General features: G+C 43.8%; 1 protein-coding gene across 1 annotated transcript; it reads right to left on the bottom strand.

The window, feature by feature from the left end:
* Window positions 1-13,271: 13,271 nt before the first annotated feature.
* Window positions 13,272-37,583, bottom strand: LOC142303005 (olfactory receptor 6N1-like). Its single transcript, XM_075344106.1, has 5 exons — window positions 37,543-37,583; window positions 36,966-37,110; window positions 33,811-33,889; window positions 33,232-33,275; window positions 13,272-14,198 (listed from the first exon to the last, which is right to left on the bottom strand). The coding sequence occupies exons 1-5, from the start codon at window positions 37,581-37,583 to the stop codon at window positions 13,272-13,274; spliced, it is 1,236 nt and encodes a 411-aa protein (XP_075200221.1).
* Window positions 37,584-72,089: the final 34,506 nt, after the last annotated feature.

Here is a 72,089-nt window from a genome sequence, read left to right as displayed (position 1 = left end):
GGATCAGAGGGGAGAGGTTGATAAATCTTCCTATTGGACAGTTGACGTTGTGCCTCCTCCAGGTAAAGTTTCACGGGCCATAGAACAATGTTCCCCCCCTTATCTGCTTCCTTAATTACCAGATCGCCATTCTCCCTCAAATGCTGTAGTGCCCTCCTCTCCTCAGTTGAGATATTATCTTGTCTATTTTTGTCCAATTTAAGAGATTGGATATCCCTACAAACAGCATCGAAGAAGACCTGAACCACTGGGAACAGAGAAAGACTAGGGGTGGCTTGTGAGGGGAGTCTGCCCGGAAATTTCTGCTTACCAAGAGGGGCCGACTGTTCATCCATCAGATCCAATAGGGTTTGGAAGGCCATTCTTTCATCCTGGGGGAGGGAGTCGATCAGTTGAGGTTTGTGGTACAGGAGTTTGAAGGTAATTTGTCTGCAGAACAAATAAACATCCTTAATAAAGGTAAATTTATCTAGTTTGTTCATGGGGGAGAAGGATAAACCTCTAGAGAGGACCCCCCTTTCCACCTCACTAAGCTCATAATCAGCAAGATTAATAATATTCAAATTACCTCCAACCTCCTGGCTTTCAGCTATTTTTTCTTGCGGTTGCCTCCTTTGTGGTGTGGGGACCAGCCCGTTTTCCTTAGTCCACTTCTCAGGTACCGGCCGCTTCCTTCTGCCCCTCCTGCATCGCTTTCTTGATCGCTTGGATCGGATGATAAAAAATCATCACTAGTAGATGCTTGATTTTCCCTGTTAGATTTGGTTGGTGAGGACACCAAAGGTCTACTTTTTGAACTCTGTTTTGTTCTTAAATTACCCTTGTGGTTCCACTTAAAGATTTCACCAGACTGAAAGTCTTTTTTATCCCTAATCAATTTATTACGTTTTCGTTTGATCACCTCCTTCTCAAAGAGATCAATAATTCCCTTCAGTTTAATCTGGAAAGGCGCCACCACCGTAGTTTGATCAAAGTTTTTTAGTTTAGATTCCCTATCCCTTATTTCAGTTCTAATGGCAGTCATTAATTCTTGATCATGTGCTAACAACATATCTAGAATAATAGAAGAGCATTTCAAAAGACCGGTTTCCCAGGTTTTTTTGAAGGTTGGATCCGCCTCCCATGCAGGGAAGATTTGGACCCTCAAACCCCTCGGTACAATACCCAATTTTTTATAATGCTCCAAACTTTTTATGTTGTACCACACTTTGGTCAGATTTTTGTGTAATTTAATTAAATCTGTGCCAATTTTTTCAAAACCAGTATTCTCCTCCATATTTTCAGCCAGTTGGACAGTTACGGAGAGATCAAAGACATCCGCCACCTGGTTAGACCAGGCACTCTCCCTTTCTTCCAAATTCATCCTGATAACAAAAGGACCAAATATACGTAGTAATATCAGTAAACCAATTCACAAATGAATAGCCTAAATATAGGTTAGGTAAGAGAGGTGTGCCACAACTCCAGAAAAGTATCCCAAAAAGGAGGATACTATAAACATAGGGTATCAGAGACAAAGGGGGGAGGGCACCACCTGGGGGGATAATTTTTACCCAATAACAATAGATGGGTTCACCTCAGCACACTTAATACATTATATGCCAAAGAGAGAAAAGGAAGTGTGCATTTAGGAGGGATACACCAGGTTAATATAAAAAGGTACTTTATTACAAAGATAGAACACAGGATCACACACTTAAAATCATTTAAAAAATCATGAAGCCTAGAAGCTTTATATCAAAAAGATGTCCCAACCTCTGTTAAGGTTTGGACTATCCTCTGTTGCCAAAAGAGGGGAGCCATGCAATATTCAACCAAGAGAGTATAGTACCCAGGGTAACAAAATGTGTGGCTATAGCACAGCGATATACATTAACAGTGGGTTGTATTGGTGCAACCAAACAAGTGCAATACAGAAAGTGACATAATAAATATAACAATGACACAGTAATATGCTATAATAGTCAGTTATATTATTGTAGATAATGCCAACCATCTACTAGGGTACCATATGTAGAAATGTATCTATGGAACACAGAAGTAGTATCACCATATACAATTGGAATAAATTATAGTTTGCATATAAGATACCGCACAGAGGTAGGCTGCTACATAGGGGTAATCTAACAATAAATAATGTTAGTACAAATAATGTAAACAGTCCAAGAAGGTATATAGTACGAGGGTGTACATGCAGAAAAAACACCACAGTATATAATAGCAATAGACTATATTGGTAAAGTTTACACAAAAGATATTATAGCCTCTATGAAGGCAAAGTACCCCAAAGATTTTTACAGCATATCACCAAAGAATGACTAAGGGAAGTCCCCAGCATAACATACAACCAACCGGAAAGATGTTATAATAAACCCTGGATGCCAGGCATGGCGACCCTAAATCAAGAATCAGAGGATACACGTCCCATATCACCAAAGAATGACTAAGGGAAGTCCCCAGCATAACATACAACCAACCGGAAAGATGTTATAATAAACCCTGGATGCCAGGCATGGCGACCCTAAATCAAGAATCAGAGGATACACGTCCCCACGCGTATCGTCACCACCAAGGGTGACTTCATCAGGGGTGGGTTCCCTGTGCCCTGAGAGACCAGGTTTAAATACCTGGAGGTCCTGGATGTAAGCCGTAATGGCGTTTCAAAAAGCGCGCGCTCCTGAGATACCCGGCGTCCCGGAAGTCTCTGCTGCGCCTGCGCTAAGTCAGAAGAAAGAGGAAGTTGAGAGTATCGGAGTACCGCGCATGCGCGGGACTCCGAAAACATGGCGGCCGCCACAAGAGGAGTCATTTTATATTATTAAGCGATCCGTAACTTTGAAGATGCATATTAAGGCTTGGTAAGGTGTAAAGCCTTATACTGGAGGAGAAACCAGAAAAAAACGATAAAGAAAACAGTTTTATATTATGTATACAGAGACCTAAACATTCCATATTGGGGGAAAGACCAACGTATATTCATCCTGTCTCTACCGGATCTTTAAGGACATAAAGACCTAACAATACCAATACAACATGTAGGCACTGTTAAATAAAGTCCCCAAAAAGGGGAAGAGATGGTAACTGTAAGAGGAGACAAGAATACTTTAACACACAAAAACCCATACATCATGAAGAACAGACTAAGGTGCATATTTCCCCAAAATAAACTACCATAGAGGAATAGGGACTGTACAATCATGTTGAGGGCCCAGGTATGTATGGCCAGGCAAAGGCCTAACCATATATACGCCAACCCTACCTCTGTTTATAGAAACCCGTGAATAACAGTTCCTCATTTAACCCTACTGGTGCCAAACTATTCAGGTTATAGATCCAAGTAGATTCTCGTCTGAGTAGGTCCAATGTAGGGTTCCCCCCTCTTATATTAGTTTTGATGCTCTCCAGTCCAAGGATTCTTATACCAGATGTTCTGCCATTATGCTGTCGTAGAAAATGTGCTGCCACTGAAGAAAGAGTCCTGCCTTTTTCAAGGTCCGCCCTGGCCGTATTGATAGTGGAGATGTGTTGTTGGATTCGTCTTCTCAATTCTTGCCCGGTCTGTCCCACATATATCTTGGGACAATTGCAAATAAGGCCATACACTAGATTCCGTGTCCGGCAGTTGAAATAACCCTTGGGTTTCTGTTGAGAAGGAAATAAGTTGTCAAAAATAGGGTCTCTTGCCAGCATCAGAGGACAGACATTACAATTTCCACAGGGGAAAGAGCCCTCCAAGGAGGGCCCCCCCCCCACCTTTCTAGATGGTCTGAGAAAATGACTAGAGGAGAGTACATCCCTGAGATTTCTGGCCCGTCTAGCAATTAATCGGGGGGTTTCTGAGATATGTGGAGAAAGAGCCACTTCACTTCGCAAGATCCCCCAATTCTTCTTCAGGATTCCACGCAGGTCAGACCATTGGTTATTAAATATGGTGATAACCCCAATATCACCATATGGGGTTCTCTCATCTCTTTTCCCGGCCAAGATTTCTCCTCTCCCCTTCAACATTGAGGATTGGAAGGCCCGTGAAATTACCTTCTTAGGGTATCCTCTTGCTTGGAAATGTCTCGTCAGTTCCTTTGATTGTAGCTGGAAATCCACAACCTGACTGCAGTTCCTCCGAAGACGTAAGAATTGGCCTCATTGTTTTTATAAGACTCTTGTTGACTCATGTAATTGCCTTGGCTAATGAAGGCCAGACACACAGATAAATCAATTATGTGAACGTCCCATTGTATTACTAAGTGAATTGCTAGATGTGATGTAATTTAGGATACCACCTCACTAAACAATGTACCAGCGATTCCGACCACGATATGACCTGGTCAGAATCGCTGGTGCGTTGCTACATGGTCGCTGGTGAGATGTCAATCAGGCAGATCTCACCAGCGAGCAGTGACCAGCCACCAGCCCGCAGCGACTTGTGGAAACGATGCTGCGCTTGGTAACCAAGGTAAATATCGGGTAACTAAGCAAGATGCTTTGCTTGGTTACCCAATATTTACCCTAAGTACCAGCGCACACCGCTTAGCGCTGGCTCCTTGCACTCGTAGCCAGGGTACACATCGGTTTACTAAGCAAAGCTAAGTTTACCCGATGTGTACTGTGGCTATGTGTGCAGGGAGAAGGGAGTCGGCACTGGCAGCCTGAGAGCGGTGTACACTAGTAACCAAGGTAAATATTGGGTAACCAAGCAAAGCACTTTGCTTGGTTACCCGATGTGTACCTTGGTTACCAGCGTCCGCAGCTTCCAGGCACCAGCTCCCTGCTCCCTGCACATTCAGATCGTTGCTCTCTCGCTGTCACACACAGCGATGTGTGCTTCACAGCAGGAGAGCAACGTCCAAAAAATGAACCAGCACTGTGTGTAACAATCAGTGAGTTCACAGCAGGGGCCAGATTGCTGCTTAGTGTCACACACAGCGAGATCGCTAATGAGGTCACTGGTGCGTCACAAAATCTGTGACTCAGCAGCGATCTCGCTAGCAATCTTGCTGTGTGAGAAGTACCCCTTACAGACTAATGGCAGAAGATGTAAACTACCCAAGGCAAAAAAGACTAATGCACTGCCAGGATGCAGCAAGACCTCCAATAAATGGAGGCCTCACAGGTGCAAAGGAAGATGGTAAAATTGCACACTTGTGGCTTGCATAGGTCACTGTTCACACATGCAGGTACACAGTATCTGGTATGCAGCCTATTAGCTATGCCTCATCACAATAGATGCAAGCGGGCTTCGCCAGTACTATATATGTGCTCCATGCAGGGACAGTGAGTATAATATGCAAGGCCTAACATTAAGAGGCCTGGCTGCATCCTGTATGAAATATTCTGTGCAAAAGAATAAATAAATATATGCGGTATTGGTGTTCCTTTGCACCTGTGATGTCTCCATTTATTGGAGGTCTTGCTGCATCCTGGCAGTGCATTAGTCTTTTTGGCCTCGGCAGTTATCATCTTCTGCCATTAGTCTGAGTTTTTGCTTAGTTTTTGGAGGATTTTTATTCCTCTTTTTGGTGTTTTTTACATATGATATATTAGTGTAGGGACCCACAAAAATGAGGATCCGTGACGTGGATTGTGGGCTTCCGTACTATGGCCATATTACCTACCGATACCTCATATATTTATATATTCTTTTGCACAGAATATTTTATACAGGATGCAGCCTCTTTATGTTAGGCCTTGCATATTATACTCACTGTCCCTGCATGGAGCACATATATAGTACTGGCGAAGCCCGCTTGCATCTATTGTGATGAGGCATAGCTAATAGGCTGCATACCAGATACTGTGAGCCTGCATGTGTGAACAGTGACCTATGCAAGCCACAAGTGTTCCTTTGCACCTGTGATGTCTCCATTTAGTGGAGGTCTTGCTGCATCCTGGCAGTGCATTAGTCTTTTTGGCCTTGGGCAGTTTACATCTTCTGCCATTAGTCTGTGAGTTTATGTGATGTAACTTACCTGTCTCACCCTTGTCTCTGGATATTTAAATATAGCTTAAAATCTAGCCAATAAGAGCCCAGTCTTTTCCACCAATCGTGAAGACCCCAATGTTCTAAATGGAGAGCTCAGGGATATAAGAAGGACTGTCCATTGGCCAGAGAAACTCTTGCTACATGCTACCAATCTAGGACCTGCGGATCCGATTGGCAAGCCATAACCAAACCTAGATTATAACTAGAGATGAGCGAACCGACCGTGGTTTGGCTCAAGTTCGGTTCGCCAAACGGAGGTCTCATTGGAGTTCGGTTCGGCGAACCACTCGAACCGCATAGGAAACAATGGGAGGCAATCACAAACACATAAAAACACGTAGAAAACCCCCTCAAAGGTGTCCAAAAGGTGACAAACAAGTAACAATACAACACAAACACATGGGAAAGTGACAAGAACAAATTCTCATGTGAAAACTAAACAGTGTTACAAGGAAAAGAGGATGAGAGACAGATATAGGCATGGCATGCCCTTCTAAAATCATCTAAAACACCGCAAGGTTACTCTAGGTGGAGTCTCCCTTTTTTCAAAAAATTGGGCCACACAGACACCCCTTCAGTGGCAGCACTTGTGCCCCAGTTGTACACTTCACAGGTAGATTTGCATCAAGCACATTCCTTAACCGTCCCCAGGATGACCCCGGGTAGGTAGCAAAGTCTTTCCTGATCCCAGCTCTGTTCATCTTGGCTCCTTTTTAAAAACAATGTAAGCAAGGGTTACTCCAAGCGGAGTCTCCCTTTTTTCCAAAAATTGGGCCACACAGACACCCCATCAGTGGCAGCACTTGTGCCCTAGGTGCCAACAGGATGTTTTGATTTGCATCAAGCACTTTCCAAATCCACAAGCATTTTCTCTCCCCAGGATGACACAGGGGTAGTAAATTCCTTGTGGATCCATGACTTGTTCATTTTGATGAATGTTAGTCTGTCCACATTGTCACTGGACAGACGCGTGCGCTTATCTGTCAGCACACACCCAGCAGCACTGAAGACACGTTCAGAGACAACGCTGGCAGCTGGACACGACAAAATCTCCAAGGCGTAAGTGGAAAGCTCTGGCCATTTTTCAAGATTTAAAGCCCAAAATGAGCAAGGCTCCATTTGCAAAGTCATGGCATCGATGTTCATTTGGAGATACTCCTGTATCATCCTCTCCAGCCGTTGACTATGTGTCAGACTTGTTGTCTCTGTTGGCCTTGGAAAGGATGGTCTAAAAAAATTATGAAAAGATTCAATAAAATTGCTGTTCCCAGCACCAGATGCGGTGCTACTGGTACGGGTAGACTGTTGAAGATGACGAGACCGTCCCATGTTTGTCAAGTTACAACTGGGAGAATCACTCCCTGCACCTGCACGGTTGTTTGGTGGAAAAGCCGAGCTAAGATCGAGTAACAGCTTCTGCTGATACTCCTTCATACGTGCGTCCCTTTTTATGGCTGGAATTATGTCACAAAATTTGGACTTGTACTGGGGATCTAATAGTGTGGCAAGCCAGTAGTCATCATCACTTCTAATTTTGACAATACGAGGGTCATGTTGGAGGTAGTGCAGCAAGAAGGCGCTCATGTGTCTTGCACAGCCATGCGGACCAAGTCCACGCTGTGTTTGTGGCATAGAGGTGCTAACCGTTCTTTCTTCCTCTGACATCTCCCCCTAACCTCTTTCAACTGAAATTTGACCAAGGTCTCCCTCATCCGCTGAGTCTTCCATGTCCATGGACAGTTCGTCCTTCATTTCTTCATTGCTCCTGCACCTTCCTCAACATTTCGCCTGCTACCATGCGCCCTTGTTGATCCCTGTCCCCCATGGTCCCATGCCTGCCGCGTTGGTGATGATGAACACCTGGACCTTGGTGATGTTGTTGTCTCTTGCGCATATGAATCCTCCTGTAGTTCCTCCCCTTCCTGTTGTCCCACCCCCTGACTACGAATAGTGTTTAGCGTGTGCTCCAGCATGTAAATGACTGGAATTGTCATGCTGATAATGGCATTGTCAGCGCTAAACATATTCGTCACCATGTCGAAACTGTGCAGAAGGGTGCATAGGTCCTTGATCTGAGACCACTCCATCAAGGTGATCTGCCCCACCTCTGCATCTCGTTGGCCCAGGCTATACATCATGACGTATTGCACCAGGGCTTGACGGTGCTGCCACAGTAGCTGTAACATGTGGAGAGTCGAATTCCAGCGTGTCGGCACATCTCATTTCAGGCGATGAACCCGCAGGCCGAAAGACTTCTGGAGCGATGCAAGTCGCTCAGCAGCGGTGGTTGAACGGCGGAAGTGAGCAGACAGTTTTCGTGCCCTGTTCAGAAGGCCATCTAGGCCGGGATAGTGTGTTAAAAATTGCTGGACAACAAGGTTCAACACTTGAGCCATACAAGGCACGTGTGTCACCTTGCCCAGGCGAAGGGCCGCACCCAGGTTTGCAGCATTGTCGCACACGGCCTTACCAGGCTGCAGGTTGAGTGGAGACAACCATTTATTAAACTCAGTCTCCAGAGCTCCCCACAACTCAGCCGCTGTGTGACTCTTATTTCCAAGACATTTCAAGCTAAAGACTGCCTGATGCCTTTGCGCTCTGCTGCCAGCATAGTAATGAGGGGTGCGTGATTCCTTCTGTACAGTTAGAACGCTGGTGGCCCGACCAGGCAGGCTTTGGGCGGAGGTGGAGGACCCAGACGAGGTGGAGGAGGCAGAAGCAGTGGCGCAACTTGGAAAGACAGAGGATTGACACACAAGTCGTGGGGATGGCAAGACTTGTGCAGCAGACCCTTCACCATCTATCACCATAGTTACCCAGTGCCCAGTCAGCGACATGTAACGTCCCTGTCCATGCATACTGGTCCAAGTATCAGTGGTGAAATGCACCCGTTCACACACCGATTTTCTCAAGGAAGCGGTGATGTTGTGTGCGACATGCTGGTGTAGCGCAGGCACACCTTTCTTAGAGAAGTAGTGGCGACTGGGCATCTGGTACTGGGGCACAGCAACAGACATAAGGTCTCTAAAATCATGTGTGTCCGTGTCCACCAGGCGGAAAGGCAAGATTTCAGTAGCCAAGAGCTTACAGAGGGATAAAGTCAACCTCTTAGCTTTGTCATGGGTCGCAGGAAATGGCCTTTTATTTGTCCACATCTGAGGGACAGAGATCTGGCTGCTGTGTGTAGACGGTGTTGAGTAGGGTGTCCCTTGAAAAATGCAGGTTTGTGAGGAAAATGCAGGCGTAAACATGATGTTGCCTTCATCCAACGTTGGTGCTATCGATGTCTGAGAGAGCTGTACTCACGCACTTTTTTCCCCTTCCAAACCAACTGACGACCTACCAAGCAAACTGCCTGTTGCGGTTAAAGTGGTGGAAGTTGTGCATGGAAAACAAGGTGTGACAGCTGTCCCCCAGTCCTAGAAGATGAAGAGCGCGCGGATGCACTGGAAGGGGCAGGCGGTGGATGGTTCGCTCCGCTAGGCCGCATTGCAGCACGGTGAGCTTCCCACTGGGACATATGATATTTATTCATGTGACGATTCATGGAAGAAGTTGTCAAACTGCTGAGGTTTTGCCTCTACTAACAGAATCACGACAAATTTTACAGATCACATAATTTGGGCGATCTTTTGCTATGTCAAAAAAGGACAAGGCTAGGCAAGGCTTAGAGGGCATGCGACCTGCTGAGCCCCCCCGACTAGTGCTCAGAGGCACAGTGGTGGCTGAGGATGCAGTTGCAGACATGCTACCAGTACTACTCCTCTGTCCAGGAAGGCGCAAGGTAACTTCGTTGTCAGTGGCATCCTCCTCCACCGCCTCTGTTGACCTCCTCGAGTGCCTGACTGTGGGTTGACAGTAGGTGGGATCTAGAACTTCCTCATCAAGCGTTGTGTTTGCACTCCCCTCACCCTCAGACCGAGCCTCTTCTTGCCCTGACCGAATATTTAAGTTATCATCCCAATCTGGTATCTGCATCTCATCGTCATCAGTATGTTCCTCATTGTCTATAACAACAGGTGTTACAGTTTGTGAATAAGGGTTAACATTATGCTCAGAAACTTGTTCCTCACGGCCATCCCTTTTAGGATGCCATTAAGTTTCCTCATGTTTGCCAGTATAATAGCTTAGTAAAAAATGAGTTTGAGTGTGCAATGCAGAGGTGCTGCAAATAGCTTTGCACCAGTGGGACAATAATGAAGTCCAACAGCCACTTTTAGGATGCCACTAAGTTTCATCAGTGTTTGCTAGTATAATGTCTTAGTAACAATGAGCTTGAGTGTGCAATGCAGTGGTGCTGCAAATAGCTTTGCACCAGTGGGATACTAATGGAAGTCCAACATCCACTTTTAGGATGCCACTAAGTTTCCTCATGTTTGCCAGTATAAAAGCTTAGTAAAAAATGAGTTTGAGTGTGCAATGCAGAGGTGCTGCAAATAGCTTTGCATCAGTGGGACAATAATGAAGTCCAACAGCCACTTTTATGATGCCACTAAGTTTCATCAGTGTTTGCTATTATAATGGCTTAGTAACAATGAGCTTGAGTGTGCAATGCAGAGGTGCTGCAAATAGATTTGCACTAGTGGGACACTAATGGAAGTCCAACAGCCCCTTTTAGGATGCCACTAAGTTTCCTCAGTGTTTGCTAGTATAATGGCTTAGTAACAATGAGCTGGAGTGTGCAAAGGGCAGGAGGGTACAGTGGCCAGGTTGTGGGTTTGTGTAGAGGAAAGGAAGCCTCACTTTCTATCCCTCCTAATGGGGAAATGCAGTGAGGAAGTCCCTGACCTTAGCTACACAGACGCTGTTATCTTCTGTAGCTGTTAAAATCTGTTTCCACGGACCTGACTGTCAACTATGGCTCTGAGCCTGCTGTTATTAGCCCTTCCAAGAGCTAAAAATACCTTCTATCCCTATTCTGTATAGCGCTGTGTGTAGAGCGTACACAGCAGTATCGGAGACAGGAGCTACGCCAGCGGTGACTGACACCCAGACGCAGAAGGCAGATAATGGCTTCCTGATGGGCAGAAGCCTGTTTTTATAATGCAGGGACATGTGACATGGACATCCTATCACACATGCCGTTGCTTCTCTGGCTTAAAGTCCACTTAGCTGTGTGTGTGTCTGGGATTGGCTGACATGCTGGCCCTCCCCACTACACGCGCGCGCTTAGGGAAGGAAGACAAGGAAAAAAAAAAAATGGCGATCGCCATTATCCCAGCAGCAGTGATGTGAATGCGCTGTTCCCGCACACTATACACTGAAATGTCATAATAGTGTGAGTCACAGAGTTACACTATTACAGCGGAAAGCCAGCTAGTAATTAGCTTGTCTTTTTGCTGCTAGAACCGTTCTCGAACGTATCTAGAGCTATCGAGCTTTAGCAAAAAGCACGAGTTCTAGTTCTATCTAGAACAGCCCCCAAAATCACTCGAACTGCAAACTGGAGAACCACGAACCACGAACCGCGCTCAACTCTAATTATAACACTATATGGACTTCAGCATCGAATGCTTTGATACCACGGACTACCTGAGGATGGTATCCAGCTTGGGACAATCCAATCATCTGACTACAGACTTTGCAGTCCTCAGCCAGCTTCCTAAATCTGGCATTAATCCATTCTCGGTGGATGCCCAACGAAAGCGTGGTGCTGCTGGATTGGAGTAAGTAGCCTTGGAAGCTCTGAGGCACGGACATTCTAATCCCTGGTGAGCCAGCGGAAGAGTGAGACTCTGTTGCCTGTTACATTTGTGTGTTTTGCTGGTTATGTGTTATGTGCCGTTAATTGTTTGGGGATCCAATAAAGTCTTAATATTGTGATTCCCTCACCCTGTGTTCCGCCCACGATTAAGGAGGTCGGGCGTTCAGTTGGGATGAGCCCTGGGCCACGCTGTCTTTCTAAAGGCAGCCGGGCCAGCGGACGAGGGCACCCACTGCCCCCCGTGTCTGCACACTGATCATAAGAGCTTACCCTCTACAAGATGGATAGAAAGAACCCTGCTGACTTTAAAAGCTTATACTCTACGGAAATTGACTATAAGAGCTTGCACTCTACAGGAGAGAGAAAGAACCCACTGACCATAAGAGCTTAATCTCTACAGGAGAGAGAGGACCCTGCTGACCATAAAAGCTTACACTCTACAGAAGTGAGAGGACCCCGCTGGCCATATGAACTTACAATCTACAGGAAAGAGAGGACCTTGCTGGCCATACAAGTTTACGCTCTACAGTAGACAGAGAGAGAAGACCTTGCTTAGCATAAGAGCTTAAACTCTACAGAAGATAGAAGTCTCCACTGATCATAAGAGTTTGCACTCTGCTTGAGAGAGGACAAGTTGATCACAACAGCTTATACTCTACAGAAGAGAGAGGAACCTGTTGATCATAAGAGCTTACACTTTACAGGAGAGAGAGAGGATCCTGCTGGCCATAAAAGATTGCACTCTAGGGGAGAAAGAGGACTTCACTTAACATAAGAGCTTACACTCTACAGAATACAGAGGAACCTGTTAATCATAAGAGCCTGCACTCTACAGGAGAGAGAGGACCCTGCTGACCATAAGAGCCTGCACTCTACAGGAGAGAGAGAGAGGACCCTGCTTACCATAAGAGCTTGCATTCGACAGGAGAGAGAAAGACACTGTTGACCATAAGAGCTTACACTCTACAGGAGAAAGAGGACACTGCTGGCTATAAGAGCTTACACTCTACAGGAAACAGAAGACCCCGCTGACCATAAGAGCTTACACTCTACAGGAGAGAGAGAGAGAAAGCTTACACTCTACAGAATATAAAGGAACCCATTAATCATAAGCTCCTGCACTCTACAGGAGAGACATGATCCTGCTGACCATAAGAGCTTACACTCTACAGGAGAGAAAAAGCACCCTGCTGACCTTAAAAACTTACACTCTACAGGAGAGAGAGGACCCTGCTGACCATATGACCTTATGTTGTTAATTTTGCAATCCGTAAATCAAATCTTGAACTCTTTATATTCAATATGCAAATTTACATAAATTCAACTCAAACTCATTCCTCTGCTGACCTCTACCTGGGATCCAATCCCGATGCAGTGTCCTGCTATTTGTAAAATGGTGGAGTTTCATGTTTGGTTAATATTGAAAAGTTGTATTGCTAAAATTTTCCTCATTTTGTGACCTTCTAAAAAGTGTTCAGGAATTTAATTTGCATTGAATGTATTTGCTCATCTCTTCTTTTGTTATTACATTCTCAGTATTGATAGACATCGGCCTGATATAGATTTAAATGTTGGTCATATAAATTGTCAAGATATATATTTATTGATCATGTCCCTTGCAGATTTCTTAATATCTTTATTTCTGAAGCTATATATTATGGGGTTAATCATCGGGGTGAATACAATATACAGAAGGGACAGAACTTTACTGATTGTCAATGTTCTCCGCTTTGTTGGGACAACGTAAACACTGAATATAGACCAGTAAAAAATGCAGACTACAGTGAGGTGGGAGCTGCAGGTGGAGAAGGCTTTCTGTCTGCCAAGGCTGGATGGGATCCTTATTATTGCAAGAACAATGTTAGTATAAGAGTAGATGATTATTGTGGTTGGTGTGAAGATGGCGGGAATGCTTAGTACAAGGCTCTCTATTTGTACAATGAAGGTTCCGGAACAGGCAATTTCAAGCAAAGGAAGAATATCACAGAAGAAATGGTCAATGATGTTTGATGCACAAAATAGAAGAGATGATATTGTTACGGTGTCAAGTAATAAAACAGCAAAGCCAAGCAACCAAGATACAATTGCTAATTTCCTACAATTATCGTTTGTCATGATAGAGGTGTACCGGAGGGGGTTACAGATGGCCACATATCGGTCATAGGACATCACCGTGAGGAGGAAACATTCAGATGCTTCCATAGCACCAAAAAAACAAAACTGAGTGATGCAGCCAACAAAACTAATCTCAGCTCCATCATTTAGCAGAATATGAAACATGTTGGGGGCGATATTTGTGGTCAACAAGATGTCACTGATGGACAGTTGTGAGATGAAGAAGTACATCGGAGTGTGGAGGATCTTGCTGGTGGACACCAGGGCGATGATCAGAAGATTTCCACATATTGTTCCACAGTAAATGACCAGGAGAAGACAAAAAAGGCAAATTCTAAAACATTGACCACCCTGGAAACCCAATAGAAAAAACTCTTTGACTACAGTAACATTATACTCCTAAAAATAAAAAAATAGATTAAGATTAATAGTATAAGTAACAAACAAATTATGATTATGGCAGAAACATATTTGTGTAGTTTTCTTTATCTATTGTACACAAAATATATGTTTTTGTGTCAAGAGAGCTGTCTGAGGGCCCATTTTTTGCGTGACAATTGTTACTTTTCATTGATACGTTTTATGATATATTTGGTAAGTTGATCCCTTAATGATTTTTAAGATTTATTTTTTTGAAGACAAAATGAATTAAAAAATCAATTCTATTTTTATGCATTTTTCCTATTTACTATAATTAGTATATTATCTTTATTCTGCATAATGACTACTAATGTGACAATACCACACTTAAACACAATTTCAATGGTTTTCTTCTTTTGCACAATTTTTTTTATTATCTTTTTTCACCACATTTTTATTTTCTTGTTGACAGAAATATCTTAGTTTTTTGGAACAATAAATAGTTTTCATCAATGCAATTTGGAGAGCTATTAGCTTATGATCACTTTTATTCCTTTTTTATTGTAGTAACAATGAAAGAAACAATAAGCTATTGATTCATTTTATCCTTATTCTTTATGAAGTTTAATTGATAAGTTAACGTTATTCTGTGGGTTAATACGATCATGGCCAATTTGAATAGGTTTTTAACGCAAGTTCATACAACTTTTATATCACTTTTTATTTCACTTTTGTGAGAAACAATTAGCAAAAATAGTAATTCTAGCTTTTTTGTATATTTTTTGGTGCTGTTTAGGTGCAATATAAAGTATGTACAAGTGTAGAGGTCTTTTAAGTGCATAGATTCTTTATAAACAGATGATACAAGGGACCAAATTTGGAAGAAAATTTTGTTTGTGCAAAATGGGAATAGTTAGATAATTGAGGTGAAGTGATAGGCTGGTCTAAAGCTGGGGGTCACACATAGCGACGCAGCAGCGATCACGACGGGCGACCTGACCTTATCAGGATCGCTGCTGCGTTGTGCTACATGGTCGCTGGTGAGCTTTCAAATGGGCAGATCTCACCAGTGACCAGTAACCAGTAACCAGCCCCCAGCCAGCAGCGACGCGTGGAAGCGTAACTAAGGTAAATATCGGGTAACCAAGGAAAGCACTTCTCTTGGTTACCCGATATTTACCTTAGTTACTCTCTCACGCTGCCAGTGCCAGCTCCCTGCTCCCTGCTCTCCTAGCCAGAGTACACATCGGGTTAATTACCCGATGTGTAGTCCGGCTACGCTTGCAGGGGGCAGGGAGCCGGCACTGGCAGCGTGAGAGCGGCGGTGCTAGTAACTAATGTAAATATCGGGTAACCAAGGAAAGGGCTTCCCTTGGTTACCCAATATTTACCTAGGTTACAGCTTACTGCACGCTGCCAGATGCCGTCTCCCTGCTCCCTGCTCGCTTCAGTTCGTCGCTCTCTCGCTGTCACACACAGCGATGTATGCTTCACAGCAGGAGAGCGACGAGCAAGAAATTAAGCAGGACATTCAGCAACGACCGGCGACCTCACAGCAGGGGCCAGGTCATTGCTGGATGTCACACACAGCGACAGCAACGGGACGTCGCTGCCACATCACAGAAAATGGTGACTTAGCAGCGATGTTGTAGTCACCGTCGCTGTGTGTGACACCACTTTAAGGGTCCGCTTAAATTAAACAAATTAAACAAATTGATATTGTTGATTCTTATTTGGCCCTGAAGAAGGGGACTGGATCCCTGAAGCGTGTTGACCTATGGAATAAAATAATTTATTAATCAACAATCTTTCTTATTGGTGGTAGCACGGCATTAACCCCGCTTCATCTCTCCAGCACCGAATATGAATCCAAGTGGGGCTGTGGCAGCCGCCATCATCTTTTAAGTCTTCATAGGGGTTGTGACTTTCACAACCCTACTAGGTGAGTGTTATTCTTTTTTTAATCTTGTAAGACCCTATTTGCGCTCTCTTTTCTCAGTCTTCCAACAAGTTAAAATAACATACGGAGCTGTAGCCTGACAACCTATGTAGCTTTGCATCCATGACTATGCAATTCGGCTAAAAAAGCCTTCTTCTAGGTAATAATGTAAATTTAGTGATTTCATGTACCTGGCAATTGTACTGCTGCAATTACACTAAGCTTTCATTACTGCTGAATAAGCTTGAGCTACAATATATTATTGTTATTTTTATTATTATTATTATTATTATTATTATTATTAGTGATATTATTATTATTATTATTATATTACCCCTTAATGACCTTCGCGACCAAGCAATTTTTAATTTAATTTTTATTACATTTTCTCCTTCCCTTCTTCCAATGGCTATAAAGTTTCTTAAATTTTTCTGTCAATGTAATCGTTTGAGGGATTGATTTTTTCAGTAACATTGAGTGACGACATTCACTTTACATGTGATATTTTGCAATGTACTGAAACAGAGGTTAGAAAAAAAAATCAAACTTAGGTGAAATAATTGTACAGCAATTCTGCCATTTTTTTGGTCTGATTATATTTTTGACGTTCATTTGGAGGTAAATAACCTGATAACATGATTCATAAGGTAAGGTTGATTTAATGTATTTCTAAGTTGTGTAGCTTTTTTTTTTAAAAAATCATCACTTTAGAAAAATTTCAAATTTTAAAAAATATTGTTGATTTGTGATCACTTTCAATGGAGCTGTATTGGAATCATTAATATCTTTATTTTGAAATCGGGAAAATGAGATTGATTTAAACTAAAAAAACATTTTTATTCATTTTATTTTTAAGTTTAATCCTCCTAGTGGATTTGATCCTGTAGTCGTGACTGAGACCACTTATACAATATACAATGATATTACGGTATTTAGTAGTGATGGCCGTGACCCAAGCCTTCAGCAGGCACCCGACTTCTATGATGATCCATCGACATGCCATGATCATGTTGTGGGGGAAGGGGATTGATGACGGAACAGTCACACACCTCGACCACACAACTTTAATGTTGTATGTTCGGAAGAGACTAAATGCTTAAGACACTAATCTAATAGGTTTAGAAAATTTAAAAAGAAAATAAAAGTAATAAATATAGAGCAACAGAATCTAATACTCTATTTTGCCATTACATTAAAATTTCAATCTAAAAAATAAGTCTAAATTTTAAAAAGCAGAAACAATTTATAGTTAGATATCTAAAATGGCTGAAAAAATGTTTCCATCAAATTCAACCAACGGCATGAGAGAAGATTAACAGAAGGGTTGTATGAGAAACCATTATTCATACCTCAGTCTGCCCTTAAAGGGTTTATACAATCTTATGATAAAAAGTCTGCAGTGTGGACAAGGCATGCTGTCAGGATTCTCTGATATTGCTGGTGAGACTGGGTGCTCATATATCTGCAATTATGTCCTTCCTTAGATGATGCTTATGAAGACTATATGAATATGATTCTTTATGTTTTCTGCCTCATATCTAGAATCTCCCATTGTCATTTATCGTTTTTTATCTCTTCTTTGTACCTTTACTAGGTTCAGGACATGTTTTCTATGAACTGTTTGTTTCAAATGAGATCACAGTAATGCTAGGCAAGTTCGGATCATTCATGCTTTACATAACACAAGACAATACCGTGATGGCCTTTGAAGCTACAGCTTACAGATTGACATTCTATGCTGGTATTTCACCTATGATATACAAGTACAACCAGATCCTTCTTTATAAGAGACTCTCCTAGTTTAATGAACCCCCTCTTTCCTTTTCCTAGAAATGCTCTGTTTATGGCTGGCCATATGTGGGCGGACAGCTACTGGGCCAATCATTGCCTTCCTTTATGCTCTTTACTTGAGGTGAACCTGTTCGAGCATCTGTCCAGCTCAACACAAGTAATGAGCATCTGAGCGTCTGAGCATCGTACTGCTCGACTATTATTAATTAGCATCTATTATTCTTCATGACTCAATAAAAGATAACTGAATACTAACTAAAATTGTTCACGCTTTATATAATGAATGCATATAATTATTATTATTATTTACTGCCTACAAACATGGCCTCATAGACATAAAGAAAACCTAGTAGTAATAGTAGACATGAAAGGATTGATTTGCGGGCCTCTGGTCCATCGTTAAGGTCAATATTGAATGGCTCCTGAACTGGAGACTTGTGTATTTATTGATGTCAGTGATCCCAGACTTGGATTTTATTGTCTGGGCTGGCACAATATCATCATTGCAACGTGATGCACAGATGACGTGGCACCAGCCTGGCCAAGGAAAAGTCGTGCCTGGGATCACCGAAGGTGAGAAATGTGTAGAGCAGCAGTCAGAGACCATGGACCTGGCAGATGTGAACCAACGTCCCCTCATTAGATGCACTCATCTTTATTCTGAAAGTCTTTATTCTATCCTATTAATTTTTAAATATATATATATATATATATATATATATAGAGAGAGAGAGAGAGATAAGTGTCTTTATTTTGTGTCCTTTTACATAAAAACCACATTTGAAAAATAGGGAACTAATTGAATATTGCTGTTTCTATTTTTACAGATGGCACCAAGCTTCAGTGTGTATGATATAGGATAGTGCAGTCAATGGAAGATGTCCATACGGTGCAGGCTGACATGGACAAACTGGGTTTTTGGGCATCTGCTTGGCAGACTCTGGTCCATGTGGATAACTGTAAAGTATATAACTGTATTATATCTCCGTAGAACCTCAAAGGCTAAGAAAACAAATTATGATGCAATTTCGGCTTATAGCTCAATAATAAGGAGTTATGGTGGCTCTGACTCTGTAGAATCTATTATTCGGAGGCAGCAGGGTATCATAAATTTTTAGAATGATTAATTAGCACAATGACAAATTGTCAGGGATAATCGGCAGCTTACTTACATCTGGGAACATCATGCTGTCTCATGAAGGTACTGAGATGCCATTTATCGGTGTTCAGTCTCATCTGTTCTCTACAATCATCTCGGAAACTTCTGATTTCCGCATGAGACGCCTCAACTTGTGTGGATTCCATATGACATGAGCCCTTTGATGACTGCCTCTATATATACAGAGCATTATTATAAAGTAGAGGTGGGTAATACCATGGGGGGTTGCATTTTTATCTCATGAGTCTCTGGTGATTTAGTCCACTGTGGGATATAAAGTCAGTTCTACCTGCAGTTTGTGGATGTAAATGCACGAGTTCCAGCCAATTTTAATAATACAATTTCCTATCACATTAATCTAAAAATGAAAAAAAATGAATTATCTGCACCCAAAAAACAGCCCACTAAATCCACTGAAGACTTGGCTTTCATTGCCCACTGAATTGAAGGTTATTAGATGTCTTATCCTTGGAAACACAAGTAAACTGACACATATTTAGCTCAATACTGTAACGCCTTCCTGGATCCATAGACTCAGACTGGCTGTAATGGAAAGGCTAGAGGGAAGCCACTCACCAAGCAGGACCCCTAGAACCCTGAAACCCTTTAACCCCTATACACGGATTTGGAATTACACAGGGCCCAAGGTGATCACTACCTTTGGAAGGCTGCAGTCCGAGAGAGTAGTAGTCAGGCAGGGTCAAACCAGGAAAAGCAGAACAGGGACAGAATCAGTAAACGAAGCAGAGGTCAAATCTGGATCGGGCAGCAAGGTACATAAACAGCAGGCAGAAGAGGTAATCAGGAAACAAGCAGAAGTCAGAACACAAAAATCACAAAACAGAACAGGGCAGAACAGGAACCAGAATTTTTGAATTATCTCTGGCAGTGGTCAGCAGACAGGAGGGGAATTAAGAAGGCTGTAGCTGAATGATGGTAACTTCAGCTGGGAGACCACCTACAGTTAGCCATTGGTTGTAGCTGAATGATGGTAACTTCAGCTGGGAGACCACCTACAGTTAGCCAGTGGTATTGCAGATCCCAAGGAAACCCTGCCCAGTGGATGAGCGGAGCCTGCATCCACCGGTGCCGCTAGCATCGACTCCTCTCCAGTCACCAGCACTAGCCATGGCAGGAACATGGAGTCGCCTGGCGATTGGAGTAGAAGTCGCTGGAGCAGAACTCCAGTGGTGACGTAACAAATACTTGGTTAAATTCACTGGGTTAGAAAGAGCATCACTGTAAAGTGCCATATGTAGTAAGGCTGTCACCAAAAATTTTACAAAAGAAGACATGGGCTGCACATCCAAATATAATACAGTACATTAATCTACTGTCTTCCATTTTTGGCTGGCGGAATTCATCTGGTTAACAAAACATCTGAAAATAAATTTCTAACATTAAATTACGACACTTTACAGTGTAGGTCTACTGTGGCACATCTGGATAAGTTGTCAAACTGGAGACATGTAAACATCACACCATAATTACTGGCAGGCTGGTGTTGCATTAGAGTTTTTTACCTCACTTGTTTCCTACTTAGCATTTGTGGTTGTTTCCATATTTTCCACAGTTTTACTAAGTTAGGTATTCGATTAGGTAAATGTTATACTCCTGTCCAAAATATGGGGCAAATAATAAATAGAACTGTCAATAGACATAGGGGTAGGGAAGAATAAAAAAGATACCGTGGCTTAACAACTGACAGCCACTATTAACAGCACCATCAATACTGATGCCACCAACTGTTCCATCAGTAGGAGTATGAAATGCAGGTGGAACTTGGCCTCCATTGCTTCTGGAAAGCATGATAGTGGTAAAGAAGTGGAGTACATAACAGAATAGAAATAACATCCTGTGTTTCAATGACAGCAGGATGATGTAACCTCTGACAGTGACACTGTCAGCATGAGTCAGTCCTCTGCTCATTCCACCTCCCCGTCAGCCTCTAAATGTTGTAAAAACCAAAGCTTCAATTTTCTCATCAACACCTATTTCTGATTTGCCCTTTAGACACCTAAACCACAGCTTCGAGAGGGCTAAGAAACCTACAACATCGCAACAATGTCTTCCAGTTGATTTATTGAAAAAGATGAAAATACATCCTTTATACTCAGATGAAATGGAGCCATATGATATAAAAAAGATGTTTAAATGCTTATCTGTGTCGCTGGCTTTGCAAGTCATGGTGGTAGGGATGCGAACAGTTGAAATAGCACTCAGAACCAAGGCAAATGCAGAGGCTTTAACTGAGCAAGTTAACAAGGAGCTCTGGATGTCTTTTTCACAGAGGCACTTGTCAGACAACTTAAGGATGATAATTGTTGTGAACGGCACTGTCTTATGGTTGGCCAAAGTAAAGGATGTTTCCTACATAGCATGCATTCTGCATTAAAACATGCAACATTCCTTACAAGAGGATCTTTTATTAAATATTTCATGTTGAATTCACCTTGTTCAGCTCAAACTTTGTTTTCTTATTATTACACCTCACCATTGTGGATATTTTGTCAATCAAAGTATTTGGCAGCTAACTTTAAGTCGTAGTGGGTAATATTAGATCATTTTCACTGATGTGTACATCTGGCTCCTTTATATCATGGACCAATGATAAGCAGCCAGCAATAGAGAAGGACAGAAGGATCCAGGGTGATGTCATCAGGGTCACAAGATTACACAGAAAAAAAGTTGTGAAAATAGTAACTGGAGTTTTTAGCTTCTCCATTGGTGGCACTGCACTGGCAAACATCCCCGTGCTTGACCTTCACATCTTTGTATGCTCACCTTCTGTTTCTATGTCTGGATGCCTTCACGTATCTCTTGAACTTGACAAGTGTAAGTGATGAACAAGCTCTGAAATGCTTAAGCACTCGTTACTCAAATCAAGGAGGTTGGATGCTCAGACGGGCCAACTCAAGTAATGAATATAATGCAAGACAATGAGGAACTTGAGAATTTTTTCTCTAATTACTAACATGAGGTTGGGAGGTGATGGAGCAGTAAGATAGCTGAAACAGATCGAAACAGCATGGGAAAAAAAAAGGAACACATCTCTGCCTCCCGGGTCGCTGCTGGGAACAATGGCGTCAGAGCATTACACCACTTTTATGAACTGACAATAAAACATACAAAACTGAAGATAATATGGAGTTTACAGGTAAAAGTGTTAGGAAACATACTTTCCATGTACATAAGGCAGGAAAAAAAAAGAAAAAACTCCTCCCCCCTTAGACTATATTCAGCAGTATTAAAAGGGAATAGAATAGATGTAACCTGGACAAAGGATTTTTTGTTTTAGATTGTAGTAGAAAGAATGCTAAGACTCAAATCCCTGGCTATATGCCTTTTATACTAACCTATCCCTGCTGCAGCAGCTGTTCATACACTTTTTCCAGGGTTGAGTAAGTTGAATGCCATGTCATCATCGCCAAAATTACTACGGCATTATCGTGACTGGCAGGCAATCCTCACATGTTTATTGGCTGAGAAACAGCCTCAAAACATACAAGGAAGGACTTGAGCATAGTGCTGGAGCTCCAGGGATGCTTATCGAGTACTGAGCGGTGGTGAGCATGCTTATCGAGTACTGAGTGGTGGTGAGCATGCTCATCGAGTACTGAGTGGTGGTGAGCATGCTCATCGAGTACTGAGCGGTGGTGAGCATGCTTATCGAGTACGGAGCAGTGGTGAGCATGCTCATTGAGTACTGAGCGGTGGTGAGCATGGTCACCCATTACTAAACACTCTACTACATTTTACAGGGTTACATTTGCTAGATGAGGGTTAATCATATTAGGATGCAATCATATTAGGCTGTCATTAAGATGATGTAGCAGCTCTGCTACTTTGACTCATTATATCCAGCTAAAGTAATTTTCATCCGATTTTCTTGCATGACTGCACCCTAGTGCACAAGTGTGTTCTTCAGTGAGGACGTAGACATATTCTACTTCCTCACTCAAGAGACAATTTGCATATTTCCCAGAGGAGCATTGCGACTTAAAGTCTCCTCACCACAGGCATGCTGAACTTGTGTGTTAGTCTCCACAAAGAGAAGAGCTTTCCCGTTTACCTCTTCAGTCAGTGCAATGAGTTTAGTGGACGGTATCTCAAGTGAACTCCACAGAGTTCTTCTTTACATTAGTCTGATAAGAGATTGTTTAAGAGAAAACACATAAGGGTTCCAGACTTAATGCCCAGTCACACACACGACTTACCAGCGATCCCGACAAGAATACGACCTGATAAGGATCGCTGGTAAGTCGCTGGGAGGTCGCTGGTGAGATGTCACACAGACAGACCTTACCAACGACGCTGTAATGATGAGCAACCTGTATAAAGATCTCGGCGGCGGTGGGACCCTGTTAGGAGGTCATTGTTAGGTGTCAAACACAGCAATGCCTCCTGCCCAACAGGACATCGCCTTTGAAGAAAATGATCCAGACCATTCTGCAATGACTAGCAATCTCACAGCATGGGCCTGATCGCTAGTAGGTGTCACACATAATGAGATTGCTGCTGCGTTACAGAAACTGTGACTAAGCAACAATCTCGTTAGCGATCTCGTTGTGTGTGATGGGGCTTTTAGTCATCAGCGGAGCCTCACTGACTAATGTGACTGTTAACTCATTCTGAATTTGAATATGTACTGTGTGTGATGTACGACGGCTGTAAAAATAAATCTGAAACAAAAGTTGTAATAAAGTGTAATACAAAACTCGAAAGTACTGTGCTTTGCAAATTAATTGGGACAAAGCATTTTTTAAGTAAAATCGTAAGTTGGTTACCAGTCAGTGATTCAAACCAGCTTTAAATGCTTTGAAAAGGGAAATGTGGAAGAAAAAGGAAAACGACACCAATAACTGATAAAACACATCAGAAATAGTAAAATCAATGCAAGAAAAACAAGTAAAGACTCCAAAGAGACTTGTTCGCTGCAGGTATTGATATTAGCAATTCCACTGTATGGTGCAAGCTTCTGGAAGTTTGTCAGAGGGCAACAAAGCCAGTAAAGAAACAACTTCTGATATCTCCAATGAAGGCAAAACTAACTGCATGGGCAAAAAAATATAAACCTTGAACAACTAGCCAGTGGAAAAAGGTAATTTTCAGTGATGAAACCCATCTTTTTGTTCAAGGGTACAGAGCAAGTGCTAGAAGAAGCAAAAATGAACCATTGAGAGCGGATTATATTCAACAAACTGTAAAACACCCTAAAAACAGATGTTGTGGGCTTTTTTACAGCTGATGGTGCAGGGAGCTGATTTCATGTTGATAGTATGATGAATTCATGCAAATACATAAATGTTTTAAAACGTTTTATTGCGCCATTCATGTGTAAATATGAAGGGACATTCCAACAAGATTTGGCTCCATGCCACAATTCCAAGCATGTGAAGAAATTCCTGGAAGAAAATAAAGTAAAAGTGCTGGACTGGCAATTCCCGAGACTTAAGGGGGCTTTGCACGCTACGATATCGTTAATGTTTTATCGTCAAGGTCACGTTGTTAGTGACGCACATCCGGCGTCATTAACGATATCGCAGCGTCTGACACTGACCAGCGACCTTAAGCGACCTCAAAAATGGTGAAAATCGTTCACCATGGAGAGGTCGTCTCAAAACCAAAAATCGGTAATGGTTGATTATCGATGTTGTTCGTCGCTCCTGCGGCAGCACACATCGCTGTGTGTGACACCGCAGGAGCGAGGAACATCTCCTTACCTGCCGCCGGCCGTAATGAGGAAGGAAGGAGGTGGGCGGGATGTTACGTCCCGCTCATCTCCGCCCCTCCGCTTCGATTGGCCAGCCGCTTAGTGACATCGTGGTGATGTTCCTGTGATACCGAACGTCCCTCCCCCTTGAGGGAGGGATTGTTCGGCAGTCACAGCGACGCCGCCGACCAGGTAAGTGCGTGTAACGCTGCCGTAGCGATAGTGTTCGCTCCCGCAGCGATCACACGAAATCGCATGTACAACGGGGGCGGGTGCTTTTGCGTACGATATCAGTAGCAATTGCTAGCAATATCGTAGCGTGTAAAGCCCGCTTTAGATCCTATAGACAATGTGTGGAGCATTGTGAAGAGATGGCAAAATGGACTGTACAACCCAAGAACGCATGATAACAGTGCCATACAAGTGTTGCTCCATGATGAAGAATTTAAGAATTTATGCAACAACATGGTAGAATCAATACCAAAACACATTGAAAATCTCATATCTGCTAAAGGAGGACAGATTTCTTACTAAAATTGGTATGCAACAGTTCATTATAACATTTTATTTTTAGATATTCAAAAATATATGTTTTTTTTGCTTTGTCCCAATTAATTTACGCAGCACCGTATGTAGATGAGTAAAATGAATGACCCAGAGGTTAAACTGGTAAATGTGATGCTCAGCTAACATGTCGCAATATGCTGTGATTTGTTACTGTCTGCTGACAATCGTTTCCGCAACACTACGTTCTCTCTCAAGCAGTTCTAGTATCGTTTTAAAGGCACAGCAAAGCCTATAACTCTCTTCCAGTAGACGCTATAACCTATCAAATTATCTACTAAACCAGGTGTATTCCTCCCTACACACCATCAGTAATCTGGGCACTCTGTGCACCTTGCTCAGAAAGTTGTCATAAACCAGGTACTAAACGTCGCTGCCCTATTGTGTATTTCAAACAATACACAATACAATTACAAATTCTCAAACCCTTTCCCCTTTCCCCCTCCCCCCTCTTACATCAACTTACCACAGACAACCATCAATCATCTTCATACCTTGCTGCTCCTTCCGTACCTACCATCACTTATTGCATCTCCCTGTAAACCTATAGGCAAGGTCAGTATTAAACCAAATTATATTCTACAAACCCTGTTCCCGTTATCTCCCCCTCTCTCTTATTTCATTACTCTATTCATACCTGTATTCATCTTACAACTTTTTCTGGTATTAGTGGAACCTTGCATTTTTTGGACTCCGAGCACCTTCCCAAGGACCATAAGGCGGGCTTTACACATTGCGACATCGCTAGCAATTGCTAGAGATGTCCAGTGCAATAGCACCCGCCCCCGTTGCACATTCGATATGTGGTGATTGCTGTCGTAGCGAACATTATCGCTACGGCAGCCTCACACAAACATACCTGCTCGGCGACGTCGCTGTGACTGCCGAACAATCCCTCCTTAAAGGGGGAGGTGCGTTCGACGTCACTGCGACGTCACTAATTGGCCGGCCAATAGAAGTGGAGGGGCGGAGATGAGCGGGACATAATATCCCTCCCAGCTTCTCCCATCCACATTACCGTCGGGATGCAGGTAAGGTGATGTTTGTCGCTCCTGCGGGTTTACACACAGCGATGTGTGGAGCTGCAGGAACGACAAACAACATCGTACCTGCGGCCGAATCGACATTATGAAAATGAACGACGTTACACAGATCAGTGATATTGTACGCTTCTGTGCTCGTTCATCATCGCACCTAGGATTTAAACATTGTGATGTCGCTACTAGCAACAGATGTGCGTCACTAACGACATGACCCCAACGATATATCGGTAGCGATGTCGCAGCGTGTAAAGCCCCCCTAACAACTACGTCACAACTTCAGGTAACCTTGAATATATATCAATTGACGTACTAATTCATTCATTTATTTATTTATTTACATTTTAGAATTATAGTAGTCAACCCTTTTTTACCACTATGTGGCTATTTTATTTTAGGTATAATTTAGCGCAGCAGTTTTTGATACCATTCAGTTCCAGTATCACGTTTTATACAGCTAAACACAAGCACATTCTTTTTATCACATACTCTTTTACAGCTGTCTCTCCTGACATCTATGTTCATACCTTGAATACTTTATACACACTTATGGCCTAGCCTTATCTTGTAAGAGTCCTTCACAGAACAGGCATCAATCTCCTTAAAGTCTCCTTATTGCACCTCTCTTCACACTGAGAAATGGCATGGCTACTTATCACTTACTTCTTGGCTACTCATTACTTCTTGGCTACTTATCACTTACTTCTTGGCTACTCATTACTTCTTGGCTACTTATCACTTACTTCTTGGCTACTCATCACTTACTTCTTGGCTACTTATCACTTACTTCTTGGCTACTTATCACTTACTTCTTGGCTACTCATTACTTCTTGGCTACTTATCACTTACTTCTTGGCTTCTCATCACTTACTTCTTGGCTACTTATCACTTACTTCTTGGCTACTTATCACTTACTTCTTGGCTACTCATCACTTACTTCTTGGCTACTTATCACTTACTTCTTGGCTACTCATCACTTACTTCTTGGCTTCTCATCACTTACTTCTTGGCTACTGATCAGTTACACTTACTTTAAGACAATTCCACAGAAAAAGGCTGCCACACCAACCCACCCACTCACATCAGCATGTGCAACGATCCAGGGTGTGGACAGGGATCCACCACGATGCTGGCAATGAGGTGCACATCCAGCACAACTTAAAGTTCAACGATAGAGTCCAATTCAGAGAAGGGACAGCACTCACTGAGATCCAGCAAATTTTTTATTGAGACAAGGTGCAATAAAAGCGGCAGGAGAAGAGCAGACAGCGGGCCCCCTCATGGACGACGGACGTTTCACATTTAGATACGCTTCATCGGGTCCATCCATGAGAGATGAGAGAACACTACAATGCTTGAATACGTTTTACTGGAGTTTTGCAGTAAAGATGAGCGAACCTCTCAAGGTTCAGTTCCGTTCCTGTTTGCCAAATTTTTCTGTGTTCACTGAACAGTTCGACTAACGGTTTAACAAACATATCTGAACTCCATTGAATTCAATGGGAAGCAGAAACAAAGGCACACACAACATTTTTAAGGAGGCCTAAAAGCTGCCAAAGCAGTTCATATACAGCCATTAGCTTCGTAGACTACTAATATAAGAAATATTGAGGTGGATGAGTGACAGGTGTAGGCCTAGTGGGCTGGAATTGCCTCCTACCTCCTGCAAAAGCTAAAACTTCTTTTCTACCCAGCCAAATTTAGGTGGCTGCAATGTTAGGTGGCTGCAATGTTACCTACATAGACTGTTACTGCCTAGAAACATTTAAGAATAGTAAGAGATATGGATGAGTGAAAGGTAGCTGCATGCCTGCCAGTAAGGGAGCCTTACTGATATAAGACACACAACAAGGAGACTTAACTAGGAGTTCAAATCTCTATTTCCCAAACTTAGGGGCAGACACCAGGACAGTTTAATAACAGTATAATGGTGCAGCAGTCATGCATGGACCATGCACTAATGTTATCATTTAAAAGTACAATTTATCCCACAAAAAACAAGCCCTCATATGGCTATATTGACAGAAAAATAAAAAAATTATGTCTCTAGAAATAATAAAAGGAAAAAATAAAAAAAAAATTTGGAAAATTGCCCAGGGGTGAAGGGGGTTAAATAAATATGGTGAAAGATGGCCCAGCTACTATGCTATGTTCATACTTTGCATTTTTGCTATTTTTTTGCATTTTTTTGATGAGTTTTATGCAAATTGAATGCTATTTTTTACAGTAACAGCAAAAGCAACAAGATTTCATAAATCTAATGCACACAATTAACCTGCTCGATTTGAGTACTGAGCAGTTGAACATATTTTAGTGCTCACTCATCACTAGTCATGAGCAGAGAGGAGTGAACCTTCCAAGATTCGGTTCAGTTCGTTTTTGCCAACTTCACCTGTGTTCGCCAAACAGCTCAAGGAATGATTCAACTAACATATCCAAACCACATTAAATTCAATGGGAGGCAAAAGCAAAAGCATAGACAACACTAAAAGCTGCCAAAACAGCTGAAACCATTTTACAGTGCAGCCACACTGTTGTGACACAACTATTAGCTTCCTAGACTATTAGCTTGAGAAATAGTGAGGTGGATAAGTGACAGGTGGCATATACCTGATGGGCTTGGAGCCATCATACCTAATACTAGCACAGTTTCATCAGTTACCTCAGAGTATCCATAGTGTCTTTGCACAGCAGCCAGGACATGCACCAGACATGGTCTGGCCCAGAATTTACAGCTTTCAAATTAAGAGGGGAATGAGTGAAAGGAGTAGGCCTGTTCCTTTGAGACTCAAGCCACTACAGACAAGTCACAATTTGGAGACCCAATTTGCAGTCTCCATATTTTCAAAAGTTAGGGGCAGACACCAAGACAGTTGCATCATAGTGTTTTGGTCCCACAATGAGGCATGGGCCATACAGCAGCCGGGGTCTGGAACAGAAATTACAGCCTTAAAATGAAGAGGTGGGTGAGTGACAGGAGTAGGCTTGTTCCTCTGGAACTCCAGCCAGGACAGTTTCATCAATTGCCCCACTGTACCCATAGTGTTTTGGCACAGGAGTGAGGCATGGGCCATGCACCAGACACGGTCTGCCCCAGAATGTACAGCCTTCAAATGAAGAGGTGGCTGAGTGACAGGAGTAGACCTGTTCTTCTGTGACTCCAGCCACTTCAGACCAGACACATCTTTACCTCATAGGATCCTTTTGTCCTTCCAATCTATTCTTGCATTGCCACTACTCAAACTGATTGCAGGAATTTATTATTGCAGCCATGTTATATAATGTGAATGCATGAGCACAAGTAACCACACGTCTGCTTCCATTTTACATACATATGTATGTGATAGTATGCCTTTGTATATTGGGGGTTTACTTATCTCTGTTTCAGTTGAATAAAGGGAATCAATGTTTGTTAATATATGAATGAATGAATGAATGAATGAATAAATGAATGAATGAATGTCTTTTTGCTGCATCTTCCCTCTCCCTAAACTGACAGAAGGTTTTTGCTGTTAATGTTTTTGAGAATTCTTTATAAATGGGACTAATACTCAGTACATTGTACATTTGTATACAGAAGTTTTTTCCCTATGTGTGTTGATTGTAAATATGTGATTTCTTTATGTCACTTTTTGTATTACATAGATCCATATCCTTGACAAAGGCCCAGGATTAAAGCTGCTTTACACGGTACGACCGATTGTGCAATTTCACAATCGATCGTACCCGCCCCGTCCTTTTAGCGTCACGGGCAAATCACTGCCCGTGTCGCACAAAGTCGGTAACCCCCGTCACACGTACTTACCTCTCGTGTGACAACGCTGTGGGTGGCGAACGTCCACTTCCTGGAGTGGGAGGGACGTTCGGCGTCACAGCAACGTCACACAGCCGCCGGCCAATGGAAGCGGAGGGGCGGAGATGAGCGGGACATAAACATCCCGCCCACCTCCTTCCTTCACATAGCCGGCGGCGGCCGCGTGACGCAGGTGAGCTGCTGTTCATCGTTCCCGGGGTGTCACACGGAGCGGCGTGTGCTACCACGGAAACGATGAACAACTAAATTAAACGATATTATGGAACCTAGCGACCAGTACACGACTCACGATTTGTGAGCGATACTGCGTTGCTAGGAGGTGTCACACAGGCCGGCATCGCCAGCGATGCCGGATGTGCGTCACAAAAACCGTGACCCTGACGATCTATCGCACGATAGATTGTCTGGTGTAAAGCAGCCTTTAGGGTCGAAATGACAGAATGTGGACATTTGTCTTTTACACAAATAAATAGCAGAACAATAAACCCTGCAGTATAATTTCATTTTTTGCCTCTAAGGCTATATGCCCACGCTGCGGAAAATTTGCGGAGTTTGCCGCGACTTTTTCGCGGAAATTCCGTGGACTTCTCAAAAATCCACAGTACAGCGAGTCCCCAGCCATTTCTATGGCATTTTTGAAGTACTGTGCCCATGCTGTGTTTTTTTCTGCAGTGGAAATAATGCGGATTTCCCTGCGGAAAATCTTCAGCAGGTCAATTATATCTGCGGATTTTTCTGCATGATCCTATACTTACCTGTCTTGATAGAAGACACCGGGGTAACTTCCTCCAGTGCAGAGGAGCGCGGTGGAGCCAGGAGCGGGCAGCAGGAGGTGGGAAGAGACTGCATGAGCTCCGGTCATGTGACAGCCAGAGCTAGTTCAGGCCCGCCCACCTTCTCCTGCAAAGTGCAGACAGACACGTCCTGAAAGTGAAGTGCTGCGTAATGGAGGTAAGTATGAACGCCCTGATCACTCCAGCACTTGTTTTGCATTGAGGATGCAGTGCCCAAGCCATGATACTGTATCCTCAATGCAGAATGACCATAGCATATCCGCAGGACATTCCGTAATACAACTGCAACATTAAAACCCAACCGCAGCATTAAAACATACAAAGCTCTGCTGCGGTTTTCTGGGAGCTCCTGCAGAATGTCCTGCGGATATATCCACTGGACAAATCCCCGTGTGCACATAGCCTAACTGTGTGCCTGAGAAAAAGATTTTTTTCTATTGGGACATTTTTCTACTCCTGGGCACCTACGTATGCAGTTGAGCCAGATTCTACTCTATTTTGAAAGACACAACTTGGACAATCACTTGGAGTCTCCACATTTTCAAAAATTAGGAGCAGACACCAGAACAGTGGCATCAATTGCCCCAGAGTAGCTATTGTGTTTGGCCCAGTACTGAGGCATCGGCCATGCACCAGACAGGGTCTGGCTCAGAATTTACAGCTTTCAAATTCAGTTAAAATGAAGGGGTCGGTGCATAACTGATTGAGACCTGCTGTGCTGAGAGCCCTCAAGGAACAGCTAAAACTGCTTTTCTGCCCAGCCTCAGTAAAGTGGCAGCAATACTAGCTTCATATGCTATTTCTAGACACATTTAAGTATAGTGTGAGATGTGGATGATAGAAAGGTAGCTTCATGCCTGACAGTCTGGGAGCGCTCCTGTTACGGGCAACAAAGATGGAGACCCAATCAGTTTCAGTGTCGGAATCTTATTGCACTAAAACAAAGGGTACATCAAACATGAGGCCAGTACAATGAAGGTGACAGAAAAATCTAAATATTGTGTATGGTGTGAGAGACGTTGAGCAGATAAAAGCAGTAGGTGGAATAAGGGGAACCTTCTACCCATAAGCAGCATTTACCCTTCTTGGAAAAGAGGTGCAGCATTAAATGGAACCTGTCAGGTCCCATATGCTTTCTAACTTACAAGCATTGTGTTATGTGGTCCTGTGTTGTAATATTGTGTATTATGATTTTATAAAAAAAAATTTATAACTTACATGTTCCCTATGTAAATAGGGGAGGATCTATTCCCCTGGGCGTTGCATCACCCTGTGGCCGTTTGCATGCTTTCCGTGGTATCACGCCCCTGTGGGCATGATACCATGGATTTACATGAGCAACGTCACCATCAGCTCCTGGAGATCCCGCGCATGCACACTTGCCATTCGCGCAGCCTTCATATCCGGGTGCTTACTTTCTGGCTTTAGACATGCTTTGCGTGTGGTCGGAACCACAGGAGTCTTTTGATCATGTGCAGTATGCTTGTGAAGCCGGAAAGTGAACACTGGCTGCGCGAACAGCAAGTGCGCACACGCAGGATCTCCAGGGGCTCTTCTGTAAGTCCATAGTATCACACCCAAAGAGGTGTGATACAACAGAAAGCTCCTGGAGATCCCACGCATGCACACTTGCTATTCGCGCAGCCTTCATATCCGGGTGTTTACTTGCTGGCTTTAGACGCGCTCTGCACATGGTTGGAACCGCAGGATTCTTTTGATCATGTGCAGTTTGCTTGTGAAGCCGAGAAGTAAGCACTGACTGCACGAACGGAAAGCGCGCAGGTGCAGGATCTCCAGGGGTGCTCCTGTAAGATCATGGTATCACGCCCAGAAGGGTGTGATACCACAGAAAGCTCCTGGAGATCCAGCGTATGTGCACTTGCCATTCGCGCAGCCTTCATATCCGCGTGTTTACTTGCTGGCTACACGAGCACACATCGCTCATGTAAATCCATGGTATCACAGCCACAGGGGCTAGACCCTCTACTATTTACATAGGGAACATGTAAGTTAAAAAACTTTTTTTATAAAATCATATTCCACAATATTAAAACACAGGGATGGGTAGGAAGAGGTTACTAGGCCACATATCACCCTGCTTGTAGGTTAGAACGCATATGGGACCTGACAGGTTCCCTTTAAAGAGTGGTGACTGTCCTGGTAGGTAATACAGATAGGAAAAGTTTAAAAAAACAGACATTGTCTATGGACATTTATAATAATGATCTTTTGGCTATCAAAACATTCAAACTGTATACAGTCATATCTTTTGCATAGAAACCAGACAATTTGGCAGTGTACCCTGAAAGACAAAAAGAAAACAAATTTTAAAATATTTGTCTTCATTACTTAAATAAGCTGCATCAAGTGGTTCCTCCACCTCAAAATCACACACAGTACAGTCCTCAGAGGTGCCACCACAATTACCCTCCCCCCCGCTTCACAACACTCCAACCGCTCAACTGACACAGATGGGATAGTCTGTAAATTTGTTCATACATCCTATTCCATCGGCATCAGAGGTCTGCTTTAAATATGTACAAGCTTAAAAAGTGGAAAGCATCTCCACCGATGGAAAAAATCTTTGTCAGCTTGATCTTTGGCTAGACGATGTAAGGTCCAAGCAGAATCCAGTCCCTCATCAACAGACTTTAAGCCCCAGGGGTGAAGTTGATGATGATGAGACTCAGATACCTGAGGCACACGAGTAATGTACTGCGCTGTCAGGGCAAGAAGAGGAGGAGGAGGACTCTCAGGGTGAGGAGTGTGGAAAAAAGAGATGATGACAATGCGGTTGTAGAACAAACCCTCTCCCCTCGACTGCAGCTCTTATTCACCTTTTTGTATTTTGGTCTTTAAAAAAAGTGGTTCGCCATAATCCACACCAATGTCCAACGTCATTCCCCAAAAGCAAACCTGAAACACATTAAAAGAGAAAATTATTAAAGCGATAAAGAATAGACAAAAAACAACCTCATTTGCCAATATACTTTCCTGCAAAATCCTTGAGCCACATCTTTCCATCCACCATAACATCTCTACTTGCACCTCCCTCGCAGTCCACCAGTTGTCCTGTAGACCCTACTCCACCCTCTCTCTGCACAGCAGCAAGTCCTCGGTCATGCAGTTGTGGTCACATAAAACATTATTTCCTCCTACACATGCCAAAGCTAAGAGCTTGAACTTCACCATATCCAATCTGGTAGCCAAGGAATTTCTGCCTTTCTGCCTAGTGGATATAAACGGTTTCCAAAAGCTGATGGCCATTTCAGTCCACCAGCACCTGTCACCATAACTTCTCTAATAAAGCTGTGTATGCGCTACACCAGCATGTCATAGACATCACCCGTTCCTTGAAAAGTTCTGTGCCTAACAGGGTGCATTTTACCACTTACTCCTGGATGAGCAAGCATGGCCATGGGCATTACATCTCGTTGCCTGAACACTTGGTGACTGTAGTGGTTGGGGGGACAGGCGGGAAGGGGCTGCTCAATAATAATTGAAATCTTCAAAGTTTGAGGCACAAACCTCTGTATTTACTACTTCCTCTACTAGTTCGGCCTACTCCACCTCCTCTTGGGCATCCAATGTTGCACTTCAAATGCATTGGAGAATGCAGTCACACAGGTGAACAGATGTGGGCAGCTATCCGGGCCAAGATTGAGCAATGGCTGTCTCCACTCAACCTGAAGCCAGAGAAGGCCGTGTGCGATAACAGTGCGAACCTGGTGGAGGCCCTACACCGGGGAAACCTCACACATGCCATGCACAGTTCACTTCCTTCACCTAGTTGTACAGCAATTTCTAGGTCAAATTAGCCAAATTAGCCTAAAATATGTTAATATATTTGCCATAGGACAAATATGTAACTATTCTTGAGATTAATACTGAATAATATGACCTGCTCGATCTTAAATTGAGCAAAAAAAAAAAAAACTTTTCCTGACTAGAACATCACGATTGATGAATTTTTCATATAACTAAATAAGTAACTGTCTAACTCAATGAGAAATTCTCTATAATTCAACTCAGTATAAGAATTAAGGGTACTTTACACACTGCGACATCGCTAGCGATCTCGTTAGCGATGTGAAATTCTAGATCGCAAGTGCGATCATTTGAGATCGCACATAGGTCATTTTACGCATCGCTAATGAGATCGCTAGCGATGTCATAGCATGTAAAGTACCCTTTCGACTTTTGTTATGGGGACTTCAAACTCTGGAAACATTTATATATGTGTCATTTAAATCTTAAATGTATGAAAAGTAACAAATATTACTAGAACTCTTTGTACTCATTAAGTATTTTTTAAAGTGCATATATTATTATTAATATTATTATTATTGTTGTTGTTATTAATAAATATTCATTCTTATACTAGTACTACTAAATCTTTATTATTGTTGTTGTTAATAATAATAATAATAATAATAATAATAAAATAAGAATAATAATAAGAATAAGAATAACAACAACAATAATAAATATTTAGTAGTGATAGTAGTAATAGTAGTAGTAGCAGCAGCAGAAGTATTAATATTATTTATTAATAATAATAATAATAATAATAATAATAATTATAATAATAATTATAATAATGATGATAAAAACAATTATTATTATTATTATTATTATTATTATTACTATTGTTGTTAGTATTACTATTGTTATTACTATTGTTGTTGGTACTATTATTATTACTGTTGATGTTATTATTAATAAACAATATTAATATTTCTATTTCTATTACTACTACATCTTTTTTATTATTATTATTATTAGATGCTAATATTAATACTCATACTTCTACTACTACTCCTAATAATAATAAATATTCATTATTATTATAAAATTATATTGCTTCTGAATAATAATAATAATAATAATAATAATAATAATAATAATAATAATAATAATAATAATAATAATAATTATTATTATTATTATTATTATTATTATTATTATTATTATTATTATCAACATTATTTCTACCATTTATTGATATATGCAACAAGTCAACAGTTAATCACAAAGATTACAGACTTTTTCTATTTCAGAGTTCCATGAGGATCCTCTATGGGTTACAAATTTACACTAAAATAATAACATCATTTGTTCATTAATGATAATTGGAAACAAAATATAACTAGAGATGTCTGGAAATGAATCAGCAGACGCCCTGATGGGATTATTACTTCTATTGGGCATTGTTAGTGTATGTGGCTATATTGTGTAATCAGAATAATAGGATTTAAATATAACACTATACTGTAACATTATGTAATTGCTAAGTTTCTCTTATCTATTACAGAATATGTAACAATATTTCCATCTACTTCATTCCATGCTGTATAATTAAACTTCTGGGAAATTCCACATTTCTTATTTCTTATTTTTTTATTTTCTGTGTTATTTCCCCAGGAGGGAAATGAAGCACAAAGTCTGAATTACACTGAGAAGTGAGAGAAATAATTATCTCCCTTAGCTGATTAATTGCTTTCTCTTTGTTCTTCCAATGCACAGATTAAGAAACATTAGTTCATAGTAGAAAAAATATCCAAGTGTCCTGATATATTGTAAATGTGTTACCAAAGTAGAAATGGTCTAGGTAATAAAAAGATCCAAAATATCGTAGAGTTGTTTAATAATAATAATAATAATAATAATAATAATAATAATTATTAAAAACACAAGTAAAATAGTGCAATAATACCAATGGTGTTAAGTATACTTTTCTCAAGCTTTACATGTGTTACTTATGCAGTGAAAAGTTTGGAAAGCTTCAACAAAACTATTTGCTTCCAAGGGTTTTCTTATAACAAATTACACTTTATTATGTTGATATATTTTAGTTAAGGTTTTGACTTATTTTAAACAAATTAAATTAAATTAATTGAAAAATTGGAAAATTTGCAGTGTTCAAAATTTGAAATCTTCTATTTCTAAAATTGACAATTATAAAACACAAATTAGTAAATAATAAGAGTACCTTATTGCTGCTCAATGTGGGCAGTATTAGCACTGGCAGGTCCTTTAACATAAGACACTTTGTTAATTGTAGGACAGATGGGGTGGTATACATATGCATATGCAGTTGCCCGTTAGCTATGTAGGAATAGTAAGACAACTGAGAGCTAGAAATAGTGAACACTTGGGCAATATTAATCACAAATAAGATACCCCCTGGCCCGCCATGTGATCCGTGAATATAAGAGTGGCCATGGCCAATCCAGGATTGTCACATCTAATGTAATGGTCCAATTCTGGACACCTGTGGATGGGGATTTTTAGGCCAATATCCATGGCTCCTTCCATCCTAATAATACCAGCCCGCACTTGTCTACTTTACCGTGGCTGGATATAAAAAAATAGGTGGTAGCCTATGCTTTTTTATAAATTATTTATTTAAATTTTTTTTAAAAAAAAATGTCATAGGATCCCCTCTACTTTGATATCTAGCCAAAGAAAATCTCACAAGGTGGGGGAATGTATAGCCGTCTGCAACCAACCACAGATACGAATACAGGGTGAGAGGCATGTATAGCAGATTACAACCAATCACAGACCTTGATTCAGTAGTGCCTTCACCAAAACCTCTTTCCTCCATTCTTCTTCATGGTATTGTGGTTTCTTCAGTATCCTCGAAGTTAGAAGTAAAGATCCGTGAACTCCAGCCGCTAGCGTCTTCCACTACTCCAGTGTCCAAACCAGAAACGGGCACCTGAGATTGCGTCTGTTGTTGAAGTTTCATGGCTTCATTTTGAGTCATCACTGCTACCCAAAAATCCATTTCTAGACTTTTTTGGTGGTCATCCATGCATAACGATAATACAGATTTTGTATCCGCTTTTGAAACATATGCATTTGCTTAAGTCTGTCATAGCCAGATGGTCGAGGAATTGGCTCCTTTGCCAATTCTAGGTAAACTGTTGACTCTTTGCCCATGGATTTCATTACTGATTTGCCATTATCTAGAGGGAAAACTGTTATTTGTGGGCTAGTCAACAAATTCAGTAAACAAGTCCACTTTGTTCTGTTATCTGGAATTCCTGGTTGTTTATCAATCATGTGATAAGAGTGCATGGAATCGTTTGAACATTTTATCTGATAGGGGGGTGCAATTCATCTCTAAATTTTGTTGAGCATCTTGTAAAAAATTGGGGATTGATTTGTTGATTTTCTCACCATGAAGCCAACAGTGACACTGAGAGGACAAATCCATTGTTGGAGCAAACTTTAACCCCATAGCGAACATCAATACACCTTTTAATGGCAGCAGTTAAGGGGCCTTATTCCTTAGCGTTGCTTTTTAACAGCACTCAGAGCCCCAGCGTTGGAAAATCTCTGGGGTTTCAGCTACTAGAGGTAGCTGAGACCCTGGAGATCAAGATCTTGGTCAATTTTTCTGGTCTTTAGTGACATGATCACCATTATATGGTGTAATGTGAAAGCATAATGCAGCACCAGTAAAAAAAATTGATTTCTCCTCCATCTGACATGATCAAACTTGTCAAATGAGAGAGAAATGTTCTTCCCTGGTTAACTCCGATTTCCCGGTGTGGTCAAAGTCCCACTCTGGTCCCCCTCCACCTCCTGATTTTCTAAAATGATGAGCACATGAGTTGTACACTATCAAAATCATCCTCTTCCCCAGGTCACTGCCTATCCTGCCCACCCCTTCCTGGTACCTTAATTGGCACCACGCCCCCAACGACCCCTCCTTCTCTTCTTCTGTAAAAATTTCAGGTGCATGTACAGAGAGCCAGTACTCTGTGAGCAGAAAGACTACAGTGACATCAGTGCTGTGACGTCATTGAGGTTACTGTAGCTCAGACAGTCCTGGGTATGACCCAAGGAGTGTGCCTGCAGCAATCTCACTGAGACCACTGCAGGCACACACCTCCATAAAGTGCCTGCACTTTCAGGACATGAGGGATACGTTTGCTGAATGGGCCTTTCATATCTTGGAAGATTGAGTTGTCGTGGGACCTCCAAAATGGATTACGATGGACCGGATTGGATTTTTTTTCTTTTGCATGAGATTTTTTTTCAATAAATTGATGAAAGAGGTTGTTACAGAGTGGACAATTGGATATAAAATAATATAATGCCAATCATCCCCTGAAGTCCTTTGGGCAGATGATAATGCCACTACAGGACTGGGGGACAGATATAGCAACTAAGGAGAACACAAATGTCAATGAATGGGATGTTTAAGGGCACACCCCAATGTGTAGCGTGTCCCTGTTAACTTTTCTTGTGCACGGGTATCGACACATGTCAGACCAAGAGGAAAACCAAACAGGTATCGGTCATGTGTGTAGAGAAACGTCAGACCAAGAGCTAACCCAGTTAGCGTCACTGGGAAACCGAGGACATAGACGCTGAACCAGTTACATGCGTAGGGAGCACGATAGTCTGGTAGGATAGCCTGGTTATTGTACACAAGTCTGCCACAGGCACTGCAAATTAGCAGTCACGTGCGTACGGGGCACGTCAGACCACATGGCCTACCTAGTTAGCATCACTGGGCACCCGAGGACTGGTACACATACACACAAGTCTGCCACAGGCACGGCAGACTACTTGTCATGTGCGTACGGGGCACATCAGACCAGATTGGATATCCGGCTAGTGTTACTGGGCATCTGAGGACTGATAGGACAGAGACTGACCCTCACCATACCAAGACACAAGTGTACCGAGATAAAAATACTTGGTACAAATGCCTAGCCCTGATTAACTCTGTCCTATCACACACACTCACCTGCCAAAAGCACTGCAGGAGAGATGGTGCTGGAACCCAAGCATACAGTCATGGCCAAAAGTTTTGAGAATGCTACAAATATTAATTTTTACAAAGTCTACTGCTTAAGTTTTTCTAATTGCAATTTGCATATACTCCAGAATGTCATAAAGAGTGATCAGCTTAGCAGCAATTACTTGCAAAGTCAATATTGGCTAAGAAAATGAACTTTAACCCCCAAAACACATTTCAACATCATAGCATTCCTGCCTTAAAAGGAGCAGCTTACATTGTTTTAGTGATTGTTCCATTAACACAGGTGTGGGTGTTGATGTCGACAGGGCTGGCGATCAATCAGTCATGATTAAGTAAGAATGACACCACTGAACACTTTCAAAGGAGGCTGGTGCTTGGTATCATTGTTTCTCTTCAGTTAACCATGGTTATCTCTAAAGAAACACGTGCAGCCATCATTGCTCTGCCCAAAAATGGCCTAACAGGGAAGAGTATCGCAGCTACAAAGATTGGTGCAGGTGCTCAGTCAACAATCTATCGCATCATCAAGAACTTCAAGGAGAGAGCTTCCATTGTTGCCAAAAAGGCTCCAGGGCGCCCAAGAAGGACCAGCAAATGCCAGGACCGTATCTTAAAACTATTTCAGCTGTGGGATCGGACTACCAGCAGTGCCGAGCTAGCTCAGCAATGGCAGCAGACTGATGTGAGTGCTTCTGCACGCACTGTGAGATGGAGACTGCTTGAGCAAGGTCTGGTTTCAAGGAGGGCAGCAAAGAAGCCACTTCTCTCCAGAAAAAACATCAGGGACTGACTGATATTCTGCAAAAGGTACAGGGAGTGGACTGCTGAGGACTGGGGTAAAGTCATTTTCTCAGATGAATCCCCTTTTCGATTGTTTGGGGCATCTGGAAAACAGCTTATTAGGAGAAGAAGAGGTGAGTGCTACCACCAGTCTTGTCTCATGCCACCTGTTAAGCATCCTAAAACGATTCATGTGTGGGGTTGCTTCTCAGCCAAGGGAATCGCACCACTCACAGTCTTGCCTAAAAACACAGCCATGAATAAAGAATGGCTCCAGAATGTCCTCCAAGAGCAACTTCTCCCAACTGTCCAAGAGCAGTTTGGCGCCCAACAATGCCTTTTCCAGCATGATGGAGCACTTTGCCATAAAGCAAAGGTGATCACTAAATGGCTCATGGAACAAAACATAGAGATTTTGGGTCCATGGCCTGGAAACTCCCCAGATCTTAATCCCATTGAGAACTTGTGGGCAATCATCAAGAGACGGGTGGACAAACAAAAACCAACAAATTCTGGCAAAACGCAAGCATTGCTTATGCAAGAATGGACAGCGATCAGTCAGGATTTGCTCCAGAAGTTGATTGTTGATTGAGAGCATGCCAGGGAGAATTGCAGAGGTCCTGAAGAAGAAGGGTCAACACTGCAAATATTGACTTGCTGCATTAACTCATTCTAACTGTCAATATAACCTTTTGGTACTCATAATATGATTGCAATAATATTTCTATATGTGATGTAAACATCAGACAAACACAATTAAAAACCAGAGGGCAACAGATCATGTGAAAAAATAATGTTGGTGTCATTCTCAAACCTTTTGGCCATGACTGTACATGCAGCACAGTCTGCTCACTGAGCTGCAGCAACAGACAATGATGCTCGCTCACTGATGGACCTTTCCTTTTATAGCCACCTCCCTGGCCCAGGCCACGTGGCATATGACAATTGCGCCAGTTGCGGCCAACCCGCGGCTGCCACATCACCGCTGACATCATCATGACCAATCAGCGGCCATCGTGTCATCACTGACATCACTGCGAGCCAATCAGCGGCCACCACGTCAGCGATGACTTCATGTGCATGCACTATAACGGTAATCCCGCACTTACTGCCTGGAGATGCTGCGGGAATCGGCGCATGCGCGGTAGCGCTAAGTGAGCAATTAGGCTCAGAACGGTAGAAGACTCTAGCCACTTGATGCCTGTCAGCCCGACACCTCGAGCAATGGACAGGTGGTGCTGCATAGTCGACCAATCCCAATGTTGGAGTCAATGACAGGACTGGACCGATTTTGGACTCAGAAGTACCCCGAACCATAATAAAGGAAATGTGTAGGATAGTGTTTTTCAAAAATGCTGAGTGTACAGTACAAGAACAGTGGATGGGATTTATATAAATCTCCTGCCTACTGTTCTTCTTTTCTCTGCAGCATAAACTGACAAGTAGGGCAGCTTTGCGAGCTGCAGCATGTCAATTTATACAGTTGATATGATAGTGTTCTCCGCAAGAGTATAGAGCCGCAGTGGCCTGAACCTGGATCATTAGCATGTGCAGTTGCTTTTTCTAGTGGACAACACTCACATCTCTGCAGGAGGGCTGACACTTTGTTTTCAGATCTTGAGCACATACCCTAAAAGTGAAATATTTGGTGCTATAGCAACATTTTTGTGAAGTACCAGTGGTTTCAAGCCTTGAGGGTTTTAGTTTCCAATATGGGGTCACTTTTGGGGGGTTTCTGCTGTACCTTAGGGGCCCTGCAAAGACAGGTGCCCAAGCCACTGAGTAGAGTAACCGTGACAGTACTCCCTCTTCTAAGAGGGCCACTAAACCCCAGGTTTTCTAGGAACTTTCTAATGAAAGTCACTAATCAAATGATCAGCCTTCACAGACCTCTCCTCAGGTCCATATCCCTTACAATAAACCAGATATTGGAGGGAATTTCTGACCTACCAAGAATCCATGATCCTCTGATCCTTGTACATCAATGGAAACAGGAGGAGAAGGAGACAAGGGAGACAACACTGGAGGGACAAATTACTTTAACTGGGAACTTAAAAAAAATGTTAGGAATCCAAAAATATTAAGGAAGTTTCAATCTAAAGACCACAGGATTGGCTACCTGCAGAATCTTCTATTTGCCAACAAATTTAGAACTTCGTCGATTGCATCTTCAGTTTATTATCTTTGGAAAATAAACAAATTTTAATTCCTACTCCGAAGACAGAACCTGACAATTTATTTCTATTGATTTTTGATTTTTTTTTATGAAGCTGAGCCACCAAATATTTTTTTGATCCTACATCCAAACATCCTTGAGGTCATCTTTACACTAGGCTAGAACTTTTGATCACGACTTGGACCTGTATGTCCCACTCATGCAAATAATCTTAGTGACGGCCAGAAGTACCAGCCCAGAATACACATAATGAGGTCAAGCTGCAAATCATGATGTTAAGATATTGCCATGACCTTAAAACTCACTTTCACATAGATGACCCTGGCCTAGTCCGGACAAATGTCTTGACCCAGAGAGTACATCCTAAGGTCATGACATGTACTGCAACCTTACAACCCACTTCTTCCAGCAATAATCTGACCTGGGAAATCTCTACATACAGGCAAGGCCATCCCGGGCCCTGTTGGGGCCAAAATTCCTTACTTAATGTAAAGATGACTGGGCTTTCTGCACAAGGCTGCAATAAAAAGAGTTGACTTAAACTATATAAATTATTTGGTACAGAGCAAAAAGTTGTGATAGCCAGAAAGGTGAGTGGGGAAGTATAAATTGATTTCTTTTTAGCATTTTTCCAACCCTCGAGTATTCAGCAAAATGGCAGCCAGTCATACTCTATTTTGCCGAATTTCCAAAGAAATTACTAAGAAATTCTGGAGACTATGTATTTTTGTAAAATTTGACTATAATTCATTTCCAGTCAAAATATATTCACTCAAATCTTGTGAGTAATCCATATTGGAAAAGATATTTTTTTTTATTTCCCAGTGACAAAGCCTCGGCGGTTATATTTGTGACTGTTAAACATTACATTTCATTTTATTTGTACTCTTTGTCTTTGCCCACAAAGTTTGATTAGGGCTGCAGATGAAATTACCAGTACCCCTGAAAGTAATTTTCCAAAGTGGTGACTAAAAAAAAAATACAGCTAAAATGGAAAATATGTAAGTTGCAGATCAAAGCAGTTCCACATTTTGTTTCTGGACTTACGCCCTCATTTAATAATAATAATAATAATAATAATAATAATAATAATAATAATTATTATTATTATTATTAATATTTTTATAGCGACATAATTTCCATAATGTAATTCATACATCAGCGTGTATGAGCATGTATCTTTGTCCAACACTTCCAGGAACACTAGTACAAATAGATTTATTGATTTAGATTTATTGATGATAATATCCAATGTCCTTAAGGATATACTGATTTTTATGCTTCACCTGCAAAAAGTCATGAATGCCTTTTTAATATCAGTGTTTCTTAGAGAATAAATGATGGGGTTGATAAAAGGAGTCAACACAGTGTAAAATAAAGAAAACAGTTTGCGTACAATGACGGCGTTCCCATTTATCGGAACCAAATAAATACAAATTAATGTTCCAAAAAATATAAAAACCACCATCAAATGCGAGCCACATGTGGTAAAGGCTTTCTGTCCTACAGCGGACTGCATTCTGAGGATGGCATGGACGATGTAACCATAGGAGACCACAATTATAAGGAACGGGAGCAGAATTACAGGAACACACAGGTAGATTTTCAGAGTTTCAATGTACAACGTGTTTGACGTAGACAATTGTATAATGTGGTCAAGTTCACAAAAAAAGTGATCAATGATATTTGACCTTGGGAATTGGAGCTGAGAGAGGTTTATTGTCTGAACTGACGTTATTATAAAACTAAAGAGCCACGCAGTAACAACAAATGTAGAGCAAAGCGTGGGACTCATTTTAGAAGAATAGTGCAGGGGGTGGCATATGGCCAGATATCTGTCATAGGACATCACAGTCAAGAGAAGACATTCGGAAGACTCAAAAGAACAAAAGAAAAAAAACTGCATGAGACATTCGGAGAGCAGCAAAGAAGAACCATTATTCAGAACCCCATGGAGCATGTAAGGTACAATGTCTGAGGTCACCATGATGTCCAACGTCGTCAGTTGTGTCAAGAAGAAGTACATGGGGCAGTGGAGGTTCTTGTTGAAGGACACCAAAACGATGACCAAGAGGTTCCCACAGATTGTTGTGATATAAATCATGAGGACAAAAAGAAAAAATACAATTCTGAAGCCGTGGAGGCCTGGAAACCCAAGGAGGAGGATTGTAGTCACATTGCGATTTTCCATTTTTTATAAAATTAGGATTTTAGTAAAAGAATATAATTTCAAATGTAATAATATGCAGTGACTTACTTGCAGCATAATTTAGTCTTATATATATATATAAATATCAAAATCAATATCATAAATTAATGAAATATACTGTAGTATAGAAGACTATAATGGCACTTTCTTCAACAAATGTAGCAGATGTAGAAAAATAATGTATCGTTCAACAAGACGCAGTTGAATGATCAAAATCATAGAATTCACCATATATAAGGTTTGGGGAAAAAAAGACAATTTCAAGTTCAGCTCCACATCATATAAATTCTATATAAAAAACAACCCTCAAAAAACAAAATCATGGAAGAAACCTCAAAAAATCATGAATTATATCTGCAACACAATTCAAAAACATAGTCCTGGAACAAGAGTACAATGGTATCTGTCTGTTTCTTAGACACCGATATTAACAAATCAGCAATGCAATTTACAATAGTCCGCTAAGAAAGGAGTTAGAATGACAGATGGGGAATGTACAGACGAGAGACCTCTCTTACATATTACAACTTACAACATTTCAATATTAACTCAAGGTAGACAATACTCAGTATTGGTAAAGATGAAAAAAGACAAATTTCAGAGATTCCTTATGGTAACTTATCCTGTAATGAAGAAATAATTAGTACACAATATCATCAACTTCTAAAAGAAGAAAACAAGTATTAATGCCTCATAGATATCAAAATCACCTGGAGAACGTCTACGGCACAATGGAGGATGCACTGCCTTATATGAGCTGGAAGATGAAGCCCTGGAGGAAAGAGTCATCCTCTGAGGCTGAAGACAAATTCCTGAGTGGCTAATATCTTAAAAAGCAAATATTCTTCTAGTTTTCTTCCATAAATTAATAGTACATGTGAAAATAAGAAATTTTGTAATAAATCACTGGTCTACAAAAAAAAAGAAAATTCTGGCATGGACTTTAAGAACAGTTTTAGACTAATTTGAGGGTGCTGAATTCAAATCTGATCTTATAGTTTCTCTATCACATCATGTTTTTGCGCTATAGGTATATATCCCATTCTCATGAATTCCATGAAAAATGTAAGTAGTATATCAAAAGTGCCGGTTTATACGGTTCACTAAGGTAAATTTAGTTTTCATTTAGTCTCCCAATAAATGTGAGAATATCACTGTTTTCTTTGAACATGCATAATTCCCATTTGTTATGATGAGAAAGTAAACAAACAGTTTTTAAGGTACACAACAGTCGTGTGCAGATACTGTTTTATTTATTGAAATTTTCAATGAATTTTGATATTTATTGTTTTTATCCTGCTGTTTTTCTGTTTTTTGTTTGTGAATAAATACCTAAGGTGTGTGGGGGGGGGGGGGGCAGAAATTCAATGAACAACTCAGGTAGCTAACAGCTTTTATCTTGTATTTCTCTGCAGGATGTTTTGCTGATCTAACAATGGCCTCTACATCTCGCAGAAGTCAGTGCTCAAATGATCCAAATATTTTTTGTTACTTGTGTGAAAACTTTACTGTGAAGACTCAGAGGTGCAACATTACTGACTTTGTTAAGACAGTGTATTTTGCGTACTTCAAAGTAAATCTTGGAGACCGAGACAAGCATTGGGCTCCTCACAAAGTGTGCAAAACCTGTATTGAGAGCTTGAGATCATGGTCTCAAGGAAATAATGCTAAACTTCAGTTTGGAGTTCCTATGGTATGGAGAGAACCAAGCAATCATTTAGAAGACTGCTATTTCTTCCTTGTCAAAGTAAAAGGTTTCAATAAGAAAAACAAGCAATATTTGCAATACGCCAGTATCCCTTCAGCTATTCGACCAGTTGCCCATAGTGAAGACATACCTGTTCCAAAATATACTGCGCTTCCAGAAAACGTTGACACAGATCTCTCCTCACATTGTTATACTGATGAAGAAGACAGTCCAGATATTTTTCAGCCATGTGATGAAGATTGTGACAAACCAATTCTGTTTACTCAGTCTGCTTTGAATGATCTGGTTAGAGATCGTTATCTACCAAAAGAGTCTGCTGAACTATTGGCTTCAAGACTACAAGAGAATCGCATGTTGAAACCCGGAACAAGTGTCTCATTTTATTGTTACTCGAAAGCAGAACTGCATATGTACTTCCATTCAGATGGCCAGCTTGTCTAGTGTACTGATGTTGAAGGGCTACTTCTCTTTATGGGACTTCCAGCACATGATTCAAGGGATTGGAGGCTTTTTATTGATAGTTCCAAAAGAAGTTTAACCCCTTCACGACCATGGATGGATATATCCGTCATGGAGCGTGTCCCGTTAAGCCCCGCCCCATGCCGCGGGCAGGCGGCGGCAGTCGGCACACATATCAGCTGTTTTCAACAGCTGACATGTGTGCCTGCTAGCCGAGGGTGGAATCGTTTCCACCCGCGTCCATTAACCCCTTAAATCTTGCTGCCAAGATCTGGCAGCAAGATCTATATGCACGCGGCCATGTTTTTTACTTACCGCCGCCCCCACCGGAAGTCACGTGCGTGATCACGTGACTATCGGTGGTTGCCATCATAGCACAGGGTCATGTGATGACGCCTGCAGCTATGAAGTTTCACTTTCGTTTTCCCTCGGCCGCGAGCAGAGAGAAACAGAAAGTGACTGAATCTGCTGTTTACAGCTGTATAGCTGTGATCAGCAGATAGATCAGAGCGATCAGATTGCTGATCGCTATAGCCCCCTAGGGGGACTAGTAAAATAAAAAAAGTAAAAAAAAAGTTTAAAAAAAAAAACAAAAAAACCTAAAAGTTCCTTTCCCCCCATTGAAAATTAAAGGGTTAAAAAATAAATAAATATACACATATTTGGTATCGCCGCATTCAGAAATGCCTGATCTATCAAAATATAAAATCAATTAATCTGATTGGTAAACGGCGTAGTGCCAGAAAAATTCCAAACGCCAAAATTACATTCTTTGGTCGCCGCAAGTTTTAAGCAAAATGCAATAACAGGCGATCAAAACGTAGCATCTGTGCAAAAATGGCACTATTAGAAACGTCAGCTTGAGACGCAAAAATAAGCCGTCACTGAGCCATAGATTCCAAAAAATAAGAACGCTACGTGTTTCGGAAAATGGCGCAAAACGTGCGCCACTTTTATTGGACAAACTTGTGAATTTTTTTAACCCCTTAGATACAAGTAAACCTATACATGTTTGGTGTCCACAAACTCGCACCGACATCAGGCATCATACCCACACATCGGTTTTACCATATAGTGAACACCGTGAATAAAACATCCCAAAAGCTATTGTGCCATCACACTTTTTTTGCAATTTTTCCGCATTTGGAATTTTTTTGCTGTTTTCCAGTACACCATATGGTAAAACTTATGGTTTCATTTAAAAGTACAACTTGTCTCGCAAAAAACAAGCCCTCATATGGCAAAACTGACGAAAAAATAAAAAAGTTACGGCTCTCGGAATAAGGGGAGCAAAAAACAAAAACGCAAAAACGGAACGTGCCCCAGGGCTGAAGGGGTTAAAATGTGTTCTATTAGACAATGGAAATAAGTATGGCTCTGTACCAATAAGTCATTCTGTAAAACTTAAAGAAGAATATAAAAACTTCAGGATTGTTCTAGAGAGGTTACAATATAATGTTCATGGGTGGTTAATATGTGTTGATTTGAAAATGTTTCACTTTCTTTTGGGTCTCCAAGGAAGGTACACAAAACACCCTTGTTTTCTGTGCTACTGGGACAGTAGAGCTGCAGCAGAGCATTGGGTGAAAACTGAATGGCCTCAGCGACAGAGTTTGGCATCTGGTGATAAGAATGTCATCCATGATCCTCTAGTGGATAGGAAGACATTGTCTTTCCTCCCTTGCACATAAAACTTGAATTGATGAAGCAGTTCATCAATGCTCTCAAACACAGTGGAAAATACTTTAACTATATATGTTCAACTTTTCCTGGTCTTAGTGAAGAGAAGAAAAAGGCTGGAATATTTGATGGAAGAAAGAGCTTGGAATGCATTTTGTAATGTGGTGCAGAATTTTCTAGGGAATAAGAAAGCAGACAACCATGAAGAGATTGTTGAAGAGCTACTAATGAGTCTGCAAAATCTTGGATGTAGAATGAGTATCAAGATTCACTATTTACACAGCCATTTGGACTTTTTTCCAGAGAACCTTAGGGATGTGAGCGAGGAAGAAGGGGAGCGTTTTCATCAGGACATTACAACAATGGAAGAACGGTATCAAGGCCGGTGGGACTCACATATGATGGCTGACTATTGCTGGAGCTGAATGAGAGACCACCCAGAAGCTGTACATCACAGATCAGCCAAGAAAAGAAAGTTCAAATAACTGCCATTTGCCATTCATCTGTGTGCCATATATATGTGTTTTTATATTTTGTTGTTTAATTCTTTAAGTATATTTGATTTGCTGTACATAGACTTTGTAACCTTGGCTATTCCTTGATTAAAAATATACAAAATGTAGTACCTAAAATCATGTGTTTTTATCATAAAACATTCAATATGAGTAATTTTCATCAAAAATTGTAAATATCTCGAAATCCTAATTTGATAGCCAAAAATGGGTTCATATTTGTAATCATCAGGTAAAATTGACTTAAAATGTGTTTTAAAACCATTTGCCAGAAAAATTGCGTTGACCAGTGATTGGACGAAGAGTTGTTGCCTTCTCACCAAGCTGTTTGTCTGTTGGCTTGTAGCCCACCCCAGCCTTTTGAAGATCTACAACTTTGCCCCTAGTGGCCTTGGACAGCTCTTTGCTCTTGGCTATGGTAGAGAGGTTGGAGTGTGATTGATAAATGTGTTTACAGGTGTATCTTATATAGATTATATGTCAAGAGTGTGCAAAGCAGTAATGAAAGCAAAAGGTGGCTACTTTGAAGAACCTAGAATGTAAGACATATTTTCAGTTGTTTCACACTTTTTTGTTAGGTATTTCATTCCACATGTGTTAATTTATAGTTTTGATGCCTTCAATGTTAATCTACAATTTTCAGAGTCATGAAAATAAAGAGAATTCTATGAATGAGAAGGTGTGTCCAAACTTTTGGTCTGTTCTGTGTATATATATATATATATATATATATATGTATATATATAGTGTCTTACAAGAGTATTTATCCCATCGGGATTTTTGCTACCTCAGAACCTAGAATTTCACAAATTGTTCTTTCAGTGTTTGCATCTGTTCATGTAAAGAATATACATACATCTGTGAACATTCTGTTTTCATTTTATTATGACGCAAAAAACAAATAGGACAAAATAACTAAAATCTTCAATGTGCATAACTATTAACAGCTCTAAGGTCAGTATTATGTACATCCTTCTTTTGTGTCAATGACAGCTGCAAGTCAATTCAAATAAGTCTCTATGAGTAATGATGGGCGGATTTGGACTGTAAAAGTCTTACTCTGCGTAGTTTCAAAGGTACCCGGGCATGGGTTAACAAGAGTGGAAATTAAAAAATATAAAGCAAAAATAAAGAAAATAAGAATGAAGCAAGCGCTTCATACTTAACGAGGCTCCGGTGTGGCTGTAACTGCTACTGCGGCTGCTCCTTCACTTCCTGGGCTGCTCATTACTAGAGATGAGCGAACCGGTCGCGGTTCGGCTCGAGGTTGGTTCGCCGAACGGACCTCCCGTTCGAGTTCGGTTCGTCGAACGTTCGACGAACCGAACTCGAACTGCATAGGAAACAATGGCAGGCAATCACAAACACAGAAAAACACCTAGAAAACACCCTCAAAGGTGTCCAAAAGGTCACAAACAACTCACAACACATGGGAAAGTGACAAGGACATATACTCATGCGAAAACAAAAGAGCTGGACAAGGAAAAAGAGGAGGACACACAGATATATGAGTATATGCAAGGAAACATCAATTCCATTAATGTGCAACTTGAGCCCTGCTCATTCTTGGCTTCCAATCTTGATAAATTGCCTGAGCTCGCCACGTACGTCTTGGGGATCTTGTCGTGTCCTGCAGCCAGCGTTCTCTCGGAACCTGTCTTCAGTGCTGCTGTGGGTCTGCTGGCAGATAAGCACACGTGTCTGTCCACTGACAATGTGGACATGGCTCTCAGAGGACTTTTCTTCCCCTGGGTCAGCCAGGGGACGGGAAAGGCACGCGTATTTTTGAGAGTGCTTCATGCAAAGCATCTTTTTCTTTTTCAAAAGGGAGCTCAACCGATGCCAGTCAAGTGGGGTGTGTGTGGCCCAGTGAGTGGCAACCAGGGAGACTGTGGTTGGAGTCCCCTCGCTGTGTCTCTAAAAGAACCAAGATGAACAAGTCATGGCTCTCAGAGGACTTTTCTTCCCCTGGGTCAGCCAGGGGACGGGAAAGGCACGCGTATTTTTGAGAGTGCTTCATGCAAAGCATCTTTTTCTTTTTCAAAAGGGAGCTCAACCGATGCCAGTCAAGTGGGGTGTGTGTGGCCCAGTGAGTGGAAACGAGGGAGACTGTGGTTGGAGTCCCCTCGCTGTGTCTCTAAAAGAACCAAGATGAACAAGTCATGGCTCTCAGAGGACTTTTCTTCCCCTGGGTCAGCCAGGGGACGGGAAAGGCACGCGTATTTTTGAGAGTGCTTCATGCAAAGCATCTTTTTCTTTTTCAAAAGGGAGCTCAACCGATGCCAGTCAAGTGGGGTGTGTGTGGCCCAGTGAGTGGAAACGAGGGAGACTGTGGTTGGAGTCCCCTCGCTGTGTCTCTAAAAGAACCAAGATGAACAAGTCATGGCTCTCAGAGGACTTTTCTTCCCCTGGGTCAGCCAGGGGACGGGAAAGGCACGCGTATTTTTGAGAGTGCTTCATGCAAAGCATCTTTTTCTTTTTCAAAAGGGAGCTCAACCGATGCCAGTCAAGTGGGGTGTGTGTGGCCCAGTGAGTGGCAACGAGGGAGACTGTGGCTGGAGTCCCCTCGCTGTGTCTCTAAAAGAACCAAGATGAACAAGTCATGGCTCTCAGAGGACTTTTCTTCCCCTGGGTCAGCCAGGGGACGGGAAAGGCACGCGTATTTTTGAGAGTGCTTCATGCAAAGCATCTTTTTCTTTTTCAAAAGGGAGCTCAACCGATGCCAGTCAAGTGGGGTGTGTGTGGCCCAGTGAGTGGAAACGAGGGAGACTGTGGTTGGAGTCCCCTCGCTGTGTCTCTAAAAGAACCAAGATGAACAAGTCATGGCTCTCAGAGGACTTTTCTTCCCCTGGGTCAGCCAGGGGACGGGAAAGGCACGCGTATTTTTGAGAGTGCTTCATGCAAAGCATCTTTTTCTTTTTCAAAAGGGAGCTCAACCGATGCCAGTCAAGTGGGGTGTGTGTGGCCCAGTGAGTGGAAACGAGGGAGACTGTGGTTGGAGTCCCCTCGCTGTGTCTCTAAAAGAACCAAGATGAACAAGTCATGGCTCTCAGAGGACTTTTCTTCCCCTGGGTCAGCCAGGGGACGGGAAAGGCACGCGTATTTTTGAGAGTGCTTCATGCAAAGCATCTTTTTCTTTTTCAAAAGGGGGCTCAACCGATGCCAGTCAAGTGGGGTGTGTGTGGCCCAGTTAGTGGCAACGAAGGAGACTGTGGTTGGAGTCCCCTCGCTGTGTTTCTAAAAGACCCAAAATGAACAAATCATGGCTCTCAGAGGACTTTTCTTCCCCTGGGTCAGCCAGGGGACGGGAAAGGCACGCGTATTTTTGAGAGTGCTTCATGCAAAGCATCTTTTTCTTTTTCAAAAGGGAGCTCAACCGATGCCAGTCAAGTGGGGTGTGTGTGGCCCAGTGAGTGGCAACCAGGGAGACTGTGGTTGGAGTCCCCTCGCTGTGTCTCTAAAAGAACCAAGATGAACAAATCATGGCTCTCAGAGGACTTTTCTTCCCCTGGGTCAGCCAGGGGACGGGAAAGGCACGCGTATTTTTGAGAGTGCTTCATGCAAAGCATCTTTTTCTTTTTCAAAAGGGAGCTCAACCGATGCCAGTCAAGTGGGGTGTGTGTGGCCCAGTGAGTGGAAACGAGGGAGACTGTGGTTGGAGTCCCCTCGCTGTGTCTCTAAAAGAACCAAGATGAACAAGTCATGGCTCTCAGAGGACTTTTCTTCCCCTGGTTCAGCCAGGGGACGGGAAAGGCACGCGTATTTTTGAGAGTGCTTCATGCAAAGCATCTTTTTCTTTTTCAAAAGGGGGCTCAACCGATGCCAGTCAAGTGGGGTGTGTGTGGCCCAGTTAGTGGCAACGAAGGAGACTGTGGTTGGAGTCCCCTCGCTGTGTTTCTAAAAGACCCAAAATGAACAAATCATGGCTCTCAGAGGACTTTTCTTCCCCTGGGTCAGCCAGGGGACGGGAAAGGCACGCGTATTTTTGAGAGTGCTTCATGCAAAGCATCTTTTTCTTTTTCAAAAGGGAGCTCAACCGATGCCAGTCAAGTGGGGTGTGTGTGGCCCAGTGAGTGGCAACCAGGGAGACTGTGGTTGGAGTCCCCTCGCTGTGTCTCTAAAAGAACCAAGATGAACAAGTCATGGCTCTCAGAGGACTTTTCTTCCCCTGGGTCAGCCAGGGGACGGGAAAGGCACGCGTATTTTTGAGAGTGCTTCATGCAAAGCATCTTTTTCTTTTTCAAAAGGGAGCTCAACCGATGCCAGTCAAGTGGGGTGTGTGTAGCCCAGTGAGTGGAAACGAGGGAGACTGTGGTTGGAGTCCCCTCGCTGTGTCTCTAAAAGAACCAAGATGAACAAGTCATGGCTCTCAGAGGACTTTTCTTCCCCTGGGTCAGCCAGGGGACGGGAAAGGCACGCGTATTTTTGAGAGTGCTTCATGCAAAGCATCTTTTTCTTTTTCAAAAGGGAGCTCAACCGATGCCAGTCAAGTGGGGTGTGTGTGGCCCAGTGAGTGGAAACGAGGGAGACTGTGGTTGGAGTCCCCTCGCTGTGTCTCTAAAAGAACCAAGATGAACAAGTCATGGCTCTCAGAGGACTTTTCTTCCCCTGGGTCAGCCAGGGGACGGGAAAGGCACGCGTATTTTTGAGAGTGCTTCATGCAAAGCATCTTTTTCTTTTTCAAAAGGGAGCTCAACCGATGCCAGTCAAGTGGGGTGTGTGTGGCCCAGTGAGTGGAAACGAGGGAGACTGTGGTTGGAGTCCCCTCGCTGTGTCTCTAAAAGAACCAAGATGAACAAGTCATGGCTCTCAGAGGACTTTTCTTCCCCTGGGTCAGCCAGGGGACGGGAAAGGCACGCGTATTTTTGAGAGTGCTTCATGCAAAGCATCTTTTTCTTTTTCAAAAGGGAGCTCAACCGATGCCAGTCAAGTGGGGTGTGTGTGGCCCAGTGAGTGGCAACGAGGGAGACTGTGGTTGGAGTCCCCTCGCTGTGTCTCTAAAAGAACCAAGATGAACAAGTCATGGCTCTCAGAGGACTTTTCTTCCCCTGGGTCAGCCAGGGGACGGGAAAGGCACGCGTATTTTTGAGAGTGCTTCATGCAAAGCATCTTTTTCTTTTTCAAAAGGGAGCTCAACCGATGCCAGTCAAGTGGGGTGTGTGTGGCCCAGTGAGTGGCAACCAGGGAGACTGTGGTTGGAGTCCCCTCGCTGTGTCTCTAAAAGAACCAAGATGAACAAGTCATGGCTCTCAGAGGACTTTTCTTCCCCTGGGTCAGCCAGGGGACGGGAAAGGCACGCGTATTTTTGAGAGTGCTTCATGCAAAGCATCTTTTTCTTTTTCAAAAGGGAGCTCAACCGATGCCAGTCAAGTGGGGTGTGTGTAGCCCAGTGAGTGGAAACGAGGGAGACTGTGGTTGGAGTCCCCTCGCTGTGTCTCTAAAAGAACCAAGATGAACAAGTCATGGCTCTCAGAGGACTTTTCTTCCCCTGGGTCAGCCAGGGGACGGGAAAGGCACGCGTATTTTTGAGAGTGCTTCATGCAAAGCATCTTTTTCTTTTTCAAAAGGGAGCTCAACCGATGCCAGTCAAGTGGGGTGTGTGTGGCCCAGTGAGTGGAAACGAGGGAGACTGTGGTTGGAGTCCCCTCGCTGTGTCTCTAAAAGAACCAAGATGAACAAGTCATGGCTCTCAGAGGACTTTTCTTCCCCTGGGTCAGCCAGGGGACGGGAAAGGCACGCGTATTTTTGAGAGTGCTTCATGCAAAGCATCTTTTTCTTTTTCAAAAGGGGGCTCAACCGATGCCAGTCAAGTGGGGTGTGTGTGGCCCAGTTAGTGGCAACGAAGGAGACTGTGGTTGGAGTCCCCTCGCTGTGTTTCTAAAAGACCCAAAATGAACAAATCATGGCTCTCAGAGGACTTTTCTTCCCCTGGGTCAGCCAGGGGACGGGAAAGGCACGCGTATTTTTGAGAGTGCTTCATGCAAAGCATCTTTTTCTTTTTCAAAAGGGAGCTCAACCGATGCCAGTCAAGTGGGGTGTGTGTGGCCCAGTGAGTGGCAACCAGGGAGACTGTGGTTGGAGTCCCCTCGCTGTGTCTCTAAAAGAACCAAGATGAACAAATCATGGCTCTCAGAGGACTTTTCTTCCCCTGGGTCAGCCAGGGGACGGGAAAGGCACGCGTATTTTTGAGAGTGCTTCATGCAAAGCATCTTTTTCTTTTTCAAAAGGGAGCTCAACCGATGCCAGTCAAGTGGGGTGTGTGTGGCCCAGTGAGTGGAAACGAGGGAGACTGTGGTTGGAGTCCCCTCGCTGTGTCTCTAAAAGAACCAAGATGAACAAGTCATGGCTCTCAGAGGACTTTTCTTCCCCTGGTTCAGCCAGGGGACGGGAAAGGCACGCGTATTTTTGAGAGTGCTTCATGCAAAGCATCTTTTTCTTTTTCAAAAGGGGGCTCAACCGATGCCAGTCAAGTGGGGTGTGTGTGGCCCAGTTAGTGGCAACGAAGGAGACTGTGGTTGGAGTCCCCTCGCTGTGTTTCTAAAAGACCCAAAATGAACAAATCATGGCTCTCAGAGGACTTTTCTTCCCCTGGGTCAGCCAGGGGACGGGAAAGGCACGCGTATTTTTGAGAGTGCTTCATGCAAAGCATCTTTTTCTTTTTCAAAAGGGAGCTCAACCGATGCCAGTCAAGTGGGGTGTGTGTGGCCCAGTGAGTGGCAACCAGGGAGACTGTGGTTGGAGTCCCCTCGCTGTGTCTCTAAAAGAACCAAGATGAACAAGTCATGGCTCTCAGAGGACTTTTCTTCCCCTGGGTCAGCCAGGGGACGGGAAAGGCACGCGTATTTTTGAGAGTGCTTCATGCAAAGCATCTTTTTCTTTTTCAAAAGGGAGCTCAACCGATGCCAGTCAAGTGGGGTGTGTGTAGCCCAGTGAGTGGAAACGAGGGAGACTGTGGTTGGAGTCCCCTCGCTGTGTCTCTAAAAGAACCAAGATGAACAAGTCATGGCTCTCAGAGGACTTTTCTTCCCCTGGGTCAGCCAGGGGACGGGAAAGGCACGCGTATTTTTGAGAGTGCTTCATGCAAAGCATCTTTTTCTTTTTCAAAAGGGAGCTCAACCGATGCCAGTCAAGTGGGGTGTGTGTGGCCCAGTGAGTGGAAACGAGGGAGACTGTGGTTGGAGTCCCCTCGCTGTGTCTCTAAAAGAACCAAGATGAACAAGTCATGGCTCTCAGAGGACTTTTCTTCCCCTGGGTCAGCCAGGGGACGGGAAAGGCACGCGTATTTTTGAGAGTGCTTCATGCAAAGCATCTTTTTCTTTTTCAAAAGGGAGCTCAACCGATGCCAGTCAAGTGGGGTGTGTGTGGCCCAGTGAGTGGAAACGAGGGAGACTGTGGTTGGAGTCCCCTCGCTGTGTCTCTAAAAGAACCAAGATGAACAAGTCATGGCTCTCAGAGGACTTTTCTTCCCCTGGGTCAGCCAGGGGACGGGAAAGGCACGCGTATTTTTGAGAGTGCTTCATGCAAAGCATCTTTTTCTTTTTCAAAAGGGAGCTCAACCGATGCCAGTCAAGTGGGGTGTGTGTGGCCCAGTGAGTGGCAACGAGGGAGACTGTGGTTGGAGTCCCCTCGCTGTGTCTCTAAAAGAACCAAGATGAACAAGTCATGGCTCTCAGAGGACTTTTCTTCCCCTGGGTCAGCCAGGGGACGGGAAAGGCACGCGTATTTTTGAGAGTGCTTCATGCAAAGCATCTTTTTCTTTTTCAAAAGGGAGCTCAACCGATGCCAGTCAAGTGGGGTGTGTGTGGCCCAGTGAGTGGCAACCAGGGAGACTGTGGTTGGAGTCCCCTCGCTGTGTCTCTAAAAGAACCAAGATGAACAAGTCATGGCTCTCAGAGGACTTTTCTTCCCCTGGGTCAGCCAGGGGACGGGAAAGGCACGCGTATTTTTGAGAGTGCTTCATGCAAAGCATCTTTTTCTTTTTCAAAAGGGAGCTCAACCGATGCCAGTCAAGTGGGGTGTGTGTAGCCCAGTGAGTGGAAACGAGGGAGACTGTGGTTGGAGTCCCCTCGCTGTGTCTCTAAAAGAACCAAGATGAACAAGTCATGGCTCTCAGAGGACTTTTCTTCCCCTGGGTCAGCCAGGGGACGGGAAAGGCACGCGTATTTTTGAGAGTGCTTCATGCAAAGCATCTTTTTCTTTTTCAAAAGGGAGCTCAACCGATGCCAGTCAAGTGGGGTGTGTGTGGCCCAGTGAGTGGAAACGAGGGAGACTGTGGTTGGAGTCCCCTCGCTGTGTCTCTAAAAGAACCAAGATGAACAAGTCATGGCTCTCAGAGGACTTTTCTTCCCCTGGGTCAGCCAGGGGACGGGAAAGGCACGCGTATTTTTGAGAGTGCTTCATGCAAAGCATCTTTTTCTTTTTCAAAAGGGAGCTCAACCGATGCCAGTCAAGTGGGGTGTGTGTGGCCCAGTGAGTGGAAACGAGGGAGACTGTGGTTGGAGTCCCCTCGCTGTGTCTCTAAAAGAACCAAGATGAACAAGTCATGGCTCTCAGAGGACTTTTCTTCCCCTGGGTCAGCCAGGGGACGGGAAAGGCACGCGTATTTTTGAGAGTGCTTCATGCAAAGCATCTTTTTCTTTTTCAAAAGGGAGCTCAACCGATGCCAGTCAAGTGGGGTGTGTGTGGCCCAGTGAGTGGCAACGAGGGAGACTGTGGTTGGAGTCCCCTCGCTGTGTCTCTAAAAGAACCAAGATGAACAAGTCATGGCTCTCAGAGGACTTTTCTTCCCCTGGGTCAGCCAGGGGACGGGAAAGGCACGCGTATTTTTGAGAGTGCTTCATGCAAAGCATCTTTTTCTTTTTCAAAAGGGAGCTCAACCGATGCCAGTCAAGTGGGGTGTGTGTGTGGCCCAGTGAGTGGAAACGAGGGAGACTGTGGTTGGAGTCCCCTCGCTGTGTCTCTAAAAGAACCAAGATGAACAAGTCATGGCTCTCAGAGGACTTTTCTTCCCCTGGGTCAGCCAGGGGACGGGAAAGGCACGCGTATTTTTGAGAGTGCTTCATGCAAAGCATCTTTTTCTTTTTCAAAAGGGAGCTCAACCGATGCCAGTCAAGTGGGGTGTGTGTGGCCCAGTGAGTGGCAACGAGGGAGACTGTGGTTGGAGTCCCCTCGCTGTGTCTCTAAAAGAACCAAGATGAACAAGTCATGGCTCTCAGAGGACTTTTCTTCCCCTGGGTCAGCCAGGGGGCGGGAAAGGCACGCGTATTTTTGAGAGTGCTTCATGCAAAGCATCTTTTTCTTTTTCAAAAGGGAGCTCAACCGATGCCAGTCAAGTTGGGTGTGTGTGGCCCAGTGAGTGGAAACGAGGGAGACTGTGGTTGGAGTCCCCTCGCTGTGTCTCTAAAAGAACCAAGATGAACAAGTCATGGCTCTCAGAGGACTTTTCTTCCCCTGGGTCAGCCAGGGGACGGGAAAGGCACGCGTATTTTTGAGAGTGCTTCATGCAAAGCATCTTTTTCTTTTTCAAAAGGGAGCTCAACCGATGCCAGTCAAGTGGGGTGTGTGTGGCCCAGTGAGTGGCAACGAGGGAGACTGTGGTTGGAGTCCCCTCGCTGTGTCTCTAAAAGAACCAAGATGAACAAGTCATGGCTCTCAGAGGACTTTTCTTCCCCTGGGTCAGCCAGGGGATGGGAAAGGCACGCGTATTTTTGAGAGTGCTTCATGCAAAGCATCTTTTTCTTTTTCAAAAGGGAGCTCAACCGATGCCAGTCAAGTGGGGTGTGTGTGGCCCAGTGAGTGGCAACCAGGGAGACTGTGGTTGGAGTCCCCTCGCTGTGTCTCTAAAAGAACCAAGATGAACAAGTCATGGCTCTCAGAGGACTTTTCTTCCCCTGGGTCAGCCAGGGGACGGGAAAGGCACGCGTATTTTTGAGAGTGCTTCATGCAAAGCATCTTTTTCTTTTTCAAAAGGGAGCTCAACCGATGCCAGTCAAGTGGGGTGTGTGTGGCCCAGTGAGTGGCAACGAGGGAGACTGTGGTTGGAGTCCCCTCGCTGTGTCTCTAAAAGAACCAAGATGAACAAGTCATGGCTCTCAGAGGACTTTTCTTCCCCTGGGTCAGCCAGGGGACGGGAAAGGCATGCGTATTTTTGAGAGTGCTTCATGCAAAGCATCTTTTTCTTTTTCAAAAGGGAGCTCAACCGATGCCAGTCAAGTGGGGTGTGTGTGGCCCAGTGAGTGGAAACGAGGGAGACTGTGGTTGGAGTCCCCTCGCTGTGTTATACATGCTTTTAGAAGGGCATGACATGGCTTGGAGGTTGACTTTCATAAAATGCAAACTGTTGGCTACCAAAATGCTGCCTTTCCAACAACTGTGGTTATAGGCAATGAGGAACATACTGATGAAGATGAGACGCAGATACCCGATTGGGATGACAACTTAAATATTCGGTCAGGGCAAGAAGAGGCTCGGTCAGAGGGGGAGGGGAGTGCAAACACAACAATTGATGATGAAGTTCTAGATCCCACCTACTGTCAACCCCCAGTCAGGCACTCGAGGAGGTCAACAGAGGCGGTGGAGGAGGATGCAACCGACGACGAAATTACCTTGCGCCTTCCTGGACAGAGTCGGAGCACTGGTAGCACGTCTACAACTGCATCCTCAGCCACCACTCTGCCTATGAGCATTATTCGGGGTGCATCAACAGGTCGCATGGCCTCTAAGCCTTGCCTAGCCTGTTCCTTTTTTGACATAGAAAAAGATCGCCCAAATCATGTGATATGTAAAATTTGTCATGATTCTCTTAGTAGAGGTCAAAACCTCAGCAGTTTGACAACTTCTTCCATGAATCGTCACATGAATAAATATCATAGGTCCCGGTGGGAAGCTCACTGTGCTGCAATGCGGCCTAGCGGAGCGAACCATCCACCGCCTGCCCCTTCCAGTGCATCCGCGCGCTCTTCATCTTCTAGGACTGTGGGGACAGCTGTCACACCTGTTTTTCCACGCAAAACTTCCACCACTGTAACCGCAACAGGCAGTTTGCTTGGTAGGTCGTCAGTTGGTTTGGAAGGGGAAACAAGTGAGTGTGTACAGCTCTCTCAGACATCGATAGCACCTACGTTGGATGAAGGCAACATCATGTCTCCACCTGCACTTTCCTCACAAACCTGCATTTTTCCAGGGACACCCTACTCAACACCGTCTACACACAGCAGCCAGATCTCTGTCCCTCAGATGTGGTCAAATAAAAGGCCACTTCCTCCGACCCATGACAAAGCTAAGAGGTTGACTCTATCCCTCTGTAAGCTGTTGGCTACCGAAATGCTGCCTTTCCACCTAATGGACACACAGGATTTTAGAGACCTTATGTCTGTCGCTGTGCCCCAGTACCAGATGCCTAGTCGCCACTACTTCTCTAAGAAAGGTGTGCCCGCGCTACACCAGCATGTCGCACACAACATCACCGCTTCCTTGAGAAACTCTGTGTGTGAACGGGTGCATTTCACCACCAATACTTGGACCAGTAAGCATGGACAGGGACGTTACATGTCGCTGACTGGGCACTGGGTAACTATGTTGATAGATGGTGAAGGGTCTGCTGCACAAGTCTTGCCGTCCCCACGACTTGTGTGTCAATCCTCTGTCTGTCCAAGTTCCGCCACTGCTTCTGCATCCTCCACCTCATCTGGGTCCTCCACCTCCGCCCCAAGCCTGCCTGGTCAGGCCACCAGCGTTCTCACTGCGCAGAAGGAATCACGCACCCCTCATTACTATGCTGGCAGCAGAGCGCAACGGCATCAGGCGGTCTTTAGCTTGACATGTCTTGGGAATAAGAGTCACACAGCTGAGGAGTTGTGGTCAGCTCTGCGGTCCGAGTTTAATAAATGGTTGTCTCCACTCAACCTGCAGCCTGGTAAGGCCGTGTGCGACAATGCTGCAAACCTGGGTGCGGCCCTTCGCCTGGGCAAGGTGACACACGTGCCTTGTATTGCTCACGTGTTGAACCTTGTTGTCCAGCAATTTTTAACACACTATCCCGGCCTAGATGGCCTTCTGACCAGGGCACGTAAACTGTCTGCAGTGCTCACTTCCGCCGTTCAACCGCCGCAGCTGAGCGACTTGCATCGCTCCAGAAGTCTTTCGGCCTGCCGGTTCATCGCCTGAAATGCGATGTGGCGACACGCTGGAATTCAACTCTCCACATGTTACAGCGACTGTGGCAGCACCGGCGAGCCCTGGTGCAATACGTCATGATGTATAGCCTGGGCCAACGAGATGCAGAAGTGGGGCAGATCACCCTGATGGAGTGATCTCAGATCAAGGACCTATGCACCGTTCTGCAAAGTTTCGACATGGCGACGAATATGTTTAGCGCTGACAATGCCATTATCAGCATGACGATTACAGTCATTTACATGCTGGAGCACACGCTAAACACTATTCGGAGTCAGGGGGTGGGACAACAGGAAGGGGAGGAACTACAGGAGGATTCATATGCGCAAGACACAACAACATCACCAAGGTCCAGACGTTCATCATCACCAACGCGGCAGGCATGGGACCATGGGGGACAGGGATCAACAAGGGCGCATGGTAGCAGGCGAAATGTTGAGGAAGGTGCAGGAGGACATGAAGATATGGAGGACGAACTGTCCATGGACATGGAAGACTCAGCGGATGAGGGAGACCTTGGTCAAATTTCAGTTGAAAGAGGTTGGGGGGAGATGTCAGAGGAAGAAAGAACGGTTAGCACCTCTATGCCACAAACACAGCGTGGACTTGGTCCGCATGGCTGCGCAAGACACATGAGTGCCTTCTTGTTGCACTACCTCCAACATGACCCTCGGATTGTCAAAATTAGAAGTGATGATGACTACTGGCTTGCCACACTATTAGATCCCCGGGACAAGTCCAAATTTTGTGACATAATTCCACCCATAGAAAGGGACGCACGTATGCTGGAGTATCAGCATAAGCTGTTACTCGATCTTAGCTCGGCTTTTACACCAAACAACCGTGCAGGTGAAGGGAGTGATTCTCCCAGTTGTAACTTGACAAACATGGGACGGCATCGTCATCTTCAACAGTCTACCCGTACCAGTAGGACCGTATCTGGTGCTGGTAACAGCAATTTTATGGAATATTTTCATAATTTTTTTAGACCCTCCTTTGCAAGGCCACCAGAGACAACAAGTCTGACACATAGTCAACGGATGGAGAGGATGATACAGGAGTATCTCCAAATGAACATCGATGCAATGACTTTGCAAATGGAGCCTTGCTCCTTTTGGGCTTCAAATCTAGAAAAATTGACAGAGCTCTCCAGTTACGCCTTGGAGATTTTGTTGTGTGCAGCTGCCAGCGTTGTCTCTGAACGTGTCTTCTTCAGTGCTGCTGGGTGTGTGCTGACAGATAAGCGCACGCGTCTGTCCAGTGACAATGTGGACACACTGACGTTCATCAAAATGAACAAGTCATGGATCCAGAAGGAATTTACAACCCCTGTGTCATCCTGGGGAGAGTAAATGCTTGTGGATTTGGAATGTGCTTGATGCAAATCAAAACATCCTGTTTGCAACTAGGGCACAAGTGCTGCCACTGATGGGGTGTCTGTGTGCCCAATGTTGGGAAAAAAGGTAGACTCCGCTTGGAGTAACCCTTGCTTGATGTGTTTTTTAAAAATGATACAAGATGAACAGATCTGAAGGCAAGATGAAGGCAACATCATGTCTCCGCCTGCACTTTTCTCACAAACCTGCATTTTTCCAGGGACACCCTACTCAACACCGTCTACAGACAGCAGCCAGATCTCTTTCCCTCAGATGTGGTCAAATAAAAGGCCACTTACTGCGACCCATGACAAAGCTAAGTGGTTGACTCTATCCCTCTGTAAGCTGTTGGCTACCGAAATGCTGCCTTTACGCGTAGTGGACACACAGGATTTTACAGACCTTATGTCTGTCGCTGTGCCCCAGTACCACATGCCCAATCACCACTGCTTCTCCAAGAAAAGCATGCCCGCGCTACACCAGCATGTCGCACACAACATCACCACTTCCTTGAGAAAATCTGTGTGTGACAGGGTGCATTTCAACACAGATACTTGGACCAGTAAGCATAGACAGGGTCATTACATGTCACTGACTGGGCACTGGCAAACTATGGTGAGAGATGGAGAAGGGTCTGCTGTACAAGTCTTGCCGTCCCCACGAGTTGTTTCAATCCTTGTTCTGTATGTAGAAGTTAATACACTGCTTCTGCCTCTTCAACCTCGTGTGGGTCCTCTACCTTGGCGCAAACCCTGTGTGGTCAGGCCACCCTTCCTTGCAACTGCGCACAAGGACTACCACACACCTCCTTACTATGCTGGCAGCAGAGCTCAATGCCATCAGGCGGTCAAAGCTTTACTTTGAAATGTATGGGAAATGTGAGTCACACCGCTATTACAGAGAATAGTAGTCAGGCAGGGTCAAAACATTAATTGAGGAACAGGAACAGAATGGGACGGCCAGGAAAGAATCAGAAAACAAGCAGAGTTGAAATGCGTATCGGCCAACAAGGTACATAAACAGCAAGCAGGAAAAGTAGTCAGGTAACAAGCACACAAAATCATAAAACTGAACTGGGGGTAAAATTAACCAGAGGTTCATAGCTATGTCTGGCAGTGGTCTGCAGACAGGATGGGCATAAAAAAGGGTGTGGTGTCTTCCCATTGGTTGTAGCTGAATGATGGTATTTCATCTGTGAGATACCCACCAGCTACATTCAGCCAGAGATTCTGCATCTGTCAAGGTAATGCAGCCCAGTGGGTGAGCATAACCTGCGTCCACCTGCGCCGCTGGCATCGACTACTCTCACATCATCAGCACTATTCATGAAAGGAACACGTTGTCACCTGGCAACCGGAGTACAAATTGACGGAGCGGACTACGTTGGTGACTTAACAGCCGTGTGCGGCAATGATGCAAACCTGGCTGCGGGCCATCCTCAGGGCAATGTGACACACGTGCCTTTTAGGGCTCACGTGTTGAACCGAATTCGCCAGCAATTTTTAAAACACCATCACGGCCTACATGGCCTTGTGCAGTGGGCACGCTCGCTATGTGCTCACTTCCATCGTGCGCACACAGCAGCTCAACAACTTTCATCACTCCGGAAGTCTTAGGGTCTGGCAGTTAAACGCCGTAAATGCGATGTTTCGACACGCAGGAATTGGAATCTGCACATGTTGCAGCGTGTGTGGCAGCACCGCAGAGCCCTGCTGAAATACGGTAAGACATATAGCCTGGGATAACTTGATCCAGAGGTGGTGCAGATCACGCTGCTGGAGTGGTGTCAGATCAAGGACCTATGCACCCTGCTACACAGTTTTGAAATGTCGACGAAGATGTTTAGCACTGGCAATGTCATTCTCAGCGTGACAATTCTGGTCATCTACATGATGGAGCACACTGTAATTATTATTCTGAGTCAGGTGTTGGGACAAGAGGAAGGGGAGGAAGTACAGGAGGAGTCATATGCGGAAGGGATAACAAGATCTACGAGGTCCAGATGGTCAGCGGCACCTATGCGGCATTCATGGTGAGGGAGAGGGATTAACAAAGGCGCATAGTATCAGCAAAAAGTGTTGATGAAAGTGCAGGAGCCCATGAAGAAATGGAGGACGAACTGGCGATGGGCATGGAAGACTCAGCAGATGAGTGAGAGCTTGCTCACATTTCGGTTGTGCGAGGTTGTGGGTAGAGGGCAGAGGAAGGATGCACGATTCTCACCTCTCTGCCACCAACACACCAAGGACTTGGTCCTCCTGGATGCACAAGACACATGAGCGCCTTCTTGCTGCACTACCTACATGACCCTCGGATTGTATGAATTTGAACTAATCCTGAATACTGGGTTGCCACACTGTTAGATCCCCGGTACAAGACAAAATTTGGCGAACTAATTCCTGCCATAGAAATAGACGCACGTATACAGGAGTATCTGCAGAATGTGGTACGCAATCTTAGATCTACTTGTCCACTAAACACCAGTGCTGCACAGAGTGAATCTCAACGCTTTGTCATGGATAGGAGGAAATGGTCTTTTACTTGTCCACATCTGAGGGATCGAGGGCTGGCTGCTGTGCTGAGATGGCATTGAGCACGGTGTCCCTGCACAGTTGCACTTTTGGTCATATCCCAAAATGAGTTGAAAAAGGACAGATGCTGTTGGAAAGGGGAACAGGTGTGTTGGAAAGGGGAAAAAAGTTTTGGTCCGTGGATTTGGTGGTTAAGCAACTGTAACATTTGCTGAAGAAACAACATCTGTTACAGTGGGACTGGCAGATTTGGATAAAGTGGTATATAATCTGTGACCGCTATATAACGAAAATTAATAAGAAAAGAAAGAGAAAGGTATATATCCCCATCAGCAGTCAGTGTCCACCGTGCTCCCAGTTGGAAAAGGAGAGGTTGGCAACTTGAAGGTTTGGTGGAGGATACAGAGCTGTGTGGCTATGAAACTAATAGTAGCCTGAACCGAGTTAGACGCCATTCGGATCTGGAGACTGTGAGCCCTGTTAGCGTCACAGGGTCCACATGCCCACCCAGCCCAGGAACTCCCTGTTAACAACACAGGGGCCATTGAGTACGCTGACCGTGTGCGTAGGGGCCACACCTGTGGACAGCAGGCGCATCAGCAGCAGCAGGCCTGTTAATGCCACTGGGCTGCACAAGCAGGACTGTTAGGACAGGAGCTGGTCTTAACCGTTCTGCGTTACCAACTGTGGTGGTGGCCTGCATCCACCACCCGATCCCTGCCTACCTCTGGCCTAAAGCCGCAATGGGTTCAACACATGGAGGTGTGCTCTTTCGGAGCATAATAGAAGACTGCGCACCTCCTTGTTGGCTCCAGCCCCTTTTATAACCTGGGTCCGCCCCAAACCAGGGTGAACCACAATGCACCTCCTGGAGACAAAAGTAGAGTGACACGTCATGAGTGGCATAACTAGCGTCCTATTTGGAAACGCAACTTCAATGATGACCTCATGGCTGCCATGACCCAAACACCTCACCAGTCATCGTCTGAGCATCAATAATGCGGTGACAAGTCATAGGTGTGGGCCTCTGCAAGCCATTTGGGAGGACACCTGATGCCCTGTGGTCTATATGGGACCCCCACATCAGGGCCAGGGCCAAAGAGTTCATTACCGGACCTAGTCTCTGATGCAGGAAGTGCCTGAGCATGCTCAGTAGCATGAAATACAGTCTCTGAAAAAAGACTATCAGCTTTAGCATGGTGTCTATGCCCAAAACAGGACTTAGACCCGGCACGGAATGCAAGCACCTGTGCAAAGAGGCTTTTCACACTTAGTGTGGGAGCATGCGCTGTATCCCGAAATGAAAACTTAGCGTCAGGAATGGCACAGTCAGGCTGAGCATACTCACTAGGCGAAACACTGTAATTATGCTGCAGCTGGGGTACATCGGCACACGCATGCGCACTAGCTGCCTCTCCACACTTAGACGTGGAGGGGAAATTTGTCTTGGAGATGCTGTCTATGAACAGAAGGAAAAGCTAAAGGAAGCCTGACTTTCTATCCCTCCGAATTATGAAATGCAGCAATGAATTCCATGAGTTTGCTATAACATTAGCGTAGCAAAATGTGCATGAGGGTGTGATGTAGAGGTGCTAGAAATAGCTTGTCACCAGTGGGGCACTAATGGAATACAACAGCCAGTTCTATGATGCCACAAAATGGCAGTATTTTGTGCTATCATTATAGCTTATTAAAAACAGAGCAGGAGGGTGTCATGCAGAGGTGCTGCACATAGATTTGCAGTAGTGTGAATTGACAAAAGTACAATAGCCACGTTTAGGATACAACTAGGTACAGTGAGTGTTTGCTAGTAAAATTGCTTAGTTTAAAAAAGTTGTAGTGTGCAATGCAGGCAGACGTGCTATGCAAATGTCTTTGCACTAGTGGGACTATAGCAAAGTCCAATAGCCACGTATAGGATGCCACTAGGTACACTGAGTGTGTGCTAGTATAATGGCTTCGTTATAATTAGTTGGAGTGTGCAACGCAGGCAGATGCGCTCTGCAAATGTCTTGGCACTAGTGGGACTATAGCAAAGTCCAATAGCCACGTATAGGATGCCACTAGGTACACTGTGTGTTTGCTAGTATAATGGATGAGTTTAAAAAAGTTTGAGTGTGCAATGCAGGCAGACGTGCTGCAAATAACGTTCCAATACTGTGAATTGACAAAAGTACAATAGCCACGTTTAGGATGCCACTAGGTACAGTGAGTGTTTGCTAGTATAATGGCTGAGTTTAAAAAAGTTAGAGTGTGCAATGCAGGCAGACGTGCTGCAAATAACGTTCCAATACTGTGAATTGACAAAAGTACAATAGCCACGTTTAGGATGCCACTAGGTACACTGACTGTTTGCTAGTATAATGGCTGAGTTTAAAAAACTTGGAGTGTGCAATGCAGGCAGATGTGCTCTGCAAATGTCTTGGCACTAGTGGGACTATAGCAAAGTCCAATAGCCACGTATAGGATGCCACTAGGTACACTGAGTGTGTGCTAGTATAATGGCTTCGTTATAATTAGTTGGAGTGTGCAACGCAGGCAGATGCGCTCTGCAAATGTCTTGGCACTAGTGGGACTATAGCAAAGTCCAATAGCCACGTATAGGATGCCACTAGGTACACTGAGTGTTTGCTAGTATAATGGCTTCGTTATAATTAGCTGGAGTGTGCAACGCAGGCAGATGCGCTCTGCAAATGTCTTGGCCCTAGTGGGACTATAGCAAAGTCCAATAGCCACGTATAGGATGCCACTAGGTACACTGAGTGTTTGCTAGTATAATGTCTTAGTTATAATGAGTTGGAGTGTGCAACGCAGGCAGATGCGCTCTGCAAATGTCTTGGCACTAGTGGGACTATAGCAAAGTCCAATAGCCACGTATAGGATGCCACTAGGTACACTGAGTGTTTGCTAGTATAATGGCTTAGTTATAATGAGTTGGAGTGTGCAACGCAGGCAGATGCGCTCTGCAAATGTCTTGGCACTAGTGGGACTATAGCAAAGTCCAATAGCCACGTATAGGATGCCACTAGGTACACTGAGTGTTTGCTAGTATAATGGCTTAGTTATAATGAGTTGGAGTGTGCAACGCAGGCAGATGCGCTCTGCAAATGTCTTGGCACTAGTGGGACTATAGCAAAGTCCAATAGCCACGTATAGGATGCCACTAGGTACACTGAGTGTGTGCTAGTATAATGGCTTAGTTATAATTTGTTGGAGTGTGCAATGCAGGCAGATGCGCTCTGCAAATGTCTTGGCACTAGTGGGACTATAGCAAAGTCCAATAGCCACGTATAGGATGCCACTAGGTACACTGAGTGTTTGCTAGTATAATGGCTTCGTTATAATTTGTTGGAGTGTGCAACGCAGGCAGATGCGCTCTGCAAATGTCTTGGCACTAGTGGGACTATAGCAAAGTCCAATAGCCACGTATAGGATGCCACTAGGTACACTGAGTGTTTGCTAGTATAATGGCTTCGTTATAATTTGTTGGAGTGTGCAACGCAGGCAGATGCGCTCTGCAAATGTCTTGGCCCTAGTGGGACTATAGCAAAGTCCAATAGCCACGTATAGGATGCCACTAGGTACACTGTGTGTTTGCTAGTATAATGGCTGAGTTTAAAAAACTTGGAGTGTGCAATGCAGGCAGACGTGCTATGCAAATGTCTTGGCACTAGTGGGACTATAGCAAAGTCCAATAGCCACGTATAGGATGCCACTAGGTACACTGAGTGTGTGCTAGTATAATGGCTTAGTTATAATTCGTTGTAGTGTGCAACGCAGGCAGAGGTGCTGCAAATGTCTTGGCACTAGTGGGACTATAGCAAAGTCCAATAGCCACGTATAGGATGCCACTAGGTACACTGAGTGTTTGCTAGTATAATGGCTTCGTTATAATTTGTTGGAGTGTGCAACGCAGGCAGATGCGCTCTGCAAATGTCTTGGCCCTAGTGGGACTATAGCAAAGTCCAATAGCCACGTATAGGATGCCACTAGGTACACTGAGTGTTTGCTAGTATAATGGCTGAGTTTAAAAAACTTGGAGTGTGCAATGCAGGCAGATGTGCTCTGCTAATGTCTTTGCACTAGTGGGACTATAGCAAAGTCCAATAGCCACGTTTAGGATGCCACTAGGTACACTGAGTGTTTGCTAGTAAAATTGCTTAGTTTAAAAAACTTGGAGTGTGCAATGCAGGCAGATGTGCTCTGCAAATGTCTTTGCACTAGTGGGACTATAGCAAAGTCCAATAGCCACAGATAGGATGCCACTAGGTACACTGAGTGTTTGCTAGTATAATGGCTTACTTAGAATGAGTTGGAGTGTGCAGAGGTCAAGAGGGTACAGTGGCAGGATTGTGGTGCTCTGGGTATAGGAATGGAAGCCTGCCTTTCTATTCCCTCCTAATGGTGAAATGCAGGGAGGAAATCCCTGACCTGGGCTACACAGACGCTGTTGCTGTTTGCAGGACCTGTCACCTATGGCTCTCTGACCCTGCCGGTACGAGCCCTTAAAAGGACTGCTAGAATGTGCTCTCCCTAAGCTGTCTAACGCTGTGTATGCAGCGCATACAGCTGTATCAGCGATAGGACAAAGGACGGAACTGCGACAGTGATGTCTGACACCAAAGACGCAGAAGGCAGATAATGGCGATCGTGAAGAAAATGTCCGGTTTTATAATGCAGGGACATGTGACATGCAGATCCTATCACACATGCCGTTGCTTCTCTGGCTCAAAGTCCACTTAGCTGTGTGTGTGTCTGTGATTGGCTGACATGCTGGCCAGCCCCACAAGACGCGCGCGCTTAGGGAAGGAAGACAAGAAAAAAAAAAAAATGGCGATCGCCATTATAGAAACAGCAGTGATCTGAAGGCGCTGTTCACGCACACTATACACTGAAATGTGATAATAGTTTGATTCACAGAGTGACTTACACTATTACAGCAGAAACCAAGCTAAGATTTAGCTGTTTTTTGGCTGCTAGAACCGTTCTCGAACGTTTCTAGAACTATCGAGCTTTTGCAAAAAGCTCGAGTTCTAGTTCGATCTAGAACATGCCCCAAAATCACTCGAGCCTAGAACTGGAGAACCACGAACCGCGCTCAACTCTACTCATTACTAGAGATGAGCGAACCGGTCGCGGTTCGGCTCGAGGTTGGTTCGCCGAACGGACCTCCCGTTCGAGTTCGGTTCGTCGAACGTTCGACGAACCGAACTCGAACTGCATAGGAAACAATGGCAGGCAATCACAAACACAGAAAAACACCTAGAAAACACCCTCAAAGGTGTCCTAAAGGTGACAAACAACTCAAACACATTGGAAAGTGACAAGGACATATACTCATGCGAAAACAAAACAGCTGGACAAGGAAAAAGAGGAGGACACACAGATATAGGCATGGCACGCCCTTCTAAAATCATGTAAAACACCGCAAGGTGACTCCAAGCGGAGTCTCCCTTTTTTCCAAAAATTGTGCCCCACACAGACACCCACCCCTTCAGTGGCAGCACTTGTGCCCCAGTTGTACACTTCACAGCTACATTTGCATCAAGCACATTCAAAAATACTCCATTCTTATCCGTCCCCAGGATGACACCGGGGTAGGTAGCAAAGTCTTTCCTGATCCCAGCTCTGTTCATCTTGGCTTCTTTTAAAAACACAGCAAGCAAGGGTTACTCCAAGCGGAGTCTCCCTTTTTTCCAAAAATTGGGCCACACAGACACCCACCCCATCAGTGGCAGCACTTGGGCCCTAGTTGCAAACCGGATGTTTTGATTTGCATCAAGCACATTCAAAAATACGCCATTCTTATCCGTCCCCAGGATGACACCGGGGTAGGTAGCAAAGTCTTTCCTGATCCCAGCTCTGTTCATCTTGGCTTCTTTTAAAAACACAGCAAGCAAGGGTTACTCCAAGCGGAGTCTCCCTTTTTTCCAAAAATTGGGCCCACACACACCCACCCCTTCAGTGGCAGCAGTTGTGCCCCAGTTGTACACTTCACAGCTAGATTTGCATCAAGCACATTCAAAAATACGCCATTCTTATCCGTCCCCAGGATGACACCGGGGTAGGTAGCAAAGTCTTTCCTGATCCCAGCTCTGTTCATCTTGGCTTCTTTTAAAAACACAGCAAGCAAGGGTTACTCCAAGCGGAGTCTCCCTTTTTTCCAAAAATTGGGCCACACAGACACCCACCCCATCAGTGGCAGCACTTGGGCCCTAGTTGCAAACAGGATGTTTTGATTTGCATCAAGCACATTCAAAAATACGCCATTCTTATCCGTCCCCAGGATGACACCGGGGTACGTAGATAAAGTCTTTGCTGATCCATGACTTGTTCATCTTGGCTTCTTTTAAAAACAATGTAAGCAAGGGTTACTCCAAGCGGAGTCTCCCTTTTTTTCCAAAAATTGGGCCACACAGACACCCACCCCATCAGTGGCAGCACTTGGGCCCTAGTTGCAAACAGGATGTTTTGATTTGCATCAAGCACATTCAAAAATACGCCATTCTTATCCGTCCCCAGGATGACACCGGGGTAGGTAGCAAAGTCTTTCCTGATCCCAGCTCTGTTCATCTTGGCTTCTTTTAAAAACACAGCAAGCAAGGGTTACTCCAAGCGGAGTCTCCCTTTTTTCCAAAAATTGGGCCCACACACACCCACCCCTTCAGTGGCAGCAGTTGTGCCCCAGTTCTACACTTCACAGCTAGATTTGCATCAAGCACATTC

Source organism: Anomaloglossus baeobatrachus, chromosome 4, assembly GCF_048569485.1.
Source record: "Anomaloglossus baeobatrachus isolate aAnoBae1 chromosome 4, aAnoBae1.hap1, whole genome shotgun sequence".
In the NCBI taxonomy this organism is placed as follows: domain Eukaryota; kingdom Metazoa; phylum Chordata; class Amphibia; order Anura; family Aromobatidae; genus Anomaloglossus; species Anomaloglossus baeobatrachus.
The sequence above is the reverse complement of the archived record's forward strand: the minus strand, read 5'-3'. Positions and strand labels throughout refer to the sequence as shown.

Excerpts from the sequence above, each read along its gene's own strand:
- LOC142303005 (XM_075344106.1), bottom strand. The coding sequence starts at position 37,583 with ATGGAGGAAAGAGGTTTTGGTGAAGGCACTACTGAATCAAG. Across the intron at positions 33,276-33,810 it reads AAAGACCAAAATACAAAAAG|GGTACACTGCCAAATTGTCT; the intron begins GTGAATAAGAGC and ends TTTGTCTTTCAG. Across the intron at positions 14,199-33,231 it reads TCTATGCAAAAGATATGACT|GAGTATAATGTTACTGTAGT; the intron begins GTATACAGTTTG and ends TTTTATTTTTAG.